General features: G+C 44.9%; 1 protein-coding gene across 2 annotated transcripts; it reads right to left on the bottom strand.

The window, feature by feature from the left end:
• Positions 1 to 2,206: 2,206 nt before the first annotated feature.
• RBM12B (RNA binding motif protein 12B) lies at positions 2,207 to 43,445 on the bottom strand. 2 transcript variants are annotated; one of them, XM_029591667.1, is made up of 5 exons: positions 43,315 to 43,445; positions 43,122 to 43,227; positions 14,975 to 15,086; positions 5,229 to 5,271; positions 2,207 to 4,605 (listed from the first exon to the last, which is right to left on the bottom strand). In XM_029591667.1, exon 5 carries the CDS (start codon positions 4,578 to 4,580, stop codon positions 2,541 to 2,543), a length of 2,040 nt encoding a protein of 679 aa, XP_029447527.1. In that variant the 5' UTR covers positions 4,581 to 4,605; positions 5,229 to 5,271; positions 14,975 to 15,086; positions 43,122 to 43,227; positions 43,315 to 43,445; the 3' UTR covers positions 2,207 to 2,540. The 2 variants fall into 2 exon arrangements, with proteins under 2 accessions (XP_029447527.1, XP_029447528.1); XM_029591668.1 differs by lacking the exon at positions 14,975 to 15,086.
• Positions 43,446 to 72,089: the final 28,644 nt, after the last annotated feature.

A 72,089-nucleotide genomic window follows, 5' to 3' on the forward strand; every position in this document is an offset into this window, starting at 1 on the left:
TACTGCCATTTCTCTTGATTAGACCTGGCCCCATCTCCTGCAGCAATCTGGCTAGGTCCAGTCACTTTTTGAAGCAGTCTCCATGGCATCACAGATACTACAGCATATAGGGAAAATGAACAGAATGGATAAGCATGCTACTTGTAATTACAAGGATTGGAATAGGGGTCTAGTGGCTAGAGCAGCTGGATGAGAACGAGAGAAACCAGTGTTCAAATCTTTTTCCCCAATAATGCTCTTTGTGACCTTGGGCAAGTCACTTTACCCTTTAATACCTCAGGTGTAAACTTACACTATAAACTTGGGGAGTATCTACTATATCTGAAATATAACTCACCAACTCACCATGAGCTCCAGTAATCAAATCCATGAATGAAAGTTAAAATGTACAATAATATGGAAATCCACACTAGGACCTCTGTTTTGCAAAAAAACCATTTTGGCCTCACTCACAATATATTCAGGGTTTAAGTAAAGAAAATTCTGAGTCGAAGTAGCCAAATATTTTCACTAAGATGAAAAGTACATGGCCTCAAGTGCACTCTAGACAGAGCTATTTGAATATTTATACAATATTTCCCCTACAGGCTTCAATATGGCACCAGAAGGTAGTATTTCCCATAAAATCAGAATTTCAAAAATATCAAGGAAATTAGGAGGAACAATACAAAAGAATGTGAGAAAACAGTTTCACTGAGAATGTGGTGGACTTTTGGTAGAGGTGACAGGAGTCAAAACAGTGAAAAAATTCAAGTACGCATGGAACAGAAAAAGGGACCTTGGTGGAACAGCAAGAAGGGATAAGAAATTATACAGGAACTAAAGCATGGAGTAGGCAGTTAAAAACAGATATTGAATTAGGTTGGACTTATCTACTGACATCAATGTTGCCTTCATGCACAGCTGAAAAAGGCATGCTTACTGTTCTACATCCACCCAACTGCTGACCGTGTGGCTTATGGGCATGAAGTCAATACTTCTCACAGCAGCCAATCTTGAATGAAAATACCCCTTTGGCTTCATGAGAGTCCAGAATGTGTGCTACTCAGGCGTTCAAGCAATTTCAACATACATGTTTTTGGACCCAGCAGTTTCCTCTTGCTCCTCTGGGATTACAACAATCACAATCAGAGCTGGGAGAATGGTGTCATAATTCTTCATCTGTTCTCCCTATTTTCTATTCCCTCAACTTTTCTTCGGTCTGACCATTACAGTTGACAGTTCTTGGTGGTGGAGAGGCCATGAACCCTGCACTTACAGAACCCACATGTAGCCATCAGCTGTCACCACTGTGTGATGACAGATTCCCTTCCCCCCCAAGGGGCTGTGAACTCTGTCTGCAGCATACCACAGAATGGAAGACCCAAACCAGGAATCAAAGGTAGATCAGCAGCAGCCACTCATTTCAAGTCCTTTTCTTGCAAGGGCTATTCCAACCCATTCTTGACACCCTCTCACAACCATTAATAACACTGCTTTCCTCTTGACCCTTACCTCAGACCCCTAGCTTCAGGTCTCAAACATACTGCCTTCAGCACATCTCTATGATTCAGGAATGCATGCAAGTGTGCTTTCCTGACCTTGAAAATCTCTCCTTAGTCAAAAGGGAGTAGTATCTCATTTAAGAGCTATAGAGAAGTTTCAGTCCATCTAACAGAAGGTCTCTGCAACCACTCTTGATCAGCCTGAAATCTCAGGCAGCATGTTTTTGTTTTTTTCTAGTCAGCATTCTGGTACTCAAGACATTCAAATATACCAGATCAGACTGCATGTACACTTAAGAGTAAAACCTGGGAAGTTAAAACTTCCATATTTTAAGATGGAGAAGATGGTCCAGGAAGTAACTGGAAATTTGCAAGGGACTTCATGTGGCATATTCAAGAACTACCGATCATGTGTTGACACAGTAGCTATGTTCACAAATCCAAAACGGGGCCAACAGCTCTGGAGTGACAAACATATTAAAGAATTGGTTGTCTTCCAAGAAGCCAGAAGTCAGCAATATGCTTAAGGCATCAGAATGACGCTTACCTCAGCACATTGTATTTTTCAATTTAGCCACTCAAGCTATAAAGAATCAGAAAAAATGTTTTGTTTCACAAACATTTACTCACACCTATCATCTTCAACATACCTACATACATTCTCACATTCTCACTATTGCACACCCATTCTATGGCACACGGCACTGAAAAGACCCTAAAAATGCAGTACAACTCCAGGTTTTCATTTATTCACATCTAACGATCTTGACAAATTCATTAGTGTGAAAGTTACCAATGAAGCACTCTTCCATAAAAGACTAACAAAACTAGTAATTCTAAAATGCAACAAAAACCTTCCACAAGTTTATAACAAAAAGGGCAAAATAAACATTCTGCTCAATTACAGCTTGCTCAGTTTACAGAAATCTAAAGCAATTATTGGATTGCAGCTCCTTAGAATCCTTTTTGGTAACTACATAAACAGATGTGTAATTTAACACACCAATACAGTGAAATTTTATACATTTTCATTCAGCAAGCATCTTTTCCTTGTATTTAGATTAAGCTTAACTTTACTTTGCGTGGACCAACAGGTCTGTCATTCAGTTCAGTGACAGCAGCTATTGCTTCATCATGGTTTTCAATAGCAACTGTGGCAATGCCAGTTGGAAGCCCACTTTCATTATACCGAATTGAAACAGAATCTGGGATCACCCGATAGCCATAGAAAAAATCCAAAATTTCATTCACTGTTGTTGTAAAAGGCATATTCTTTAGCTGAATAACTGCAGGGCCACCGGAATTACCACCGGCCATACCATAATCAGGCCTAAATCTTCTTTCAGGATAGCCTTCACGCCCATTGTTTCGTGCATCAAACCTACCACCACCAAAATCCATACGAGGTTGTGGACCTCTGAAATTTTTTGAAGGGCCTGTGAATTCCTCAGGACCATGTCTGAAATCGCCAGGAAACCTAAATGGTTGCGCTGATGGTACACGTGAATTGCCTGACCGTGAAACCCGATCCATACCATAGCCCTGTGATTGATCTTGGATTCTGTCGTTGGGTTCTCCTGGAAAAGCATTTATACCAAATTCCCGCACCTGTGCCTGTGAAATTCGTTGCAATAAAACCTCTGTTCCCAAGAATCTCCGACGATTTAAATTTTCAGCATGCTCTGCAAGTTCTTCAGTGTGAAACTTCACAAGAGCTTCGCCAAGACCAACTCCTTTATCATCATAAAGCAAGCAAATATCATCATCATTAAGTGAAAATCCTACAAAGAACTTCTGCACTTCAACTTTTGTAACATCAAAGGGGAAGTTCCTTATATATAAGTACAATTTGGGCCCCATGGAAGCTTCCTGAAAACCATCTGCCATATCCTCCTCATTAGGTTGCTCTCTTAAGGTAAGTTCTTTATTCCCGCTAGTTTCAATTAGTTCCAACATTGCATTTACAGTAATAGGATAAATATATACTGTACGATTGTTAAGAATCTCTTTGTGATGGCTCAAAGCAATATGATAATCTCTCTCATTCTTGAACATAACAAAACCATCTCTTGTTCTGTTGTTACGACAGTCATACAAGAATTTAATTTGATTATCTGACACATCTAAACTTTGAAAAAATAATTTTATGTCTCTCTTCTCGATACTGTAAGACAGGTTTCTCATGTGTATGTAAGACTCTTCGCTGGGAGGTGAACGAGACCGTCCTCTTTCATTTCTTGGAGATCTTGATCGGGCTCTGTTTCTATATCGCTCTCCATCTCGAAAATTAGGACCTGCATCAATCGCTACAAAACCACCACTCTCTTTCCATTGTTCTTGTGAGGACTGTGATATTTCAATAAACCTTGTGCCCATGTATTGTCTGTTACGCCTAAGTCCATCTAAGGCATCCTTACGCATGGCAAATTTAACCAAACCATCACCATTGTTACGACCAATGTTTGGACCACCTTGGTGTTGTAAAAAGATAACTCCATCCACACGCAAGCCATGAAAGAATGCTCTCACTTCATCTTCAGTTGCTGCATAAGGCATTCCATGTAAAAACAAATAAAGTTCATCTGAATCAAATGACTGTGTTTCTTTTCTTCCTTGATTATATGGTTTGGAAATATTTGCATCAGGATGTCTTGCTCCACTGTTAAAGCCATAACCATGATCTGATCTGTTTGAAGGAATATAGTTAGGTTTATTTATTCCTCTTTTGACTGGTGGGACATTTGAAAGATTTCCATCTCCTGTAGGACCTGGGATATTTGATCCATAACGTCGTGGCCCAGACACTGGTTCTCTTCCTTCATGATCATCTCTTTTCCAACTCATTTCAATGGCACTTTGCATTTCTGACTTGCTGCTGAGATACAGCTGTAATCTAGACTGCTTGATAAACCCTCCTGCGCGTCTCATTGCAAGTCTGGCATCATCATCTGTTGCAAATATAATATATGCCTCCCCAAGGTCTCCACCAATTATATGCACACCTCCATTAGAAATATTCAATCCTGCAAAGAAATGGCGAATATCCGCAGATCCCGCAACAAGAGGAAGCCCCTGTAAACGGATGACTACAGCCATTCTGAGCTCAACCAACAGTAATCGCCTGCAGACAAAAAGATACATGTGATATCAAATCTTTATTACTAAGCCATCATATCTTAACATTTTCACCTTGCTTAAAAAGGTTAAGCATGTTACATAAAAGTTTATTCTGTATGGAGGAAAGAATCTGGGATGGATATTCCCCATACCTCCTTGAACAGTTGTAAGTGATTTAGTACAGGAACTGACTTTATACCATCAAAAAGGGCAATAGCTTCCATTTAAAAGATCACCAAGTTCTGTGTCAAAGAATGTCATATGAAGAACTCAATGAATGTTTACCGCCTGTCCATTTGATAGCTAATAAGAAAAGAAGTCCATTTTGAAGAACTGGGTACATACAGTTATGGATGATAAAGATAAATAACTACCTTTCAGAAAATTAATCGTATGTGCCCCAAATCATTTCATGTTTAAGACAGCAAAGCTGTCTACAAAAGAACATTCTGGGCACCAATGTATGATAGTCTTATTCAATATTTTCTGCTTTTCAAGTAACCACAGGATACAACCAACAGTCATATGCACTCAATGAATTGAAGTGCATTTTCTGCTCAGTCATAATTCAGTGGGTGAAAAACATTATCTTTGATAATATCAAAGTCATTCATTTGAAAAGCTTACCTTGTTTGTCTGAAAACCTGATAATCCTGTAAAACCAATTTAACTGTGAAAAGAAATTGAAACAATATTAATAGAAGCGGCCTATATTCTGTATCATACAGTAGCCAATACTGCAGTTGGCCTCCACCAGCAGCTACTATAGAACAAAACAGTTCTGCAAGAAGTCATTGTACTTTTAGTGCCTTTGCTTATTCTATGAGGAAAGCAAGAGATGTTTTGATTTTAATAAAATCTTTTAGAAAGTGGACCGTCCTTACACCCTGCAATAAAATTCCATCCAAATTTGGACTTCTGAACAGAATTAAATCTAGATTAATTTATATTTTATGCGCTTACTGACTTGATAACCAACAAAAACATGCCCAGCCCTTTTACTTTCCATGCATTGCACTCAAGTTTTTCACAATGCGAAATCATTTTCAGCAATAGAAAGACTTCTGCATATTCAAAAATATAGCAAAAAAAAAAAAAAAAAAAAAAAAGAAGATAACCACTGAACACTGGCAGTTTCAAGTGCTACAGTATGTCAGAATTGTACAAATAAAACTATATAAAAAAAAAATAAGACAAAAACCTCCACACATTTTCCAAGCATGGTTAATATTAAATACAAAATGGAAAGGATATTTCGGTATCAAATATAGGTGACATTTGTCCTCAGGATAACAAAGATACATACCAAAAAGCTTTCTATATTTTCAGAAGTTAGCCCAAAAAGCCCATTTATACTTACATTAGATTCTGACATCTTGATGTTAGCAGTTCTGGTTAACACAAAATGCATGTAGTACAAAAATGAAAATTGGTTCTTACCTGCTAATTTTCATTCCTGTAATACCACAAATCAGTCCAGAAAAGTGGGTTGTGTATCCCTACCAGCAGGTGGAGTCAGAGAACAATTAGAACTTTGGGCACTGCTACATAACAAGAGTGCCACCTGCAGTCACTCAGTATTGACCTGTACCCAAGCCCATGCTAACAGAACTAAACAACAAAGGGTAGCACCCAACCAAATTTCCGGACTATCACTTCGTCGCTGGCAAAAACCAGACCGAACTGCTAAAAACTGCTCCATGAATCATGTTTGCAAAAAAGGAGCTTCAACAATAAAAATACTTAAGCAGGATCTGACCATGACAGTCTTTCGGTATCTGAAGGGGTGGTCCTCTGGACTGATCTGTGGTATTACAGGAACGAAAATTAGCAGTAAGAACCAATTTTCATTTCATGAACATATCCAGATCAGTCCAGAAAAGTGGGATGTACCCAAGCCACCCTACACTGGCGGGAACCCGAAAGACCCGCACGAAGCACATTCTCCCCGAAGGACGGTTCATCAGAAGCCTTATCTTTCAATCGGTAATGTTTCGTAAAAGTGTGAATCGACTACCACACCGCCGCCCTACAGATCTCCTGAGGCGACAGTAACTAACACTCTGCCCAAGAGGTAGCCTGAGCCCTAGTGGAATGAGCTCTGAGACCCAAAGGCACCTGACGCCCTTGGGCTATGTATGCCGCACAAATGGCTTTGGAATTGCTCCGACGCCAGGCTCCAGCAAGACAAAAGCACACGCTGTAAAGGTCTTAAGTGAGCAAACGCCCAAGGAACCAAGTCCAAGGTTGAAGCCATGGAGCCCAGGACCTGAAGATATGCCACACTGTGCGATTTGTTCCTGCAACTTCCCTATTCGGTCTGCCACTAGAAACACTTTGCCCAGCAAGGTATCGAATTGTGCTCCGAGATAAATCAACTTCTGAATGGGTTCCAAGTGGCTCTTCTGCACATTAATTACCCAACCTAGGGATCGCAATGTGAACATCACCATGTGCACTGATCTCTTGCAGTCCACCCAAGACTTCACGCGAATCAACCAGTCGTCCAGGTATGGGTGGACCAAGATTCCCTCCTAACGAAGGAAGGCCGCCACCATCACCATGGTGAATGTGCGAGGAGCTGTTGCGAGACCAAATGGAAGGGCTCGAAATTAGAAATGTCATCCCAAGACCTTGAACCACAGAAACCTCTGGTGATTCAACCGGATCGGAATGTGTAAATACGCCGCGAGTTCCAGAGAAGCGAGAAACTCCCCTTTTCAAACCGCGGCCATCATTGTCCTCAGGGGTTCCATACGAAAGCGAGGAACCTGAAGGCAAGGGTTCACCTTCTGCAGATCGAGGATGGGACGAAACGTGCCCTCCTTCTTAGGGACCACAAAGTACATGGAGTACCGATCTCGTCCTTGTTGAGCCTCTGGAACTGGGACAATAGCTTTGAGCTCGAGAAGTCGTTGTAGAGTCACTCGGACCGCCTCTCGCTTGACACTTGAAGTCACTCGGGACTCCACAAAAACCTCCCGGACCAGGCGCGAGAACTCCAGTGCATACCCATCTTTGATCACTTCTAAGACCCAGCGGTCTGATTAAATTCATGCCCATTCCATGTAAAAGTTGGATAATCTGCCTCCGACAGCTTCGACGACAGAATGGTTGCTCGTGACTTCATCGGGGGGGGGGGGGGGGGTTATTACTTCCTGCACCGAGATGTCCCGAATCTCTTCCGGACCGGCGACCCCCTCGAAAGGGTTGCTGGCGCCCCAAAGCAGGTTTAGAAGCAGGAGGTGCGGAGTATCTACCCGCACTGAAGCAGCGAAAGTCCTGAAACCTAGCTTGAGGAGGGAAGACTTTCTTAGAAGATCCTTTAATCTTCCGGCAATCGATTGCCCTTGGATTCGGCAAGCAGCTTTACTAGCTGATCCAGATCCTCCCCAAATAGGAGCTTGCCCTTAAAGGGTAGATTACAAAGCTGGGACTTGGAGGACAAATCCGCCGTCAAAGGAGACGCCGCGCTGACACCAAGGACACCATACGTCTTGCTGAGATCCTCACCAGATCATACAAAGCACCTGCAACATAAGCAATGCCTGCTTCTAGGCGTGTGGACTGTAGAGCCCCTCTGTCACTCGTACCAGTCCAGGCAGCCGACTCCTGGACCCAACACAGACAGGCCCTCTGCATGAGGCTAGCGCAAACCGCCGCCCGAATGCTTAGCGCGGCAACCTCGAATGCTTGCTTCAACTGGATCTCCAGTTTGCAGTCCTGCAATATCCTTAAGGGCAGACGCCCCAGCAACCAGGATAGTGGTCTTTTTCATGACTGCCAAGACCACGGCGTCCACCTTTGGAATCTTCAGTAAATCCAGATCATCAGATAACGGGTACAGTTTCGCCATAGCTCTGCCCATCTTCAAGCTGGAATCCGGGGTCTCCACTCCCGGGTCACTAGTTTGCGAACCTTGGAAAAATCCATTACCTGCTAGTAAGTTCACTTAAGAGAATAGCCACTGCCATTAGCAATGGTAACATGGAATAGACTTAGTTTTTGGGTACTTGCCAGGTTCTTTTGGCCTGGATTTCTCACTGTTGGAAACAGGATGCTAGGCTTGATGGACCCTTGGTCTGACCCAGTATGGCATTTTCTTATGTTCTTAACCTTTGTAGCAGAGGAAAAGATGTTGTGAGACCCCTAATGCCGTCGAGGACTGGATTGACGCCCTCGTTGTCAGACTTCTTGAGAAACCTTAAGTCCCAGAACTTCAAGGACCTGAGGAATACTCATCCCACTTGAACAAACGCACCACGCTGGGATGTTCCCCCTCCACAGGAGGTCATCGGGCTCATCCAGATCATCAGTATCCACATCAGTCTGATCCGGCTGCGGATCCGGGTCTGCCACCCCTACTACCCCAGAAGCCAGCATTGCCCCAAACCCCGGGATCGGATCTCGCATATCCTGGGGAGAATCCCCTGTGGGGTGAACCTGACCAGAGAGGCGCTGACGAGGGTCCATGTCCTGACCTCTTTTCTCAGGCAGGTCCGAACCTGCCCCCAGGAGACCGGGCCGCTTTACCGCCAAGCATTTCCTTGCCAGGAAAGCCTGGTGTATAAGGAGGACAAATTCTGGGGAAAACCCTTTCTCCACTGGAGAGTTGGCTGGGGTGATATCAGTTTCAGAACAGGCGGAGAATCCTCTTCCCGCGAAGCCAAAGGCAAGACAGACATTCCCTCCCTGAGAGAGGAGGCAAGAAGCCCTGAAGAGCCCTCTAACCCCAGGCAACACGCTGTGCGCATAAGGAGGCTGCATCTAACAGCTGGCCGTGTGACCCACACATGCAGCAGGCCTGCGATTCTGTTTTCGGTCCCATCCACAGCAATGCGCCGATAGTCTAAAGTGAAATAGAAAAGGATACGAATAAAAAAAAAAGACGTTCGGAGCCGCAACGCTGAGAAAATTTCAGTCAGGCAGGACAAGAAAAACAAACTTTTTATGCTGCAGGCTACGAGACTACCGGCTGAGGAGAAAAAAAACGCTCGCAGCCGAGCCGTGGGAAAGGAGCCTGTCTATATTGAAATCGCAAGGCCCCCAAGCAGGGAAGCAGCGAGTAAATGAGGCACACGGAGAAAAACACACCCTTGCCCTCAGAAAACGACCAGGAGCCCCGGGAGCTGAGGGGGAACGCTGCTGACAGCTTCCCGGCCGGCCTTAAAAAATCCGGTCCCTCCTGCAGCTCTCCTTATCTCAGCACTGAAGACTATCAGTCAGCCGCAGTGAAAACAGCTTTTTTTTTTTTTAAATTAAACTTTACCAAGACAGAGAAAAGCTGTTGCAGGAGACAAGGGAGCAGCTGTAGCGAGATGGTGGTGAGTAGCGAGGAGCCCCTGGTCGTCAGACACCGAACTGTGGCGGGCGAAACCCTGACAGGAATATCCAATTCCCTGGACGCCCGGCTTCTACTGAGGGATAGCCCACGAAGGCGCCAAACAGCTCAGGAAGAGACCATAAACAAAAAAATTGAATTCAAACTAAATAAAAAATATAACTAAAGACTGCAGGTGTGCATCTGTACCATCCGCTGGAGTCAGAGAAATACTGAGTGACTGCAGGTGGCACTCTTGTTATGTAGCAGTGCCCAAAGTTCTAATTGTTCTGACTCCACATGCTGGTAGGGATACACAACCCACTTTTCCGGACTGATCTGGGTATGTTCAGGAACAAGAAATATAAATATATGCATGTCACAGTGAATTTTAACACACTATTTGCTTTTATATGAAAAGCCAATTTTTCATGTTTTTTCTCCAAATCTCTGCCAACAGATATAAAAAGGTTCCCAGACTCTACTCAAACACCTCATGTGATGACTGGAGAGATCAGGGGAATGGCCACATCCTTTTACCCTTTAAGCCATCCATCCAAATCCCAGTTGACGTGGCCTAAGTGCAATGAGCCAGTAGTTTTAGCTCTGTGCCAGGTATCACAGCAGAAGCATTTACACCACAGCTCTGTCAGGTTGTGACTCATCATATTAACTCACTATCAATAGCAATCAATTTTATCGCATGCCCAATATAAAAAAAAAATTAAGTGTCAGTCAAAAATGTGTTGAAATATATTCATTAAAAGTTCAATTTGTATTTTAATTCTATTTAGCAGTAATTCTATTCATCATTCAGTAAGCTTCCTCAAGCCTCAACTCTGTCTATAAACACATTTTCAAATTATCTTCTGATCTTTTCTCATTAAGGCAATTGATAATGTTCAGATATTTATGGGAAAAATATTTGTACATAATCAAGTCTGTCCTTGTGATGGAGCAAGGAAAGGCAATAGGTGTTTAAAATTATGAGAGGTCTAGAACGGGAAGATGTGAATCCGTTATTTACTCTTTCGGATAATAGAAAGACTAGGGGCACTCCATGAAGTTAGCATGTGGCACATTTAAAACTAATCGGAGAAAGTTCTTTTTTTACTCAACACACAATTAAACTCAGGACGTGGTTAGTGCAGTTAGTATAGCTGTGTTTAAAAAAGGATTGGATAAGTTCTTGGAGGAGAAGTCCATTACCTGCTATTAAGTTGACTTAGAAAATAGCCACTATTACTAGCAACGGTAACATGGACTAGACAGTTTTTGGGTACTTGCCAGGTTCTTGTGGCCTGGATTGGCCACTGTTGGAAACAGGATGCTGGGCTTGATGGACCCTTGGTCTGACCCAGTATGGCATGTTCTTATGTTCTTAATACAGAGGACTACATCTTCACACATGCAATGGAGTAAAATCAGGACCAGCTCAGCCTACCTCTTGGCATGGAGCTATATGGTCACTGGCTATGCAACTCCTATGCTACTGATTTGATTTACCTCTGGTGGTGATATCTGGCACTGAGCATTTTAGACAAGACAAACCAGCTTTTATTATGGTAAGATGATTGCTATTAATCAGTCTCCTCCTCACAAGAACTTCAACTACCAGCAAATATAACCTCTCAGTCACACAGCTGATAGTTTACAAACAGAAAATTAAATTTGTATAAGTTGTAGAAGGCAGCTGTCTCCAAAGGAAAATTATAAGTGTATCTTTAATTTAGTGCAAGAAATATGAATTATACAGATGTACTAGTACCAAAGTTCATCCAGCACATTGTTTTATCAACCAGTGTGCCTTCAGACCTGCTTAGGCATATCATGGAAAAGTCCTCTGCTGTACAGGAAAGGTGTCCAACAAGAGATCTGCAGACTCCTCCTAATGAGAGTAGTCCTCAGATCTGTAGGCAAACCCCCAAGAATATTTCAATAGAGCCAAAATTGTACGTTTGGCTCTGTGGTCTAAGAGTACATCCGATTAGTAGACAAGGCCTCTGTAAGAGCACCCCTTGTCTCTTCACATCTAGACCAAGATAAACTTCTATGCCTTGAGGAAGCCTCCCCACTCCCAATGTACTTAAAATTGACAATGGCGTGGCAGTTTCTTATGTTCCTTTAGGAACCAGCAATGAGTCCCTTCTGTCAGATGCCATAAGTCTTCAGAGATTGAACTCCCAATATGCAGAGATATTGCTGAAGTACAGATGCTCATCTCTGCAGTCTAATGTTGTTTAGATTCTTTCAAACTCCTTCTTCAAAACTGACAATGCCAATACCATATGGGAAGTATGTATCGTCACATCTTCCTTTGACACAAGGGAGATTACTGACAGGTATCTCGAAGGCCATCGCAATTTTCTGGACTGAAACGAAGGCAATTTGCAGCCAGAATCTTCCTACTCCCAGTACTATACATCAATTGGGACCAATGCTGATACTTCTTAGTCTCTCTCCAATACTTGGTACTGAAACTCAATGCCAGTATCAATGAAGCGAAATTTTTCGCTTTCATTGGGTGGGGTGCAGGGGAATCTGGACAATGGTGCTTAAGACTGAGGAGACTGATGCTTCTTGGATGTTGAGGCCGAGCCAGTATCTGATGCCAATTGTCTGGACTTGCTTTTCCATCACCTCCTTGCATTAACGACATCCTCTGGAGTCATCTTCCTAAATGTGGGATACTTTGGAACAAATGTTGGGTTCAGATGAAAAACGAGAATTGAAGGTGGCACCATGCAATGTCCATGATGCAAAACAGCAAGCTCATGCTCAGTGGAGTATGCCAAAAGCTTCTAAAAGCTAAGAAGTAACCACTGGCCCAGACTACATCAGATGACCTCTTCCACATGTGAGAATTTCACATCCTGCTTGTCCTCCGAGAATGCAAGCAATAGTAACAATTCCGATTTCACCAAAGATAAAATGAGTCTATCGCTCTGATAGAACGACTCAGCTAAAATTTAGCTAAAGGTACAATAAAAAAAAATATTCCCACCAGAGTGCAACAAATTTTAGGTGGCTTAACTCTATTAGCATAAATATAATTCTTAAATAAAATAAGGGTGGAGAAAGGCTAGAGTTGTAATGATAGCATGTACCAACTGCACTAAAGCGTACCTTGACAGTGTTGAGAGAGGGTATAGATGCAATTTTTTGTGTGCCCTTCCACCAAAACAAATTACCTTCATTTATAAACATACAGCTTGTTGGTTAATTCCTTCTTAGAAGCCAGAATTACATGACACTGAACAGGAGAGGAAAGAGTATCATCTCACTCTCGATATCCAGACTGTGAAACAAAGGACTGGAGGCAAGAATGAAGTAACATTCCTTGATTCTGCAATATTTAGAAAAGGAAAAACATCCGAAGATTTGCTTTCCTAATGGATAAATCTTAAAACGAAGGAAATCAAATCAGTCTTGACCAAGAAAGTGTAATGAGAATTATATTCCCCTGGTCTCCAGTCTTAAGGTTTTTGCCATAGACGTACTGGAAAATATAGGGAGAAGCCATCTAAAACTAGTTTGCTTTCCGATCTACTAAAGCAGCATGCCATCACCTTCCTATTCTGATTCATTCTGAACAGATCTCTCAAGTTACTCACTGTGAAAATATACTTTCTGCTATATTCTGATTTAAGAATGACTCATGAGGGTGTGACTAATGAATCAAACTCCCTGCCAGGACATTTTATTTACCCGCCAAATATGTGGCTCTCAGGACCACCACCTGTAAGACAACCAAGCTTTATTACATGACTGCTTCCAGACACAGAAGAAAGCTAGCCTCTCCTTGCTTGATCTTGCAAACTAGCCACTTGGAATTTTGGTGTAGACCAATACAGTTTGATTGCCAACCTGGTTTCTAAAAAACTGTATATCGAAACATATTGCCTTTAGTTCTATAAGATTTTTGTGAAGCCTTTTCTCCTGGAGAAACCAAAGTAGCTGGTATCTTGAAGAGGTCAGAGCCTCCTGTAAACTGAGCAGGCTCTCGACACACCTTGCATATAAAAAACAGTTGGTGCATATCTTTGTTAATCTGAGCAGAGTCTTTATGTGGAACCAAAAACAAACAATATAAGTTTTGGATTTGATTTTTTTTTTTTTTAATACTGAGCATGCAGTTTCCATTTGTATTTAATCCATCACATGAGTTAGTGGATATATTGGAGGCTAAGACCCAGAGGTGCTGCAGCCAAGATTACTGGATATCAAAATATATAAATTAAAATATTTGATGGTACTAACAGGCCAAAAGCTTAAACGAAATGAAAAACACCAAAAGAGTGCATTTGCAAAACTTATTTTCACAAATGCTTAAATCCCAAACACAAAAAGAACAACAAAGGTTTTATGTAGTTCTAAATGGAATGAGCTGTAAAAGCTTTATCAACTCAAGAGCAAAATGCCCCTCAATTACAAAAAGATGAAAAAAAAATTGTATCCAGTTCCAGATTGATCACTAGTCATAAACATGTTTCAAGAGCACCCCCCAGATGGCTTGTTGGCAAGAATATTTGAACCCAACTCCTAAGAAATACTTTGTCCCCTTCGGGGTACACAATTCCCAAATGAATCCCTTATGCTAGAAAAAAATTATTTCCTACAGATTCTATTTATACAGATAAATCTGTGTTGAAAATGTTGCAGTTTACATAAGCATAAAAGCTGGTCTAGTCTTATGAGAGATACAGAACAAGACCTCATATTAAAAACTAAAGTATTTCACGATAATGTGGATTATAGAGTAGGATTATTGTGCCCAAAAATGGAGATTAACATGATAATCCTTAAAAAAAAACACAAAACATTTAAACAGAAGCCGTCATACTACGTAGAAAAGATGCTCAGAAACAACAAGAATCCATCACAGCCATACTTCTTGTAGCTGACTGTCTTCAAAGCTTGTGTCAGTTTTTCCATACTGTAATGGCTGTACTCTAAAGTGACTTCGGTATGTTTCTTGCACCTTTCCATGCTTATCGTAACTCAATTTCTTAGGATCTTTTAGTTATACACAATGTGATGCTAAGAACCTTACCAACTCTACTTCCGTGAAGACACCGTGTTAGCTATCAACTTTTCAAGTCACAATTCAAATTAAGTTAATATGAATCCAAGTTGAAGCTGTACTTATAGGAAAAGTTCAGTATCTGAAAAACATAACACACTTCTGTTACCATGACAATATTTACAAAAATATTTAATCAGTACAACTAAGAAGCCTCACTAAATAGCTATTTCACCATTTCAAAATATTACTCTACAAATTTAAGGACCATAAAGATCAATACGAAAAATGCATACTGTATTTATTAATGACCGAATTTGACTTGGAGAGCCAGCACCTCACCTCATGCAGAGGGGAGATACACTGGACAAACAGAACCAGACAATTAGATTGCCAATTCAGCATTTTCTGGAAAGTATCTCCTCTATACAAGAGCTGCAATCATAGACATGGGAGGCTCAAACCAAAAGAAAAAAATTCTAACTGAACAGGATATAATCTAAAGAGAAAAGATACATATTACAAAGAATGCAAAATATCGTACATCTAGGAATCAAATTGTCAAATTTCTCAGAAGTGTAAAAATCAGTGAAAATGTTAAGATGCCAAGTTTAGATCAAGTTTTCCAGAACATATCTGTGCAGCAGCTTAGAACTTTCATCACTTTCAAACCCAAAGAGCATGGTGATCATGAATTTATCGATACATGCAGTTTCACTAAGAAAAAAGTAGTTCCATGCAAAACTATTTCCTGGGAAACATATTTTGTGTCTGTGTGCATGTATCACCCCAAAAAATCTATCAGGATCCTTTTGGATTCCCTGACATGTCCTGAAAATTTGATATGGATACTGGTGGGTGGGGACAGATGTAGCAATATACATGACACTTGTCACTGAAAAATCTTGAAGAATTTCAAGAGTATGCCTAATGAAGTAGAAGCATTAGGAAACTAAGAATTCAGTTGGTTGGCAAACAAAAAATCACTATTACCTTCCTTTTTCTGACCTTCATCTCAATTACTCACCATGGTCTTATTTCTAGGTTCATTTGCCCAGTTTCTTATACCGCGACCGCGTGTTTTTCCCCATTAAGGGGTATGCACCTTTTATTATGGCCGAGTTCCCCAGTTTCATAAGTCTCCCTTTGAGGTCTTTTAAGATATCCATCCTATACTGCTTCACATTAGCAAAATACACCTGTGAGTTCTGCTGACCACCATAGTTGCACTCCAATTCATAAAAGGTGGAAGAGAAAGTAGGAATAGCTTTCAAAACTAATCAATTCCCTAAGAGGAAAAAAAATTAAACTAATTGCCTAGTGAACCATTAAACCATAATTCTTCCCATGAATAAGAATTATCAGTAGTGCTGCATGAAAATTTCTGAAAGATCTACACAACCATTCCCATTACCATGAATACAAATACAATGGAGTACAGCTATGCAGACCCAAAGAAATCTTGCAAACATGTTGATAATTTGGTAGTAGCAAATTTTATTTTTAGAAAAGGAAAACAGGAGCATCTGCAATTAGTACAAAAGGTGCATACTGGAAAAATTACTTACCTGATAACTTTGTTTTCCTTATTATAGACAGGTGGACTGAGGACCTGTGGGTTATACTCCTCTGCCAGCAGATGGAGACCGAGCAAGCTGACGGCACAGTATATATACTCCAGTAGTGACCCCAGCCTGCTAGTATTCTCTTCAAAAGCAACTGTGGACAGACTAGTCAGGTCTTTACTCAAACAATAAACACTGAACCCAAGTAAGAACATAGGTACCCCAAGCTAGGGACTGGATGAAAACGTACCAGTAATCCCTCGGGATCCATATCCCCACAGGATGACTATTGATACAACCAGTTGGCAGCAGAGGGCAGGAAGCCAAGTCCAACTGTCTACACTAAGGAAAACAAAAATTAACAGGTAAGTAATTTCTCCCATTTCCTAGCGTGTAGCCAGGTGGACTCAGGACCAATGGGATGTACCAAGCTACTCCCGAACAGGGTGGGAGGCTGTCTGCAGTCCAGTGAACACCACAATGCAAAGGCTGCGTCCTCCCGGGCCTGCACATCCAGACAATAAAACCTGGAAAAGGTGTGTAAAGATGTTGCAGCTCAGCAAATGTCGATGGGAAACAAGCTAACCTCCACCCATGACACTACCTGGGCTCTAGCAAAATAAGCCCTACCCTGAGTAAGCAACAACTATTCTGCATCCACATACACGGCCGTGATCACCTTAATCCAGCGAGCTATCGTACCCTGCAAAACTGGTTCACCCTGCTTCCTTCCACCATGAAGGACAAAGATGATCTGACTTTCAGAAAAATTCAGAAACCTCTAGATACTGCACAAGTCTCAACATCAACGCAGGAAGCGATACTCCTCCATGTCCCAAACCTTATCCAAGGACAACAAAGAATTGGACTGATTCAAATGGAACTCTTGAGACTACCTTAGGCAAGAAGGGAACAGAACGCAACTGCAACACCCCAGGAATCACCCGAAGGAATGGCTCCCAGCAGGACAGGGCCTGCATCTCGTAAATGAAACATAAGGCCCGCTAAAAAATCCTGCACCAAGTTAAGACTCCAAAAAGGAAGCAGCAACTGCAAGGAAAACTGAAGATGCTTCACTCCCTTCAAGAAACAGGACACATCAGGATGGGACGAAAGGGAGACACCACTTACCATGCCTCTGAAATCTGTAAGAGCTGCAACCTGAACCTTCAATGAATTAAGAGCCAATCCCTTATTCAACCCATCCTACAAAAATCCAGAATAAATGGGATCTTAAGTGAACGAGGAAGAACACCTCAGCCCCCACAACAGGCCTCAAACACTCTCCAAATCTGCACATAAGCTAAAGAAGTGGAGAACTTCCGCACGCAGAGTAAGATAGCAATCTCTGCAGAATATCCATGCTTCAACAGGCGAGCCCTCAAGGGCCAAACCGTAAGACAGAACAAAGTCGGATCCTCATGAAAAACCAGCTGCTGCAACAGATCCATGCATGGCGGAAGACAAAGGAGGCTTCCCTCACCAGGAGTCTCTGCAAATCTGCATACCACGGAAGCCTGGGCCAATCCGGAGCCACCAGTACTAGCCCCATGTGAATTTTGATTCTGCAAATGACCCTGCCCAACAAGGGCCATGGAGGAAAGGCATAAAGCAACAAGTCTTCCGGCCAGACCTGTACAAGCAAATCGCTGCCCAGGGCCACAGATCTCTCCCACGACTGAAGAATCGAGGAACCTTCGCATTGCAAGAAGTCACCAACAGATCTATGGACAAAAGGCCCCAGCAATCCACTATCAGCTGAAATGCCTCAGCGGACAACACCCATTCTCCGGGAACCAGACTTTCCCTGCTGAGAAGGTCTGTTTGTATGTTGTCTTTTCCTGCGATGTGAGAGGCTATCATCTGAACATGCCCTTCCTCCTATTCTATAAGTTGGTCTACTTCCTGCAACACTTGCTGGTCCTTGGTTCCTCCCCGGGGATCGATGTAGGTCACCTTTGTTGCGTTGTCCAACAGCATGTAGGCTGCTCGACCCATTATTCTGTGACTGAACTACAAGCATGCCAACCTGACCACTGGGCTTCCAGGCAATTGATATTCCCGAGAGCATTTTCGGCCACCAATTCCTGACACTGAGTTCCCAAACCATGGAGACTCACATCTGTTGTGAGCACCAACCAGTTCGGGGAGGACAAGGAAACTCCCTCTCTCAGATGAGCCTCCTACAACCACCATTGGAAGCGAGAGCAGATTGCCATTGGCAAGTGGAGCTGAACTGAATAGTCCTGAGATTGCAGGTTCCAACAAGACAGCAGTTAAGTGGTGAAGAGGATGCATATATGCCCTTGCCCATGGTATCACTTACTCACCAAATGAGTTATCTGAGACATCAACTTTTGGATCCATGCATCCAGTAGAAAAAAACATTACCCAGCCTTGTGTTGAAGAGAACGCCTAGATACTCTGACAAGGCCAGATACTGCTCTTGGCCAGGTTCTCCACCCAACCGAGCTCCTGCAGCAAGGAATTCACCTTGCTGGGCATCAGATTGCTCTCTGCCAAAGACTTGGACCAAATCAGCCAGTTGTCCACGTACAGGTGTACCAGGATCCCATCTTTTCTCAACATCGCAGTTACAACCACCATGACCTTCAAAATTGTTCAGGGAGCAGCGGCCAGACCAAAGGGGCAGAACGCGAAAACTGATAATGGCAACCCATCACCCCGGGGATCGATGTAGGTCACCTTTGTTGCGTTGTCCAACAGCATGGGTCGACCTAAAAAAAGATGACGGAGTGTCCATTTATATTGGAGTGGTTTACAGGCCTCCAAACCAAAAGGAAGAGCTGGACAGAGATCTGATTGAAGACATCCATAAGATAGGTAAGAAGGGAGAAGTGGTGATCGTGGGTGACTTTAATATGCCAGATGTAGACTGGAAAATCCCCTCTGCAGAAACTAAAAATAGTAGAGCAATAATGGATGCCATGCAAGTATCTTTGTTCAAACAAATGGTGTTGGAACCCACGAGAGAAGGTGCTATACTCGACTATTGCTCAATAATGCAGATAATGTCTCAGATGTCCAGGTGGGCGCCCACCTTCAGCAGCAGTGATCATCGAACGGTATGGTTTAATATCACTAATAGAATAGGGAAAAGAACCACAAAGACCCGAGTTTTACAGTTTCAAAAACACAGACTTTGAGGAAATGGGAAAGTACCTGGAGGAAGAACTTAAAGGATGGGAGAACGAGAGAGATGTGGATCAGCAGTGGACCAATCTAAAGGAGCAATCACCAAGGCAACTGCTCTATATGTTAGAACATAAAGAAAAGCAAAAGAAAATTGAAACCTATCTGGTTCTCAAAGGAGGTGGCTGACAAAATTAAAGCTAAAAGAACAGCATTCAAGAAATATAAAGGATCCCAAAGGGAGGAGCACAAAGAAGAATATTTGTATCAACTGAGGGAGACGAAGAAAAACAATCAAGTGGCAAAAAATCAAGCAGAAGAGAGGATTGCCAAGGAGATAAAAAATGGTGACAAAACATTTTTCAGATACATCAGCGAAAAGAGAAAGGTCCAAAGTGGTATAGTGAAATTGAAAGGTGGTAATGATCAAGGTGTGGAGGACAGACGAAGAAAGAAATGGCAGAAATATTAAACGAATACTTCAGCTCTGTGTTCACTAAAGAAGACCCTGGAGAAGGACCATCTCTACACAACAAGAAACTGGAGGGAAGTGGAATAGATGAAAAAATCCTTTTACAGTAGAAATGTGTGGGAAGAGCTAAAGAACCTGAAAGTGGACAAAGCCATGGGGCCTGATGGGATTCATCCAAGGATATTGAGGGAGCTCAGAGATGTTCTGGCGGGTCCGCTGTGTGACCTGTTCAATAGATCCCTAGAAACGGGAGTGGTGCCGAGAGACTGGAGAAGAGCGGTGGTGGTCCCGCTTCACAAGAGTGGGAACAGGGAGGAGGCTGGCAACTACAGGCCGGTTAGCCTCACTTCGGTGGTGGGAAAAGTAATGGAGTCTCTGCTGAAAGAGAGAATAGTGAACTATCTACAGTCCGGAGAATTGATGGACCAGAGGCAACATGGATTCACCAGGGGAAGATCCTGTCAGACAAATCTGATTGACTTTTTTGACTGGGTAACCAAGGAATTGGACCAAGGAAGAGCGCTCGATGTCATATACTTGGATTTCAGCAAAGCTTTTGATACGGTTCCGCACAGGAGACTGGTGAATAAAACGAGAAGCTTGGGAGTGAGTGACAAGGTGGTGACCTGGATTGCAAATTGGTTGACGGACAGAAGACAATGTGTGACGGTAAACGGAACCTTCTCTGAAGAGAGAGCGGTTTTAAGTGTGTACCGCAAGGATCGGTGTTGGGACCGGTCCTGTTCAATATCTTTGTGAGCGACATGCGGACGGGATAGAAGGTAAGGTTTGTCTTTTTGCGGATGACACTAAGATCTGCAACAGAGTGGACACGCCGGAAGGAGTGGAGAGAATGAGACGGGATCTAAGGAAACTGGAAGAGTGGTCGAAGATATGGCAGCTGAGATTCAATGCCAAGAAGTGCAAAGTCATGCATATGGGGAGCGGAAATCCGAATGAACTGTATTCGATGGGGGGGGAAAAGGCTGACGTGCACGGAGCAGGAGAGGGACCTTGGGGTGATAGTGTCTAATGATATGAAGTCTGCGAAAAAAATGCGACAAGGCGATAGCAAAAGCCAGAAGAATGCTGGGCTGCATAGAGAGAGGAATATCGAGTAAGAAAAGGGAAGTGATTATTCCCTTGTACAGGTCCTTGGTGAGGCCTCACCTGGAGTACTGTGTTCAGTTCTGGAGACCGTATCTACAAAAAGACAAAGACAAGATGGAAGCGGTACAGAGAAGGGCGACCAGGAAGGTGGAGGATCTTCATCGCATGACGTACGAGGAGAGATTGAGAATCTAAATATGTACACCCTGGAGGAAAGGAGGAGCAGAGGTGATATGATACAGACTTTCAGATACTTGAAAGGTTTTAATGATCCAAAGGCAACGACAAACCTTACCATAAGAAAAAAATCAGCAGAACCAGGGGTCACGATTTGAAGCTCCAGGGAGGAAGATTCAGAACCAATGTCAGGAAGTATTTCTTCACGGAGAGGGTGGTGGATGCCTGGAATGCCCTTCCGGAGGAAGTGGTGAAGACCAGAACTGTGAAGGACTTCAAAGGGGCGTGGGATAAACACTGTGGATCCATAAAGTCAAGAGGCCGCCAATGAAGAGTGGGTGACTCGCCAGAATGATGGCTACTGCCTGGAGACAATACCCTTATTCAATAAACATACACATGGTTACTGTGACTCCAACATCACTCTAAGCTTCAACAGCAAGAGGAAATGTGGAAAAAAGGATTTGCACTCACAAAGACGGGAGTAGCTGGCTTGTTACGGCGGTTACTACCCCAAACCAAATATCCAAATTACTACCTCCACCTTCCTCTATTCCTGATGCCTTTCAACTAGATTGATCACTCCATTCTTATACTTCACTTCAATGCATATCCAGCATAGTTCTCTGCTTCAACAGCAGGGGAAAAGAAAAACTGTTACTTCACACATCCAGCAGAGCTCTCTGCTTAAACGGCAGGGGAGAAGAAAAAAGGATTCACACTCACAAAGCGGGGAGTAGCTGGCTTGTTACGGCGGTTACTACCCCAAACCAAATGTGCCTGATACTTCACTTTCAATGCATATCCAGCATAGCTCTCTGCTTCAACGGCAGGGGAGAAGAAAAAACTGATACCTCACGCATATCCAGCATAGCTCCCTGCTTCAACGGCAGGGGAGAAGATAAACAACCAATAAGGGCTGTATAACATAATCTGGGTAAAAACAAATAAGCATGGGTGTAGCTTGCTTATTGCGGCGGTTACTACCCCTACTACCTCTACTCAAGCTAGATATTTCACTTGGATGCAGCTCCATCACCGCTCTCTACATTAATGGTGGGGGTGGAAGGGAATTAGAACCAAGAGCTAAGAGAAACAGATAAGTATGAGAGAAGAAATGAGGGAAGCTTGCTGGGCAGACTGGATGGGCCATTTGGTCTTCTTCTGCCGTCATTTCTATGTTTCTATGTTTCAAAGCTTAGAAAACGTTGGTGCTCCAAACGGATGAGAATATGAAGGTGCTTCTCAGCCACATCCAGGGAGGTCAAAAACTCACAGTTGTACGGGCATTATCACATATCATAAGGTTTTCAGGTGAAAGTGAGCCACCCACAGAATGTTTGACTCGAGGTCCAGGATGGGATTAAAGGACCCTTCCTTCTTGGATACAACAAAATAAATGGAATAGTGACCCATATCTTCCTGAGACATAGGCCTAGAAGCCCCAGCTCTCAGAGCTGCAGAAGTGTAGACTCCACTGCCTGCTTCTTCTGTGGGGAGTGGCAAGGAGACACCATGAACAAGTCCTGAGGAATGCTGCGAAACTCCAGCACTTATCCTTCCCTTATCACTTACAAGACCTATGATCCGATGTGATCTTGACCCACCTCTGATAAAAGATAGGCATCCTCCTATCTCCTCCTCCTGAAGGTGAGTCAGCAAAAGTTTTTTGGGAAGCTCAGAAGGGTCCGCCACTTGAGCCTGCTCCTCTCTTGGACTGTCGGGGAAGAAAAGACTGAGACCTACCAAAAGGCAGAGTCCTCTGAAAGGTCAGGTTTCTGTACGAACGAAACACTTTGGAAGCCTGCATCAGCTGACCAATTCCACAACCATAGCTGAAGTCTGGCCGCCACTACCAAAACCTCTCCTCTGGCCAAGGTACAAACCAAATCACAGCCTGCGTCTGCCAAAAAGGCAGCAGCGAGTTCCATAACTGCTCAAATTCACCCCGGAATTAACCTGAGAAAAGCAGACAACGCGACACAAGAGGGAAACAGTCTGCAAGTTCATTGCCACAGCGTCAAAGGCCTGCGTTACAATAGTTTCAATCCGCCTATCATGCACATCCTTCAAGGCCATTCCTCCCTCCACGGGGATAGTTGAACATTTAGATAAGACTAAGACAAGAGCATCCACTTTGGTGAAAATGCAATTGCTCTCACACAGCTGGATCCAGAGTGTATAGGCCTTCCAATGCCTGACCCCTTTGAAATTTGCCTCTGGGTATCCCATTCAAGAATCATAAGAACATAAGAAATTGCCATGCTGGGTCAGACCAAGGGTCCATCAAGCCCAGCATCCTGTTTCCAACAGAGGCCAAACCAGGCCACAAGAACCTGGCAATTACCCAAACACTAAGAAGATCCCATGCCACTGATGCAATTAATAGCAGTGGCTATTCCCTATGTAAATTTGCTTAATAGCCATTAATGGACTTCTCTTCCAAGAACTTATCCAAACCTTTTTTGAACCCAGCTACACTACCTCCTCTGGCAACAAATTCCAGAGCTTTATTGTGCGTAGAGTGAAAAAGAATTTTCTCCGATTAGTCTTAAATGTGCTACTTCATAACTTCATGGAATGCCCCCTAGTCCTATTATTCGAAAGTCTAAATAACCGATTCACATCTACCCGTTCAAGACCTCATGATCTTAAAGACCTCTATCATATCCCCCCTCAGCCGTCTCTTCTCCAAGCTGAACAGCCCCTAACCTCTTCAACCTTCCCTCATGGGGAGCTGTTCCATCCCCTTTATCATTTTGGTTGCCCTTCTCTGTACCTTCTCCATCGCAACTAGATCTTTGAGATGTGGCGACCAGAATTGTACACAGTATTCAAGGAGAGGGGAGAAGGGGAAGGAAAGGGAAGGTGAGTGGGGAAGGAAAAGGGAAGAGGATATGACTGAACAAGTGGGAAGGGGTAAGAAGTTCTGAAGAGAAAAAAAGAGTGGAGGAGGGCTGGGAGAGGGAGGAGTTGTGGAGGAGGTGGGAGGGGAAGGAAGAGGATGTAAGTGGGGAGGATAAAGTTGTGGAGTACAGAAAAAGGGAGTGGAGGAGGGCTGAGGGAGAGGGGAAGGAAAAGGGAAGAGGATATGACTGAACAAGTGGGAAGGGTAAGATGTTCTGGAGAAGAGAAAAAAGAGTGGTGGAGGAGGGAAGGAGTTGTGGAGGAGGTGGGAGGGGATGGAAGGAAAAGGGAAGTTGTGGAGAACAGAGCGGCTCTAACCGTGCCCGTCTGAACGATGGAATCTCGCCCATTTTAACGGGCTTAACGGCTAGTTTATATGTATATTGAAAAGCACCGGTCCCTGACGCATTCCACTGTTTACCTTTTTCCACTGAGAAAATTGACCATTTAATCCTACTCTGTTTCCTGTCTTTTATGCACTATCTTGAATGCATCCATAACAGGACAAAAATCAAGACCATTAAAATGGGATTCTTCTTCAGCTCCGACAAAGAATATGCCCCAGGCATTCCCAGCATCTTCAATATCTGGGCAGGTAGTTCATCCCTATAAAATAACCAAAACATGGTTTGATACGGCTCCAAACCAGGAGGAATTTTATATCTTCCAAGGAATCAGGATCCGCCCCGACATCTGTGCCATCTGGGTCCCCAACGGGAATGCCTGTGAGGAACAGAGGCATGCCACGGCGCTTAACTGTAGGAGAGGGAGGGGACACCAGCTGAGGGTCTGACCTGACCAGAGTGGGCAAATTGGAGGACTGAACCTGAACAAAGGCTCGAAAACTTTGGAAAAACTCCACCCAAGAAAAAGCAGCTGGATCCAGACCAAGCCCAGAAGGTACTGGAGCAGGCCCAACTGAACTATCTCTCATGGAAGAGACAGTCAAGGGAGAACCAAGATCTGGCGCACTTCCAGCCAAAACTGTAACCAGATCTTCTTCAGAATGACAGGACCCAGGCTTAGCAAAATCCGGGGAAGGTAACTCTCCCTGAGCATCCAAACAGTGCTGACTTATGATGGTAGACGGGTCAGGCTGAGAAGCCCTAATATGACAGGCAACACAAAGAGCAAGGCGCTTGGGTTTCTTGTTTACCAGCAACATGAGCTCTGTATGTTCAAATGGCTTGCAATTTAAAAAGTTTTGTGCACAAACCTACAAGTGCCACAGCAAAACTTGTGGCAAGGCGCATGCACTAGTGCGCCCCGCTGGAGCATATCACCACGCACAAAAAAGTTGTGTGCACTGTCAAGTCCCAACTTCAGACTGGCAGCCCTGGTGCTGCCCTGAAGGAAGGTGGTCTTATGATCGGAGAGCATCAACCTGGTGCAGCAGGAAAGGATCCTGTAGCAAAGACCTGCTGGCCAGGTGGTGCATTTTCCTTTCGCACCGAGGATGTCTCCAAGGCCTACTGCCCAGGAGGGAAGGGTTAGGTCGGCCATATAGTTGATTCGATTAAGAATGTAGACAGCCGGCTGGTGGGCGTGAGGATCGCCTGGCAACATGCCTACCTGGTGCGAAGGTGGCAGGCCTCACGTGTCACCTAGACATTATTTTAAACAGTGCTGGAGAGGAGCCGGCTGTTGTGATATATGTAGGCACCAACGACATAAGAAAATGTGGGAGGGAGGTTCTGGAAGCCAAATTTAGGCTCTTAGGTAGAAAGCTTAAATCCAGAACCTCCAGGGAGGCAGAGCTCCGGAGTCTCAATGCGTGGATGAGAATATGGTGCAAGGAAGAGGGATTCAGTTTTGTAAGGAAATGGGGAACCTTTTGGGGAAGGGGGGAGTCTCTTCCAAAGGGATGGGCTCCATCTTCACCAAGGTGGAACCAGATTGCTGGCGCTAACCTTTAAAAAGGAGGTAGAGCAGCTTTTAAACTAGAACAAAGGGGAAAGCCAACAGTCACTCAGCAGTGCATAGTTCGAAGGGAGGTATCTTTAAAGGATACTAATGATGCATTAGAATTAGGGCATTCCGACAGTGAGGTTCCAATAATAAGAAAAGTAGTCCAAGTGCCTATAACTAAAAACTCAATTAAGCTAAAAACAATTCTAACTTATCCCTATCAATTAAAAAGCAGAATGAAAATACAAACAAAAAACAAACTTTGAAATGTTTGTATGCTAATCCCAGAATTCTAAGAAGTAAGATGGGAGAATTAGAATGTATAGCAGTGAATGATGAATTAATTGGCATCTCAGAGACATGGTGGAAGGAGGATAACCAGTGCTATACCAGGGTACAAATTGTATTGCAATGACAGAGGAGCACCCGGGAGGCGGTGTAGTGCTTTATGTCCGGGATGGCATAGAGTCCAACAGGATAAACATCCAGCATGAGAATAAATGCACAACTGAATCTTTATGGCTAGAAATCTTGTGTGTGTTGGAGAAGACTATAGTGATCCACCTGGTCAAGATGGCTAGACAGACAGTGAAATGCTATGAGAAATTAAGGAGGCTAACCAAGTTGGTAGAGTGGCAATAATGGAAGATTTCAATTACCCCAATATTGACTGGGTAAATGTATCATTGGGACATGCTAGAGAGATAAAGTTCCTGGATGGAATAAATGACAGTTTTATGGAGCAACTGGTTCAGGAGCCAACAAGAGAGGGAGCAATTTTAGATCTAATTCTCAATGGAGCACAAGATTTGGTGAGAGTTAATGGTGGTGGGGGCCGCTTGGCAATAGCCATCATATGATCAAATTTGAATTAATGTCTGGAAGCAAATCCACGGCTCTCGTGCTAAAGTTTCAAAAGGGAAATTTTGATAAAATGAGAAAAATAGAAAAAAGGTAAAGTGTGCAAGAAGCGTGGTCATTGTTAAAAAATATCATCCTAGATGTATTTCACACCTTAGTAAGGCAAAATGATTACGGACATGGTTAAAAGGGGAGGTGAAAGAAGCTATTTTAGCCAAAAGATCTTCATTCAAAAATTGGAAGAACAATCCAACAGAAGAAAACAGGATAATGCATAAGCGTTGGCAAGTTAAATGTAAGACATTGAAAAGACAGGCTAAGAGAGAATTTGAAAAGTTGGCTGTAGAGGCAAAAACTCACAGTAAAAACTTCTTAATATATCCAAAGCAGAAAGCCTGTGAGGGAGTCATTTGGACCATTAGATGATTGAGGGGTTAAAGGGGCACTTAGAGAAGATAAGGCCATCGCGGAAAGATTAAATGATTTCTTTGCTTTGGTGTTTACTGAAGAGGATGTTGGGGAGGTACCCGTACCAGAGAAGGTTTTCATGGGTAATGATTCAGATGGACTGAACCAAATCACGGTGAATCTAGAAGATGTGGTAGGCCTGATTGACAAACTGAAGAGTAGTAAATCACCTGGACCGGATGGTATACACACCAGGGTTCTGAAGAAACTAAAAAATTACATTTCAAACCTAGTAGTAAAAATTTGTAACCTATCATTAAAATCATCCATTGTACCTGAAGACTGGAGGGTGGCTAATGTAACCCCAATATTTAAAAAGGGCTCCAGGGAAGATCCAGGAAACTACGCACCAGTTAGCCTGACTTCAGTGCCAGGAAAAATAGTGGAAAGTGTTCTAAACATCAAAATCACAGAACATATAGAAAGACATGGTTTAATGGAACAAAGTCAGCATGGCTTTACCCAAGGCAAGTCTTGCCTCAAAAATCTTCACTTTTTTGAACGAGTTAATAAACATGTAGATAAAGGTGAACCGGTAGATGAAGTGCACTTGGATTTTCAGAAGGCGTTTGACAAAGTTCCTCATGAGAGGCTTCTAGGAAAAGTAAAAAGTCATGGGATAGGTGGCGATGTCCTTTCGTGGATTACAAACTGGCTAAAAGACAGGAAACAGAGTAGGAGTAAATGGACAATTCTCTCAGTGGAAGGGAGTGGGCAGTGGAGTGCCTCAGGGATCTGTATTGGGACCCATACTTTTCAATATATTTATAAATGATCTGGAAAGAAATACCAGTGAGGTAATCAAATTTGCAGATGACACAAAATTGTTCAGAGTAGTTAAATTACAAGCAGATTGTGATAAATTGCAGGAAGGCCTTGCAAGACTGGAAAATTGGGCATCGAAATGACAGATGAAATTTAATGTGGATAAGTGCAAGCTGATGCATATAGGGAAAAATAACCCATGCTATAGTTACACAATGTTAGGTTCCATATTAGGTGCTACCACCCAAGAAAGAGATCTAGGCGTCATAGTGGATAACACATTTAAATCATCGGTTCAGTGTGCTGCGGCAGTCAAAAAAAGCAAAAGAATGTTGGGAATTATTAGAAAGGGAATGGTGAATAAAACGGAAAATGTCATAATGCCTCTATCGCTCCATGGTGAGACCGCACCTTGAATACTGTGTACAATTCTGGTTGCCGCATCTCAAAAAAGATATAATTGCGATGAGAAGGTACAGAGAAGGGCAACCAAAATGATAAAGGGAAAGACTAAAGACATCAACGACAAACCTTTTCCGTTGCAAAAAAATCAGCAGAACCAGGGGTCACGATTTAAAACTCCAGGGAGGAAGACTCAGAACCAATGTCAGGAAGTATTTCTTCACGGAGGTGGTGGATGCCTGGAATGCCCTACCGGAGGAAGTGGTGAAGACTAAATCTGTGAAGGATTTCAAAGGGCGTGGGAAAACACTGTGGATCCATAAAGTCTTGAGGATGTGAATGAAGAGAAGAGGCATGGGAGTGGCTTGCGGGAATGACGGCTACAACCTGGTGATTAATACCCTTATTCAATAAACATACACATGGTTAATGCGACTCCAACATTGCTCTATGCTTCAACAGCAAGAGGAAATGTTCGACAAAGGATTTGGTCTGACCCAGTATGGCATCTTCTTATGTATTCACAAATAAGCATGGGAGTAGCTTGCTTGTTGCGGCAGTTACTACCCCTAACCAATTAGGCTTGATACTTCACTTTTATGCAGCTCCAGCACTACTCTCTACATCAATAGCAGGGGTGGAAGGAAACTAGAACCAAAAAGTTACCAAGAAGGACCCTGACCTCAGCGGTCAGAGTAAAAGCAAGTTTGCTTACCATAAACGGTGTTTCCATAGATAGCAGTATGAATTAGCCATGCTGTCATGGGAACTGTCCTTCAGGGCCCAGGAGGCAGAGCTTCAGTAGTAGAATACAGAGCTTTGCTCTGTGCGGCTGTGCATGCCTTCCTGCGCAGCAGAAGATATTCTCCTCAGTCTGTGATTAAGTAGGATTCGTTGACTATCCAGGGAGGTGGGCGGATCAGCATGGGTAATTCATCCTATCTACAGAAACACAGTTTACGGTAAGCAAACTTGCTTTTTCCCATTGATAGCAAGGCAGAATTAGCCATGCTGTCATGGGAGTCCCAAGCTCCCTATCACGCTGAACAGTACATCACACACCAGATTCACCAGTTCAAGTGATATTGACTGACAATTAGTGAGCTAGGTGGCTTTTTTATTTTTAGCGTGATTTTGGTGGTGGATAGTGTAGTCTAGGATTAATGAATGACAGAGTGTAGGACGGCTTTGCCTACTGTTGCATCAGCTGCCGTTTGTTGATCTAAAAATTAATGAGACATAAAAGTGTGTAAAGATGACCATGTTGCTGCTTTACAAATGTCAATAGGCTGTACGCAACAGAGACGTGCCACAGAGGTTGCACTGCTCGTACCTGATGTGCGTTTGGAGTGGATGTCAGGATTATCTTTCGCTTTTGGTAACAGAATTGAATACACTGAGCAATCCAACTGGAAATAGTTCTTTTTGCCACCGGGAGTGCTGGTTTAAACGAGACGAACAATTGCGATGATCTGGATGTAGAGTGCGTTCTAGATGTGTAATATGCCAGCGCTCTTTTACAGTCTAAGGTATGTAGTAGTTTAGGAAAAAATATAGGAAACTATGGATTGGTTTAAATGGAACTGAGAAACCACTTTTGGCAGAAAAGACGGATGAGTTTGGAGGATCACCTTGTTATGGTGAAATTGTAAATAGGGGCTGTAATGCACCAATGCTTGAAGTCCGCTCACTCTGCGTGCCGACGGTACCGCAACTAGGAAAACCACTTTCCATGTGAGATATTTTATGTGAGCTGATTCAATTGGTTCGAATGGAGGTAACATGAGTTGTTTCAGGACAATGTTTAGATCCCAGGATATCGGCGGTTTGGAAATTGGAGGTCATAAGCGTATGAGACCTCTGAAAAATCTGGAAACCATCGGGTGTACTGAAATGAGTTGCCCTTTGTGCAGTCTATGATATGCTGATATAGCACAGAGATGCACTCGAATGGATGAGGTAGCCAGTCCTGCTGTATACATGGTGTGGAGTCCAGCAACATCTCCGGAGAACAATCTACGGGTTGGAGCCCCTTAGCTAGACACTGGTTGGCATATCGTTTCCACTTGAAACTGTAATTGTGTGTCGTGGATGTTTTTCTGGAATGTAAAAGTATTTCCTGAGCTGCTATGGATATGCCCTGCTCTTTTAATAGGAGCCTTTCAACCTCCACGCCTTCAAGTGAAGGGATGCTTGCATCGTATGCAATAGAGTTCCTTCTTCTTGCGTTAGAAGGTCCACTTGAGCTGGTAGTGTGAATAGTTCTTCCATGGAAAGATCTAGAAGGTAAGTGTACCATGGTTGTCTGGGCCAAGCTGGTGCTATTAAAATTATTTGTGCTGCATCTCGTATGTACTTTTGCATGGTTTTCGTGATAAGTGGAATTGGGGGAAAAGCATACATGAGGGGTTCCCGTCCACGGAACCAGGAACGCAACTTGTGCCACTCTGTGACTGCTGCTCCAGATAGAGCAGAAGCAAGGAACTTTTGCATTGTGTTCTGTAGCGAACAGATCCATTGAGGGCATTCCCCACTTCCTGAATATGGTTAATGCCACTTGATTCAACTCCCATTCGTGAGGGTAGAATATTCGACTGATGCTGTCCACTCGAGTGTTCACCACTCCTGGTAGATAGGTTGCTTTTACCTGTATACAGTGCTGATGTGCATGTTCCAGAATCTGAATCGTCTCCTTGCACAGTATCCAGGAACCGGACCCTCCTTGTGTGTTTATATAAAACATGGCTACATGATTGGCAGTATAGACCATAATCCATCGACCTTGAAGATGGGGAAAGAATGTCCAAATCGCATTCTTGATCGCTCTTAGCTCTAATAAGTTGATTTGCAGGTGTTGTTCTCGCGTGAACCATAAACCTTGAGTCTGCAAATGATCTAAATGTGCCCCCCATCCCTTGCGAGAGGCATCGGTGGTCAAGACTGCATTGTGTTGTGGTGGGCTGAACAAAGCCCCTTTCGTCAATGTTTGTCTTTTCAACCACCAGTCTAAGTCCCTTGTCATTTCTGCGGTGAGGGATATATTGGTTGTGAGAGGTTGCGAATGTTGTCTCCACTGCCTCTTCAGTCCTCATTGTAATCAGCGCACATGCAATCTTGTGTTTGGAACTGTATAGATGGCTGCTGCCATGTGTCCCAAGACTGTGAGAACTTGTCGTGCTGTCAGATGTGGGGTTAAGCGGAGAGATCGTAGTAGACAACACATCTCTCTAAGGTCCTGTCATGAGGTAGAAACGCCCTTGTCTTGATGGTATCCAAACATGCTCCAATGAATTGAAGAATCTGCGTGGGTTCAAGAATGGATTTTTGAAAATTGACTAGTATTCCCAGCCGGTCCAAGCACTGAATTGTCTGCTGTAGATTGTTTCGGAGCGTCTTGGGTTGCGATGCTACTAACATGGGAAGATCCGGATGCTTAGTTTCCGTAGATGTGCCACTACTACTGCCATGCATTTCGCAAAAAACTCTGGGGGCCGCTGAGAGACCAAATGGGAGGACTCTGTATTGATAATGTTTGTACCGAAATTGGAAGGATAGGTAGCGCCACGAAGAGGGGTTGATTGATATGTGCGTGTACGCATCCTTCAGATCTAATGAACAGATCCCAGTCCTTGGGTTGTAGAAGTAGTAGAATATTTTTTAAATGATACCATCTTCAATTTTTCCCTGGTTAAGTGTTTGTTGAGCTCCCGGAGATCTAAAATTGGTCTGTGACCTCCTGTCTTTTTTGGAATGAGGAAGTATGGTGAATAAAAACCCCTGTGTCAAACATGCAGTGGATTCTAAAATTGGTCGGTGACCTCCTGTCTTTTTTGGAATGAGGAAGTATGGTGAATAAAAACCCCTGTGTCAAACATGCAGTGGAATCAAGTGAATTGCTCGTTGTTTCTGAAGGGACAGTATTTCCTTCAGTAGTAGAGGTTGGTGTGGATGTTTTACTTTGCGAATAGGATGCGGGAGCTGAGGTTTTGTAGCAAATTGAAGTTGGTATCCCTTTTCCACTACTTCCAGAACCCACTGGTCTGTTATGTTCTTCCATTCTAATAAACGGGTTGAAATCCTGCCCGGCAGATACAGATGTGGTAGTGGTGGCGGTAAAAGAGGACTGAGTCTTGGTGGAAGACCTGGTTTGTTGACTCTGTGGGCATTGTCCCGTGGTTGACCTCTTCTTTGCTGTGCTTGATTTTGCTGTTGAGCATGCTGTGGTTGATTATAAGGTTGAGGTTGATATGGTTGGTACTGACGCATCGGCCTATGCCGATAGGACTGTATGCACAGGGGATTATAGTATTTTCTCTGTGAAGAGAATCTTGATGGCTGAATCATGGACTGGACCGCTACTGCTTGTTCTTTTAAGTTAGCTACAGTCTCTTGGAATTTATCCCCAAAGAGATTATCCACTTTGCAAGGTAGATTTGCAAGTTTTGAGTGTAGATCCTCATGAATGGCGCTTGAGCGAAGCCATGCGAGTCTTCTCACTGCTATTGCCGATGCTGAGATGCGAGATGAAGTTTCAAAAGACTCAAATTGTCTGCAGTAGGTGTCGGATACCTTCTTCCATGTCACTGATTTGGTGAGAGTCAGTGTTAATGTACCAGGATCGGAACATCTTGTACTTCATTTGCTGCACACATTCAAACAAATACTGAACAATATAAAATTGATGTTGCTGAATGCACGCAGACAACATTGCTCCCTGAAAAGATTTTCTTGCAAATTCGTCGAGGAGCTTTTGATCCCTACCCGGTGGGACCGATGCATGTAGCTTGGATCTTTTGGCTCTGTGCATCGCAGACTCCACCACTAGCGAGGAGTGTGGAAGTTGTTGGACCAAATAGCAGGGAGCATGCTTCATTCAAAATTTTATATCAGTTTTCCTGGATACAGCTGGAATGGAAAATGGCGTTTCCCACGACTTTTCAAGGACTGAGTCTAAGACCTTATTTGAAGGTAAGGATGTTGGCTCAGCTGGCACGTCAAATATTTTGAGTAAATCCAAGGTGTCTGTCCGTGGATCTGGCAGTTTCTGTATCAAGATTTAACAGAGATCCAACTTTTTCCAGGAATTTTGAATAGGACAGATCCTCTGGAGGAGAGTATGGTTCAGGAGGTTCGTCTGGAGGATCAGATGGGAATCCCGTGGATGAAGAAGTTAATGTTTGAGAGGAATTCGGGTCCGAATCGTACACAGGTTCTTGTCCAATTTGTGCAAGTACCGCTTGTGAAGGGGTTGGCTCCTTTGTTGTTGCTGTTACTTCCGCTTGGGAGGAGGACGAGGAAGAACGTGGGGCGTCATTTCCTGTTGGTGAACTCGGCATGTCAAAGGACGATTGCATGACTCCAAAAAAGTCAGAGTGCGCTTATGAAAGTTGTATAAATTTTTCCTTCATCTGGGTAGGCAAATTTTGGCTTGGAGCAGGTTTTTAATTTCTGAGATGGTGTGTGTGTCCAACGTTTGGTAGGTTGAGAAGGTGGAGAATGTAAGTCATGAGTTAACTATTCTCTCCTCTTTTTTTGTAGAGGTTCCTGTGACAATTCGTCAGTCAGGACATGTCTGGATGATGTATCTGACAGACTGACAAATGAGCAGGACGACCGTGATGAAGAATGTGACATGGCCCGTCCTCTTTCTTCGCCCAATGGTAGTAGTTCTCTGGAAGAATGACTACTCCTCGAAAAAAATGTTTGCGCTCTTGAGAGCTCATAAGTCGAGAGTCATGTACCCTGTGTCAATCCCAACGTGTGCTGCAATGATCTCGACGCTGTTTGTGTCATGGCTGACGTTTCTTGTGATCCGGACGTACTGTGTGCCAATGACGGCGCTCCATGCGTCGCTCTCGACGCTGTGTGCACCTTACTTGAACTCTTATGCATCGATGCAGGCGCTCCCCTTGGGACGTGCTTCGATCCCGATGTTCCAGTCAACGCTTTTGATGAATGTGGCATCGCACCCGACGCATGTGTCGATGTCGACGCTATTGGAATTGATTTTGACATATCTTGCGTCACTCGGGGCGTCTATGGCATAGTCTTCGATGCAGACGCCAATTGTAGCATGCTTTGATGTAACTGTGTCGTGTGTCTTGTGTGACGCAGTGTCCCCCGTCTTCAACCGTTTGTCTACGAGGAGCCCGAGGAGCCCCTCCGATGTGGTCAATCGAGGCAGAGACGGGTCTCTGGTCTTTTTTTTTTAGGCCTTTTGGTGCCATTTTTCATCCAGCCTGCGGCCCTCATAACCTCCAGTCCTGGACGGGTGAGCATCGACTGGCACTGATATTCTTACCTTCGGGCCTGATTCCTTTAATGGCCCCGGCGAGGAATGGGCCATGAGATTCTTCGCCGCTAATTTTAACTACTGAGTCTTCTGAGCTTGCTGCCGCTGAGCTCGCGGCGACATCCGGCCACAATGAGGGCATGAGGCCTGAATATGATTAGGCCCCAGGCACCGATAACATAGATCAGGACATGATCTTTCTGCAGTTACATTTCTTAAACCCGGAGCACCTTGGAGTTCTCATGTCTGAGGAGAACACAAAGCCCCGCGGGCAAATCCGCGCGCAGAAAGAAGAGACTGAGGGGATATCCTCTGCTGCGCGGGAAGACATGCGCAGCCGCACAGAGCAAAGCTCTGTATTCTACTACTGAAGCTCGAAGGACAGTTCTCATGACAGCATAGCTAATTCAGCTCTGCTATCAACAGGAAACAGATAAGTATGAGAAAAATAACTGTGAAAGCTTGCTGAGCAGACTGGATGGGCCATTTGGTCTTCTTCTGCCATCATTCCTATGTTTCTAGGTTAGGACTTTTCAGCTTGGAGAAGAGACGGCTGAGGGGGGATATGATAGAGGTGTTTAAAATCATGAGAGGTCTAGAACGGGTAGATGTGAATCGGTTATTTCCTCTTTCAGATAATAGAAAGACTAGGGGGCACTCCATGTAGCACATTTAAAACTAATCGAAGAAAGTTCTTTTTCACTCAACACACAATTGAACTCTGGAATTTGTTGCCGGGTGGGGTGGGGGGGGGGGGGGGGGGGGGTTAGTACAGTTAGTGTAGCTGTGTTTAAAAGAAGGACTGGATAAGTTCTTGAAGGAGAAGTCCATTACCTGCTATTAAGTTGACTTAGAAAATAGCCACTGCCATTACTAGCAATGGTAGTAACATGGAATAGACGTTTTGGGTACTTGCCAGGTTCTTATAGCCTGGATTGGCCACTGTTGGAAACAGGATGCTGGGCTTGATGGACCCTTGGTCTGATCCAGTATGGCATGTTATGTTCTTACCAACATCCTCTGGAAAGCAGCAAAGCACGCACAAGCGAGCACGAAAATACTGCCTCGGCCTACGCACAGCGCACCAAGAAAAGCCTACCGCAGGGCCTAGCCCACCTGGGCCGTTCTACCCACTAGGCTGCCCAGTTCCCCAACGAAAGCAGGAAGGATGTCGGTGCAGCGCGAGCACAGAAACCGAAGGCAGCCTAAAACCCCGAAGAGTCATGATCTGTTTCAAGACAGTGAAAAACAAATGAAAATCTGAGATGGCCATCTGGCACCCAAAGATACAAGTCTTGAAGCCGCTAATCATGGTTTTCTTGGCCCAAAACTTCAACACTTTTTTTTTTTGCGCAGAACTGAAAACTTCTGAGGGGCTACTGAGACAGCAGTTTGAAAAAAAGTAAAATATGCAAAGCAGCAGAAAAATTAGGCCAATAAACTAAGCAATAAAAATAGGCAAGAACACAGGATTGTAGAGACTGGAAAAACGTCCATGCAGTAACTCAAAGACTATCACAAATTGGAGAAATTATTTATCTTATAATTTCATTTTCCTTATATAGACAGATGGACTCAGAGCCAGTGGGTTTTCCGATCTTTCCAGGTATTGCACCAGGATTCTACAGACATTTAGGTGGCGAAGAAGGCGTGAGTCTTCAGAGTCCTTATGCTCGTCGGGAGATGGTTTGGTTCAGATGAAAATCGGAAACCACGTTCGGTAGGAAGGAAGGAAAGGTGCACAGCTGTATGGCTCCAGGAGTGAACCTAAGGAAGGGTTCCTGGCAGGATAGTGCCAGTAGTTCGGAGATACGACGAGCTGAACATATTGCCACCAGGAATACCATCTTCAATGTTAAGAGGCGTAGTGACAAACTGTGAGCTGGTCTGAAGGAAGCCCCCGTTAGGAAGTATAATACCAGATTGAGGTTCCATAGAGGAACCAGCCACTTTAGGGGTGGCCGAAGTTGCTTAACCCCTTTTAGAAAATGGGTCATAACCAGATGAGCTGCTAGACGGCTACAGTTCACTTCGGCTCTGAAGGAGGAGAGGGCAGCTACTTGGACCTTGAGTGAGTTGAGAGAGCCCCTTCATCATACCATCCTGTAGGACCTCCAGGATCATGGGATTTTGGCTGTCCGCGGGAGAGTCCCACGGTCTTCGCACCAGGCGTTGAATATTCTCCAGATCCATATGTATGCCAGGGATGTGGAGAACTTGCGTGCTCTGAGCAGGGTATCAATCACGGGTTTCGAGTAACCACGCTTCTTTAGGAGAGTCCTCTCAAGGGCCAAGCCATAAGAGAATAGAGATGGATCTTCGTGAAGAATTGGGCCCTGCTGGAGAAGGTCCTTGTGTGGAGGTAGGCACAGAGGAGTCCCTGTAAGAAGTCTTTGCAAGTCTGCGTACCATGGGTGTCTTGGCCAATCCGGGGCTACTAGTAGAACTAGTTCCCTGTGGTGTTCTATCTTGCGGATGACCTTGCCCAGTAGTGGCCCGGGGGAGGGGGGGGCGTCAATCCCTTGGGAGTGTGGCTCTCGTCTGTGGCTGAAGAACCTGGGGACTTGGGCACTGAGGTAGGCCCCAGCGCTTCACTATGAGTTGGAAGGCTGTGGTCGACAGCGTCTATTTCCCCGGGTCCAGGCTCCCTCTGCTAAGAAAATCTGCTGAGATGTTATCTTTTCCTGCGATGTGGGAGGCCAAGATCCCTTGTAAGTTTATCTCCGCCCATGCCATGAGAGGATCTATCTCCAGGGACACCTGCTGGCTCCTGGTTCCCCCCGGAGGTTGATGTAGGCCACCGTTGTGGCGTCCGACATTACTCGAATTGCTATGTCTTGGAGTCTGTGGCTGAATCGCAGGCAAGCTAGTCTGACTGCTTGAGCTTCCAGGCGGTTTATGTTCCATCCCGCCTCTTCCTCGCTCCATTGGCCCTGGACCATCAGTTCCTGACAGTGGGCTCCCCACCCTTGCAGGCTCGCATCCGTGGTAAGCAAGATCCAGTCCGGTGGGGATAGGTTTACTCCTCTGCTTAGGTGGTCTTCCTGTAGCCACCACTGAATCTGAGAAAGTATCTCTGCTGGAAGTAAGAACATAAGAACGTAAGAAAATGCCATACTGTGTCAGACCAAGGGTCCATCAAGCCCAGCATCCTGTTTCCAACAATGGCCAATCCAGGCCATAAGAACCTGGCAAGTACCCAAAAACTAAGTCTATTCCATGTAACCATTGCTAATGGCAGTGGCTATTCTCTAAGTGAACTTAATAGCAGGTAATGGACTTCTCCTCCAAGAACTTATCCAATCCTTTTTTAAACACAGCTATACTAACTGCACGAACCACATTCTCTGGCAACAAATTCCAGAGTTTAATTGTGCGTTGAGTAAAAAAGAACTTTCTCCGATTAGTTTTAAATGTGCCCCATGCTAACTTCATGGGGCAAATTGAGTAGTCCTGGGACAGTGGGTTCCATCGTGAGAGCAAGGATTGCTGGAGCGGTCGCATGTGGGCCCTTGCCCATGGAAAGACTTCCAGGGTTGATGCCATGAGGCCTAGGACTTGAACACAGCCCCATATTCTGAGGTGCGCATTGGTCATCAATCATCGTTAATCCATCAGCTTCCTTCTCATCAGGAGAGGAAGAAAGACTTTGTTCTGTTTGGTGTCGAAACGGGTTCCCAGGTACTCTAGAGACTGGGAGGGCTGTAGACTGCTCTTGCCCATGTTCACAATCCAACCGAGTTCCTGCAGTAGGTTCTTGACTTTGCTGGTCACCTGCGGGCTCTCTTCCGAAGACTTTGCCCCGATCAGCCAGTCGACCAGGTAAGGGTTAACCAAGATCCTTTCCTTCCTTAGTGTTGCTGCCACGACCACTATGATTTTGGAGAATGTTCTGGGGGCAGTTGCCAGGCCAAAGGGTAGTGCTCGCAACTGGTAATGGTGACCCAGTATCGCAAAACGTAGAAAACGTTGGTGCTCTTGGTGGACTGGAATGTGAAGGTAGGCTTCAGAAGGTCAGGAACTCCCCTGGTTGTACTGCCATTACTACGGAGCAAAGGTTCTCCATGCGAAAGTGTAGTCCGCAGATGACAGTTGACGTTCTTGAGGTCCAAGATGGGCCGGAATGACCCTTCCTTCTTGGGAACGATAAAATATATGGAATAGCGCCTCATATTTTGTTGGGGCACAGGAACCTGAGTTGTCGTCTTCAGGCTGAGTAATCTTGTTAGAGTGGCTTCCACTGCCAGTCCGAGGAATGCTGCAGAACTCCAGAGAGTAACTTTCTCGAATGTTTAGCACCCGAGATCACGTCGGACAAATGCGTCGGACAGAGTTATTTGCCTCTCTCAAGAGGAGTAAGCAGGAATGTGCCACCAGTGCGCAGTAGGAAGCAATCTGCCGTGTCATTGCTGTTGCGTCGAAGGCCTGCTTAAGGATGCCAGTCTTCTGTCCTGAGTGTCCTTCAATGCAGCCCCTCCCTCAATGGGAATGGTTGTTCGCTTTGAGACAGCGCGGGCCATGGCGTCCACTTTTGGAAAGCGCAGGCATTCCTTGGTCACTGGTTCCAGAGGGTATAATGCTTCCAAAGCCCGACCTCCCTTAAAGCTGTCCTCCCGAGCATCCCACTCCAGCTCAACCAGTTCCTGAATGGCTTCCATCATCGGGAAGTAGCATGAGGCTTTACAAAGGGAACCAGAATGGGGTTCTTCTTAGGTTCCAATATAGGGTCCATGCCTGGAATACCCAGAGTCTGGGAAACAAGGGCTGGTTGAGCCTGTGTTGCAGCTCGGGGCTGATTGAGCCTGCACAAAGGCTTGCAGTCCTTGGAAAAATTCTAACCAGGAGAAGATCCCTGGGTCCCTGTTAATCCCAGGGGGAGTCTGAGTAGGGGCCCCTGAGGTGCCCTCCTGTGGAGAAGTCATCTGGGAGTTGCATAGGTCCGGGGAGCTATCAAATGTAGTAGCTCCAGACCCGTCCTCAGCGACTGACCAGGCTTTCCCTGGGCTTCTTCACAAAGCTGATACAGGCAGGCCTCTAGTTCAAGCTGCGTGGCTCCATGTGCAAGGTTGTGCAAAGCGAGTTACTTCTCAGATGCCGGTACCATTGAATCTATGTCTAGAATTTGTGCGCAGCCATAATTATGTGCATGGTATTTGTGCACGGCCGTAGTTATGCGCAGGGAGTGCACTCAGGTGTGCGTGCGGCTAACTTGTGCCTGCGTTCGGTTGTGTGCACGGCCCAGCTGTGCACGCAGCTATGCTTGCAACTATGGGATGTGCACAAGTTATTCGCATCGGCCGCCGGAATGTCCTGCGCGTACCGCCGAGGGGAAGAGAAGATGGAGTCAACGACCCTCGCGTGCAAGATGGTGCCGCCCCCCCCCCCAAGGGTCTCCAACTGTGTGGACCCTTGCACCGGATCAGGGCCTAGCCTAACCAAGGCAGCTCAACTCAATCAGTGCTCCCTTTTAACTCGCTGGACGCAGAGAAGGTACAGCAATCTGAGCACTGGAGACCTGAATTTAAAGTTTCCTTCTTACCTGGCCTTGGCGCTTACCTCTTGTGCATCGGACGGTCTCCAGCTGCAGGGGGTGAGGGCTTTACCTTCACCGCCATGCTCGGATGTGCAGCCGCTGCCTTTCAGCCACTCTGGGGCTAAGTCCACACTGGGACCAAGGCACACCTCTAAGGGATATCTGAGATCACCTCAGAAATTCTCAACTGGGGAAGGGACCTTTAGGTATCACCTCAGGAGAACGGGGCTCGATCTAAAGGTAAATTTATCTTCTTGTTGCAATTTTCCTAACACCGTGCTAGTGTATGGGATAGTGTCCACATCTGCTAGGAGACTGAGTGATACTGAGGAAGCGAGGTCAGTGCAGGGGTATATGTACCCTGGATGACTTCAGCTTGAAATCTGACTCCGTCTCACATCTGCTAGCAGAAGAGCACAGTACCCACTGGTCCGAGTCCATCTGGCTACACGCTAGGAAAGAAAATTTGTTTGCTTTTTCACTCTGCCCATTTTAAGTTTAAGGTTCAGTTTAATAGAGCAGAAACTTAAAGATAAAATGTGCATTACAGTTTTGGGCGGGCATGCACGCCCCCCCCCCTTTAATAAACTTTGGAACGGCCATAGCTGCACCAAACTATGTGGCATTTGGTCCTATTTTTTGGAAGGGGGGGGACGACGACCAGACATCTAGCTTTTCAAAGTTGGAGGACTGCTTAATTACTGATGGGGGAAAGTTGGCAGCTCTCATGATAAATGCATGCCCTACTATGAGTTTGAAACAGATGGACCCAGCTCTATCAAACTTTGTGTGAAGGTAAATCCTGGGGGAACATTTGACTTTTCCACACTGCAAAGCTGAATGATGGGGGTAAGAATGGTACCTTTTTAAAATAAAATGCATGGAGAATTGAAGAGAGACTACACTATCACAGCCTGATTTGACTTTTCCATCTATTCACTTCATCTGTCTTTTATTCAGCCTAACTTTCTTAAAAACTCTTCTCTCTCTCCTTTCCATAGTTCCTGCTAAGCTAGATGCATGAGCGATTGCGCGTACGTTTTACTCATATTTGTTCACAAGTTCTACATGGTCACTCACAAATTTGTGTTATATACAGAAATACAATGCTAATACTGGCGCTCAAAAATAATTGGTTTAAAAAAATGTTCCTCATATGAAAAAAAGATTTACACAAATCTACTCACTCCTTGAAGGAGTCCTTTCTCTAATTTTTTTTTTCTGCCTCTTCCCCCAAGCTATCTTCCTTCCTTCCCATTAGTTGTTCTCCCCCTCTCAGACCTCTAACCTTCTTCCCTCACTGGATCCTTTCAGCTGCTCTCCAGGAGCCAGAGATATTCCTTTTATATTTTATCTTAACAAAAATGAACACTGAATATGAACAGAGCAATAAATATTTCTTTAAAAATGGCACATTTACTAACTTATGTAATAATTCCAAGTTTGAAAAAGTATCCTGCAACATTTCCTGAACACCTTAAAATGCACCCCTCCATAAGATAAAACGCAAGGTACCAAAAATGGAAGCCTTTTGTATATTCTATGAAAAGTACACAAGATCCAAATATAGTGCATAAGCAACTTCCCATCTTAGCGGCCTTTTCCACCAACTCAAACGATATGCTCAAGCAATAAATGCTCACACCAGGTTACTTTCCAACTACATTCAAAACAATACAGTAAGTGGAATTCTTCTGCCCAATATAAGCATTAAATAAGAATGTTAATTAGTCACACTATCCAAACCTAATATGAATCTATTTAACATTTTCTGCCAACACGCGGATCATAAACTTTTTCAAGCACAAATATTACAATCATGTCAATGGCTATTCTGAAATAGCAAACAGTTTGATCAAAACTCTGAAAGAACAAGCTTAGAGAAACAAGAATTTACTAATCATTTTTTTAGCATTACATTTTATAAATGAGCATAATTGAGGATTTGTCAAATTTTAGTTCCACAAAAAAACTAAAACCTGAAATTCGTAATCAACCATAATTTTTATATCTCGAGCATACAAATCACAATTCAAACGCAATACTCCGAGAATATTCAATGCATCCACAAGAACTGAGAACTAATATTCCTATGGGAAATTCCATGTAAATAAAGTGAACGCCTTACCATAACACTTAAAAAATTAGTGTGATAGCTAATGGTATATGAATAAAAATTAAAATCTTCCATTTACAACAGGCTAGTACTGTAAAATGACTACGTGAAGAAATCAGACCCTACCCGTATCGAGTACATAAATGCCGCTCAAAGAGTAAAAAATCAAAAAGCAGTCTCTCCCTGATGTATTTCGCAGGAGATAAAGGGGGGCACATTCCGGCTCTTACTCCATGAAACAGAAGCGGCCATCTTCTATATGCAGAAGGGTAGAAACAAGGCACCGCCATGTTTTCAACAATCGTCTAAAAAACGAGCTATTAACAGGGACATCAACTGCCAGTGTCCTGCGAGAAACAAACGCCATAACGCCAACATCGTTCCTGCCGCCTATGCCACGGAACTGCCCCTCGTGTACCAAAGCCTGTAGCCAAGAAGCCAAACCCACCTTCCTCGCATCACAGAAAGCCCAGATCCACGACAGGCTGCTGTGCCGCGACTCGGCGCTCCGTCTGTCCACGTTCGCCCCCACTTCACCTGTGAAAAGGAATACCCTCCCCGAGAAACGTACACAAGGTTAGAATGATTCGCAAGAGCTACCAATAACCAAGATAGGAATCACTATGAAGAGCTTCACATACTGTTTTGGGTTTTTTTTACAGACAGCTCTCCGCACTCGCACACCCAACACAAACCTGCAGCAAAATGGCGCCGTTGCTGCCAGAACGAGAAAATCAACGACGTAACCCCCTCGTACAGGGCATGCGCGACTCGCTTTTCGCGCCACTGAAATTTCGACATCTCTATGGCGACAGCAGTACAAGGACAAAGAGTAGAATGGTAGTAGGCTGGAATCTCTAACGGCTATCTTGTGATTGGAAGCCAGAGCAAGGGTATTAGGATCTGTAAACGAATTTTATAGCATTGCGCTTCCCCCCTCCCACCTAAAATCATCAATTTATAAAATCTTTTACATGAAAAAAGTACATTTAACTTGTAGTCCTCTGAAGTAAAAATATCACTTGCAACGTGCATATTATATTTACATACACTGATCTGGTGCCAACCAAAAAATCCTGTAAAAAGACTACATAAGAATATGCCATACTGGGTCAGACCAAGGGTCCATCAAGCCCAGCATCCTGTTTCCAACAATGGCCAATCCAGGCTATAAGTACCTAGCAAGTACCCAAAAATTAAGTCTATCCTATGCTACTGATGCTAGTAATAGCAGTGGCTATTTTCTAACGGCCGATTCAGTAAAAACGTGGGAGAGCGGACGATTCAGTATGTAAATTAGGTGGTGCGGTAGAAACGGGCAAAAGGAGGCGCTAGGGACACTAGCGTGTCCCTAGCACCTCCTTTTAACCTGGAGCGGCGGCTGTCAGCGGGTTTGACAGCCGACGCTCAATTTTGCCGGCGTCAGTTCTCGAGCCCGCTGACAGCCACGGGCTCGGAAACCGGACGCCGGCAAAATTGAGCGTCTGGTTTTCAGCCTGACAGCCACCGGCCCAATTTAAATTTTTTTATCCAAACCTTTTTTAAACCCAGCTACACTAACTGCACTAACCACATCCCCTGGCAACAAATTCCAGAGTTTAATTGTGTGTTGAGTGAAAAAAAACGTTCTCCGATTAGTTTTAAATGTGCTACATGCTAACTTCATAGGGTGCCCCCTTGTCCTATTATCCGAAAGAGTAAATAAGCGATTCACATGTATCCATTCTAGACCTTCATGATTTTAAACACCTCTATCATATCCACCCTCAGCCATCTCTTCTGCAAGCTGACTCTTGGAGACAATAAAGGACTATTTATTTATTTATCGAGTTTTATATACCGTCGTTCGGTTTAGCCATCGCAACGATTTACAAAGTTTCAATGTTTAACAGAGTGTTCAAAAGATTCCTGCGATTGTTAACATAGTTATTGTAGGCGTTATAAACGTAGTTCAGATGTCAAACTATACAGGTTATATTACGTGCTTGTATTGGTTCCACATGTTTACTTAGGGCCGGTAGGGAGGGAAATAATAACATCCAAGTTTTTAGTTCTTTTTTGAAGGTTTTTATATTTTGCTGTGTTCTAACAAATGATAACAAATATTGGGTGTGGGCTTGGCCCTCAGAAAACCATGAGTAAATTATGTAATCACATTCCTACATGCTTGTTATTGTTATAATGTAAACCGAAATGATATGTAAATTTGCTACATGAATTGCGGTATATAAAAATGGTAAATAAATAAATAAATTGAATTTTAATTACAATATAGTAAACCTCCAGGGGCGGTTCAAAACCATCTGCTGCCTGAGGTGAGGGTTTGCCCCTCACCAAAGCATAGCACAGGTCAAATCACTGATGAGGCCAAGGTGGAAGTTTCCCACAGAAGCTGGCTCTTTTGGTGATTTGAAATGCTGGGAAGGGGAGTTGGAGAGTTAAGGGTTCTCAGAGAAATGGCAGATAGAGTGTCAGTGATAAAATTCCTAGGAAGTTGACAACCCTGCCCGACTCCTAGGAACACTACCACCTACCTCCCATCCCTTCCCCAGCATTTGCCCCAGGGATGGTTAAAAGGTGGAGGTCTGTGTGTGGTGTACTTTCTTAGGACTGTGTAAGGGTATTAGGTGCTTATGGCAAACCTTACAGCCTTGAGCCAGCTCCACACCCCACCCCACCCCCCGCCCCGGACTCTCCCTGCAATTAAATAATATACATTAATTTTAAAATTTCATATTAAATACTTCCCTGATCCAGTAAAGGGAGATTTTACACGAAAAAGGACATTCAAATATAGTCTTCTGAGATAAAAACATCACTTAGCACATCCTGTATATTATATTTACATGCACTGCTGTGGTGTCAATCAGAAAACCCTGCAAAAAAGACACCTGATGCATATATCAGGCCTATTATAAAGCATGCTAGATGTGGGCTTGGCCCTCAGAAAGCCATGAGTAAACTGAGTTATAATATTGTAATCCTTTCATTCCAAAACAGCACTAAGTACCAGTACCAGCATGCAAACAGTAGCAACCCTATCTATTATTTATTTATTTATTTATTTATTTAGGCATTTTATATACCATCTTTCCAAAAGAAGATCACAATAGTTTACAAAAGCAACATTCACAATTTAGGTCAACACAACATCAAAAACATGTTAACTAGATTGTTACAATAGTAATTTGTGATGATCAAGTTCCTTTTAAATAACCTTCATGAAGTAGTCACTGAGTTGACTTAATACTCTTTACATCTCTTGATAATTGCCCCTCGTTCATCAAACAATACCTATGTTATTTTCTGTCTGTTATTTTATGTTAGATCATATGCATTTTTTAAGCTCACCTTTGAAGCTCTTTCTTTCAGCATTCATTTCCAGCATTCAGGTAGAGAGTTCCACAGCTTGGGGCCTGCTATAGAACACATTCATTCTCTTATTTGTGCCAGATGAGTTCTCCGTGGTGTAGGTACGGTTAATAGTCCTTTGTTTTGTGATCTAGTGGTTGCTGTGGTATGTATAGTTGGAGAGTCACACCTAATAAGTGTTATGACTTGTATGTGTGTGGACCCTGGGCCGAGGTGAGAGGTGTTACCGCCCACAGGGAGGAGCCCTGTGAGCCTCACCATCGGGAGGCGCGGCCTCAGCAGACATCAGACACAGCTGTGGAATAGAGTCTTTATTAAGAAGTAGAAAGACACAGCCCGCGGAGCTGGAGAGTAGCAATTAGACAGTCTGAGCAGAGGGTACACCCTAGAGAGGGAATACCTTAGAAGTGCGTATCCGGTGATAGGCCCGCGGAGCGGGGTTATACCGAGAAAGGTCTCTCCAAAGTAATGATGCGGTAGTGGCCTGCAGTGCAGGGTATACACCGAGAAAATTCCTCACACCTGAGTTGGTGTGGTGGTGCCCCAGGTACAGGAACACGGGCGAGGGTCCAATAGTGATGGTGCGGTAGTGGCCTGCGGCGCAGGGTACACCGAGGGTATCCTCACACTGAGTTGTTATGGTGGTGACCCGAGGAATGGGCACACGGATGAGGATCCCGTAGTGGTGCTGCGGTAGTGGCCTGCAGCGCAGGGTACACCGAAATAGTTCCTTCCTGGAGAAGAAACAGTAGTGGCCCGAGGTACGGAATACACAGGAGAAAGTCTCACAAGGTGGTAGATACAAAGGTGGTCAGTAGAGACAAGGTACTCACAGAGAAGTAGTTCCTGGCGAGGTCCTGGGGAACGGGAGAAGAGAGTAGTCCAAGGCAGAAGGCCCTCCGAGGAGCGGATAGCCAGAGATGAGGAAGGGCCCCCGAGGAGCAGGTACCCAGAGCGTCTCATGCCAAAGTGCAGCCTCAGGAACAGGAAGTCCGTAGGGACGGAGCGGATTCAGCAACGAGGGGAACTCCTTGCTAAATCATCGATAGGCAGGGCCAGTCAGCTTAAGTACAGCAGGCTGAAGACATCATCCATAGGAGATGCCCCCGAGGTTCCGCCATGACGTGTAACAAGAGTGGCCAGTGCGCACGCGCACGTCTACATGATCCCTGAGGCAGGATGGTGGTCGGCAGCAACCACGCTTGTCCCGGGAACGCCAGGAAAGTCGGCAATCACTGGCAGAGGCCGCCATTCTCCCCAATACTGACAGGCAGCAAAGAAAGAGGTGAGCATTAGTGGTCGCAGCTGTCTGCAACCGACGGACGTAACAATAAGCAGGAGTTTCTGTCATTGATTATGCTGAAGATTAGTGTTGGCACTTTGTAGTGGATTCTGGAGGTCAGTGTAGATCTATCAGCGATGGGGTGATGCCGTCAAATTTCCTGGTCCCCAATAAAAGTCTGCTAAGGCATTTTTGTAGTAGCGTGTACTGGTTTTAATAGTCCTGAAGGTAGGCCCTAGTAATAGGGGAATTGCAGTCCATCTACATTTGAGAATATAGAACAGTTATAGAACAGTTCGGAAGTCCTGCAATGTTAGTAAGGTTTCAAACAGATGTAAGATTTGTGTTGCGTCGTTGGTCTCAGACAGCTTCGACCCTTGTGCCTCACCTTTTTCTCTTGCTTTTCCCCGCTGGCCTTGGGAAGATGGCTACCACTGCATCTGCAAGCCGCGTCCTCCGGCGTCCCCGGAATGGCTATGGCAAAGCCTCACGCCATGTTTCTCCTAAGGGTCTCCTAGGGTGCGTGCGCACACGCCACCCACATCTTTATCCATGGCATGGCGGGAACCTCGGGGGCGTCCCCCTCGAGTGACGTCACGCTATCTGGGTATTTAGCCTATGCTTGTTTGCTAGCTCGTTGAGTTAGCAAGGATTGGACACGTCCGGTCTAAGCTACTCTGCCGCTTCCGTGCTGCCGCTGGGAAGCTCTCTCTGCTCTTCGGGGTATTCTCTAACTGGGTACCCGCTCCTCGTGGGCCCTTTGCTTTCTTTCCACGTGCATTACTGGGATCAGGTACTCGTTCCTCGAGGGGCCTGCTCTCCCTGCCTCGGTGGCCTGTTACCATCTACTTCTGCCTGGTGGAATCGACAATCTTACAGCTACTATCTAGTGAGTAATCTAATTCTCAGTCTGTCTCATCTACAGCTCTGCCATGCTGGGAAACCTACACCTGGATATCCCTATACCATCTTGGTGATACGGGTTCCCTCTGCTGAGGGTCCCTGGACTGCTACCTCTGGATCACCTCACTACTGCCACCTCTGGTGGTAAACAGCTGTACAATAAAAGACAAAACTGTGTTTGTGCATCCTGAGTCTAACCCGGTACTGTGGCTCCCCACGGGGCTCCTCCTCATGGGCGTGGTCATCTTCCACAGTACCCAAGAATCCACTCAAACATCTCGAAACCATAACAGATTGCTAACTCCATGGATTTGGCTCAGTTCACCGCATTGCAGGCCATTCCAGGCCTGGCCCAGGGAATCTCCGAACAACAGAACGTGCTGGAGAATTTGACTGCTGCATTTAACCAGCTGCACGCACAGATTAATTCACCAACCACCACAGGTAAAGAAGTTACACCGCCAGAAGTGACTGTCAAGACCATTGTACTTCTATCTGCTCCAACAGACTTCTCAGGGGAAGTTTGGAGATGTAGAGGATTTATCAACCAATGTTGCATGAACTTTTCCCTGCAACCTAATCATTTTCCTACATCCTATGCCAAGACCACCTACATCTTGTCTTATCTGAACGGAAGAGCATTGGCTTGGGCCTCTTCACTGTGGGAGCGCGATGATCCTATCCTACATGATCTTGCTGGGTTCCTTGAACTGTTCAGATCAGTTTTTGATGACCCTGCCTGGCACCTGAAGCAAGGTAATAAACCTTTATCAGACTTCACCATAGAATTCAAGACACTGGCGTCTGAATTACATTGGGACCCTAAATGCCTGAGGACCCTCTTCTTTGAAGGACTGAACTCTCGTTTGAAAGACGAGCTGGCAGCTCGCGAGATGCCTGAGACCTTGGCCGAACTGGTGAAGTTGGCAACAAGGATTGATTGCCGACTTCGTGACAAGGTTCAAGAGACCAAAACTCCCAGGAGACCCCCTCAGGGCGAAACCTGATTTAAGACTACACCCAGGCCTGTTCCCATGGGTCCAGTTGCTGGCGAAGAAGAACCAATGCAATTAGGCCACAGTCACCAGACGTCAAAGGAGAGAAGAACGCGGAACAGGTTGGGACTATGAATATATTGTGGACAAGCTGGCCATGCTGTACAAACATGCCTGGCAGACCTAAGTCCTGCGGGAGGACTCTTCTTAGGTCTAACTGCACTCTCTCCTCCACTCTCTCTTCCTGTATCCTTGATCTGCGGACCCTTAGAATACCAGACTCTTGCCCTAGTGGACTCAGGGGCAGGGGGCAACTTCATTTTGAAACGATTAGTGGAGCACTTGTGGATTTCCACCACCACCATGACGTCTCCACTACTCCTATCTTCAATTCATGGAGAGCCCTTACCGGGCGAAGTAACCCAGCTCACTGAACCCATGATTTTACGGACCTGTGCTCTCCATTCTGAAACTATCTCCTTCTTTGTCGTAGAGAAGGCCATGCACCCTTTAGTACTGGGGCTACCGTGGCTGCAGCAGCATATGCCTCAATTCAATAGGGTCACTCTGGAGCTTTCACGTTAGGGTCCAGATTGCCATGGTAAATGTCTGATGGAGGACTCTCCTATACCCTGCATGCCAACTACACCATTGATGCCTGGGTTGTTGCCTCAGTATGCATCTTTTCAAGATGTATTTTCCAAAGAAGCCGCAGACTACTACCTCCACACAGATCCTACAACTGCGCCATCAATTTGAAGCCTAACACTGAACCACCCAGAGGAAGGGTTTACCCTCTCTCCGTGGTAGAAAATAAAGCTATGTCTGAATACATACAGGAGAACCTTCAGAAAGACTTCATAAGACCCTCCAAGTCTCCTGCCGGTGCAGGCTTCGTCTTTGTGGGGAAGAAGGACGGAACATTGCATCCATGCATTGATTACAGAGGTCTAAACGAGATCACTGTGAAAGACCGCTATCCATTACCACTCATCTCAGAGCTATTTGAAAGACTACAGGGAGCCAAGATATTCTCCAAGCTTGATCTCAAGGGAGCCTACAATCTAGTTCGCATTTGCTCTGGCGATGAATGGAATACAGCCTTCAATACCCAGGATGGGCACTTTGAATATCTAGTGATGCCCTTTGGCCTATGCAACGCCCTGGCTGTCTTCCAAACCATGATGAACGACATTCTGCGTGATCTACTCTACAAATGTGTCATTGTGTACTTGGATGGCATCTTGATATTTTCCCAGGACATGAACACTCATCTGGAAGATGTCAAAAGAATGCTGCTAAGACTCCGCGAGAATCGCCTATACGCCAAGTTGTCTAAATGCGAGTTCCACAAGGAATCAGTGCCTTTCTTAGGGTATATAAATTATTAATATAATGTTTTTCCCAGTTCTCACTATATTAATTTATGCGGTTTGAAGCGCTGGCAATTTGCAGTTTGCCATTTTATTTGAGGTATAGACTTAAGTAATTGCGTTCACAGAGTTATTTTCCTTTTTTTTTTTTTCTGTTCTATTTCATTTCTTATGCACATAAAGATTGTGATGAAAATGGTGGTTTACATTGGTTTGACTACAAGGTTTGGATCCCTGCGCTATAGTATGTCTATCAAAAATGTTTAACAATGATATCTGACTTTTTGATAATTTTTTTGAATGGTTTTGACTATATGGCTTGATGCAGCGCTCCTTTCAGTACTCTAATTACGACCCTGGTACAGCGCTGATTTTTTAGTTAACCTCATGTTAGTCAAAGTGCTAAAAATTGTACAGCAATAGCATTTGTCTTTTTGAATGATTGCGATGTGAGGTGGTGAGGTATGGCAATTTAAATACATAATGGAATTTTCCCATATAAATTATTAATGTAAAAATTTTTTTTCAATAATAATTTTTTCCGATAATAATTTTTTCCAAGGTTAGTTTTCATTATATGAATTTATGTGGTTTGAAGTGCTGGCATTTTGTAGTTTGTCATTTCATTTTAGTTATAGATTCAAATAATTGCATTGACAGCAATTATTTTTCCTTGTTTAATACCCTTTCCATTTTATTTCAGCGCTGTTAGAATCACAATTGTTAGTCATGCACACAAAATTAAACCAGCAGACAAGGGAGGATCAATAGTAATAATGGACACAAGTAAATATATCAAAGAGATCGAATGACAGGTCTCGGACCAATCATGTTATCTAGAACTAAATAGTAATCCTACTTCCATGATTAAGAAAGAAATTGATGATCTGCTTCAAATTGCTAGTGATAGAGGATTCTTGACTAATAAAGAATTGCAGTTCCTTAAAGTAGACAATCCTATTATGCCTACTTTGTACATATTACCCAAAATACATAAATCTGTAACAGACCCTCCGGGGCGACCAATAGTATCCGCAATTGGATATTACTTGAACCCCTCTCCACTTTTTTGGACACCTTCCTCAAATCTAAAGTTTCAGAGGTACCATCTTTTATACGCGATTCTTCACATTTTATCAATATTCTAGAGACCATTGAAAATATTAATGATGATATGATTATGGTGACACTAGACATAGAGGCATTTTGCACCAATATCCCGCAGCAGGCAGCATTACAAATTATCACCCACCAAATAGAAAGACGAACCAAGCATAAACGTATTCCCAGTGAGTTTATAATTCAGTTAGCAGAATTAGCATTAACAAAAAATTTAAAAAAGATTTTTCAACAGATCAAAGGCATGGCCATGGGGTCTACCATGGCACCGTCGGTGGCTAACCTCTATGTAGCAAAATTTGAAAAAGATTTTCTATCAGAGCATGAATTCACAGATAATATCATCTTATGGAAGAGATACATCGACGATGTTTTTGTACTATGGAAAGGATCTAGAAAAATCTTGAACATATTTTTAATTGGCTGAACTCTTTAGATAATAATTTGAAATTCACTATGCAATCAGATAAAAGATCAATTCCATTTTTAGACATTAAAATCACCATAATCGATGGTGTGTTTATTACTATATATTTAAAAAACCGACGGACACGAACAAATTATTACATTACAAAAGCAGCCACAACAAATCCTTGTTAAAAAACTTACCATACTCCCAGTTTTTAAGGTTACGTAGACTTTGTGCCAACGATTCAATATATCAGACAACAGCAGTTGAAATGAAACAAAGGTTCATGGAAAAAGAGTATCCAATCAGACATATAGATAGTGGCTACAAAAAGGCCTTGGCACAAAGAAGGTCTGATTTGCTCATTATGGGCCTCATTTTCTAAAGAATCGCAGGCCTGCGATACTTTAGAAAATTGCGCTAACGGGGGGGGCGGGGGCCGAAGCAGGGGGAGGGGGGGCAGTCCGGCTGCGATCGCTGCTGGCATCGTGCCCAATAACTACACCATAGAAGGTGTAGTTATTGGGCGCGAAATAGAGAGCGAAAAGGGCCTTACCTTTCCGCTCGGCACACTGTCCTCGCGGAGTCGGCCCCGGTGATGCCCCCGACTCCTCCTCTTCCGGGGCCGACTCCGCCCCGATTTCAGTAGCAGAGGCCTGCGCTACTTTCGCTAGCTATCTCAGGAAAATGAGGCCCTAAGAAAGCTAAAAAAACTACTAACCGAATAGAGTGTCCAATTACTTACACACACATGTCGCATGGCATCATCGGCATACTTAAAAAATATTGGCCAATTATACAAGCATTAGATTGTTTTAAAGACAGGGATCTAATGGTGGCAAACAAACGGGACAAGAACTTAAAGGATATTTTAACTCCATCTGCATTACCCGTTTATATTTCTCATGACATTAGGCCACATGGCCATCGTCCATGTGGACACTGCTTGGTCTGTAAGGTGAATTTAAAAACAAGTCAGCTAATTATTCCTGGTAAACAGAGATGTTTTAAGCTTAATAGTTTTACTAACTGCAAAGCAAGGGAGTGATATATGTAGCAATTTGTCCGTGCAACAAGTTCTATATAGGCAAGACGATTAGAGAATTTAGTAAGAGAATAATTGAACATAGGAGTAATATCAATCGTCGTGTTGTCTCGAAGCCCTTAGTAGAACATTCTATTGAGCATGAACATAAGTTTGATGAGTATAAGTTTTGTGTGGTTCAGAAACCAACAATGAATTGGAGAGGAGGAAACTTAGATCGTCTGCTTTTACAGTTAGAACAAAAATACATATTTTAATTTGATACAATGACTCCGAAGGGCCTGAATGCTGAAATAGATTATTCTGTTTTTTTTATAGTTATTAATTTTTCTAGTTTGCCCAATTACAAGAAATGATATCTGGTCAATTCATTTATATTAAATATTTTTATTGTGAACTACATAATATTAGGGAATATTTATTTTATTTTTTTATCTTTCACTTATTTATGAATATTAATGTTGATTTTAAGCTTTACCTTTTTATGGACAAGGATGATCCTTCCTTTTTCTGAATAATACACCAGTTTTCAAATTACAACATTTATGATAATTTTTTTAAAAATTAGGCAACAGATAAATATGTCATTTATTCACAGTGAGAAAGTTGCATTTAAGGTTCATAATATATATATTTCCATCAAGAGATTAGTCCAATACAGCTGGATACAAATAGAGTCTTTTTTGATCAATACATAAAGGTTTTTTTTGTTTTTGTTTTCCTTTCAATACACCTACAAGTGTTTAGATATGCCCCTTATTTGATTGACAGCCTTTAATTCCGCCCCTTTGTTTTTATTTTTACACATTTTTTACTAAATTTATTTTTATGGCAACAAATTCATGTTTAGAACTTTTAGTTTGATGATTTTTACAATAAATTTTACTTTTCAATTATGTTTTGTTCACTGAGGATTTGAGTGACTTCTGATTCTGGCTCCAAAGTTTGTTTTAAAAGATGGCTCAGAGTGAGGTTCTATATGTTTGCTAGGCAGAGTGGAGACGAGCATTGGAACGCGAGTAGAAGGTATTTTTTTATATATGGTTTAAATATTGGTTTATCTCTAGTTATTAGTATGTTCTAGCCAAACAAATATTTTTTATGGGCATTAGAAGAAGGTAATATTTGTTATCACAATTTGATAGACTTGGCTTACCTTTCAAATTCCACTGTTTTCATTAGCAATCTTTACACTATATTCAGCACTGCTACAATTGTTGTATCCCAGCGCTATAGCATGTCCACTAAAATTGGTTAGTAATGACATTTATCTTGATATTTTCTTCGAATTGTTTTGACTGTACGGCTTGATGCAGCGCTCCTTCTAGTACTCTAATTATGACCCTGGTACAGCGCTAAGTTTTCAGTTTACTTCATGTTAGTCGAAGTGCTAAAAATTGTACAATAGCATTTGGGGCCGATTTTAAAAGCCCTGCTCGCCGGCGCGCCTATTTTGCATAGGCCGCCGGCGCGCGCAAAGCCCCGGGATGCACTAGGTCCCAGGGTTTTTTGAAGGGGGCGTTTCGGGGGCGGGGCTGGGTGACGCTGCGTTTAGGGGGCGGGGCGTTTCGGGGGCGGCGATGTGGGCGTGGTTTCGGCCCGGGGGCGTGGCCGCGGCCTCCGGAACAGCCCCCGGGGACCGGACCATGGAGCGGGGCAGCCGGCCAACGTGCGCAAAGTTACGCCTGCTTTCAGCAGGCGTAACTTTGCCGACAAAGGTAAGGGGGGGGGTTTAGATAGGGCCGGGGGGGGGTGGGTTAGGTAGGGGAAGGAAGGGGAAGGTGGGGGGAGGGCGAAAGAAAGTTCCCTCCGAGGCCGCTCCGAAACAGGGAACAGGGAACAGGCAGCGCGCGCTGGGCTCGGCGCGCGCAGGTTGCACAAATGTGCACCCCCTTGCGCGCGCCGACCCCGGATTTTATAGGCTACGCGCGTATCTTATAAAATCCAGCGTACTTTTGTTCACGCCTGCTGCGCGAACAAAAGTACGCGCTCGTGCAAGTTTTGAAAATCTGCCCCTTTGTGTTTTTAATGATTGCAATGTGTGGCGGTAAGGTATCGCAAATTTAAATACACAATGATATCTTCCTATATAAATTATTAATATAGGGGCAGATTTTAAATACTTGCGCGATCGCGTACTTTTGTTCACGCACCAGGCGCAAACAAAAGTACGCTGCATTTTATAAGATACGCGCGTAGCCGCGCGTATCTTATAAAATCCGGGGTCGGCGCGCGCAAGGGGGTGCACATTTGTGCAACCTGCGCGCGCCGAGCCCAGCGCGGCCTGCCTGTTCCCTCCGAGGCCGCTCCGATTTCGGAGCGGCCTCGGACGGAACTTTTCTTCGCCCTCCCCCCACCTTCCTCTCCCTTCCCCTACCTAACCCACCCCTTCCCCGGCCCTATCTAAACCCCCCCCCTAACTTTGCGCGAGTCGGCTGGCAGCCCCGCTCCGTCCTCCGGTCCCGGGGGCTGGTCCGGAGGCCTCGACCACGCCCCCGGGCCGGCGCCACACTCCCTGGCCCGCCCCCGAAACGCCGCGGCACGCCCCCGGACACGCCCCCTCCCTCCCCTTTTCAAAAGCCCCGGGACTTACGCGTGTCCTGGGGCTTTACGCGCGTCAGCGGCCTATGCAAAATGGTGGTTTACATTGGTTTGACTACTAGGTTTGGATCCCTGCGCTATAGTATGTCTATCAAAAATGTTTTACAATGATATCTGTCTTTTTGATAATTTTTTTGAATGGTTTTGACTATATGGCTTGATGCAGCGCTCCTTTCAGTACTCTAATTACGACCCTGGTACAGCGCTGATTTTTTAGTTAACCTCATGTTAGTCAAAGTGCTAAAAATTGTTCAGCAATAGCATTTGTCTTTTTGAATGATTGCGATAAGAGGTGGTGAGATATGGCAATTTAAATACATAATGGAATTTTCCCATATAAATTATTAATGTAAAAAACATTTTTTCAATAATAATTTTTTCCGATAATAATTTTTTCCAAGGTTAGTTTTCATTATATGAATTTATGTGGTTTGAAGCGCTGGCATTTTGTAGTTTGTCATTTAATTTTAGTTATAGATTCAAATAATTGCGTTGACAGCAATTATTTTTCCTTGTTTAATTCCCTTTCCATTTTATTTCAGCGCTGTTAGAATCACAATTGTTAGTCATGCACACAAAGATTGTGAGGAAAATGGTGGAATCCCTTGGCTTGACAACTATTTTAGATTCATACAATCGTTTGAATTACAATGCGTTCAGACTAAGTTGAATAGCCATTAATAAGTCATTTTTGGATTATTACTTTTGCATTATCATTATATAGGTAGTTGTTTCGGTGTTCTCAATTTATCCCTAATTTTTTAGAACCTATATCTGTTGCTTGATAAGATTTCTCTTTAATTATATAGTTGGTGTTACCGCAGAGTTTGATAGATGTGATGCCAGAGTGGGAATCCAACAGATACATCACATCAACAAGATTATGTTTTTCATATAAAAAAGGAAGGTTAGTACAAGATTGAGCATAAGCTTGAATTTAATAGCAAAAGAGAAAATAAATTAAATATAATGATATCATATACATATATACATATATTTTCTTTAGGATCAATCTCATAGCGGATCATAAATGTCCAGATTACACTCGTTTCAACTTGAGTCCTAATCAAATTGAGGTAAAATTACCTTATTAATTGAATTATTTTGTTCCAGATAATTTTAAATGGGCAAACTAGAATTTGAGAATGATTATTTTACACAAGCCTTCTATTTGAATGAATCTATACTTTTTTATGTTAAGAATTCTATTCTTTCCGTGTAGTAATGTCACGGTTCGTTGTCACCTTTTTATGATATATGTACATCTTTTAGATATATATGGTATTTTATGGTCTTTTAACATTATTGGTTTGATTGATTTTTTTATTTCACTTTTGCATATGTTAATTAATGTGTTTTATTATTTGTTTTTAGTACCTGAGGCAGCCGTTTGTTAACGGCGAAACTCGGCCAGAGTCGGGCTTTTAAAATACATACGTCTCCAATTCAATAAACTTTTGAAAAAGACTGTGGCGTCTAATCTTGGTTTTCTTCCTGACGGCTTCTTAGACCGCCTACCTTCGTGTTTTTTGGGAGCATTCAGAAATGGACACAACCCACAGGTCTAAAGGCTCTTAGACGATTTCTGGGATTTACCAACTACTACAGAACATTCATCAAGAACTACTCCTCACTAACTGTTCCACTTACAGCAATGACTAAGAAATTGCCAATGTCGCCAATTGGTCTATGGAGGCAGTAACAGCATTCCAGAAACTGAAAGACGCCTTCTCGAGCAAGCCATGCCTCCGATACCCAGATCTGACCCAGCCCTTCATCGTAGAGGTCGATGTCTCAGACATAGGCGTAGGGGGCCGTGCTAAGCCAGGCCGGTGACTCTAAGGCCTTACACCCATGTTCTATATGCCTCTGACAACACAGTGACTGATGCAGCTATTGATAACTACTTGAGCTCTGTGGTATTGCCCACTCTTACGGGTCCGCAGAGGGAGTTTTTGGATAAGCCCATAGAGCCCCATGAGGTTCTAACTGCCATCAAACAGTTGAAGCCAGGGAAAGCGCCGGGACTCGATGGCTTTACGGGTACATATTACCGCAAATTTGTAAACACACTGGTGGGTCCATTGACGGACTCGTTTAATTCTTTGTTGCATAGTGCATCCTTTGGGAGAGACACTAATACCGCAGGCATCACGGTTTTGCCTAAGCCGGGTCGGGATCCCACAAAATGTGGCTTCTATAGGCCTATTTGATTAATTAATATAGACCTCAAAATACTGGCTAGAATCTTGGCTGCCAGACTTAATGGAGTACTGCCAGGCCTAGTCCATAACGATCAGGTGGGATTTGTTCCCGGGAGATTAGTGGCAGACAATGTCAGGTGGATCGTTGACATCATTGACTTGGTGCACACTGATGGGTTGCTGGCGGTTCTCCTTTCCTTGGATGCTGAAAAAGCTTTTGATTTGGTTCATTGGCCCTTTTTATTTAAGACACTACATTGTATGTCATTTGGCCCTTCCTTTGTGACCTGATTAATTAAGTTGTATGATCATCCTTTCGCCCGAGTTAAGGCAAATGGGAGTTATGGTGACCTTTTTGAGATACAAAGGGGGACCAGACAAGGGTGCCCGTTATCTCCTTTATTGTTTGCTCTATTCCTAGAACCCTTTACCACGACAATCAGGGAATCTCCGGGAATACTGGGAGTGAAGAAAGGTAACCATCACTTCAAGATATCACTTTTCGCTGATGATGTGATGTTTACACTTACTGAGCTGGAAACATCGCTCCAGGGGGTTATGACAGAGCTGTTGAGGTTTATGTCAGTTTCAGGCATGAAGGTGAACTATGATAAATCGGAGATTCTCAATCTAAACCTACCGCAAACTGTGGTACAGTTGCTAGGTCGGCAATTTCCATTTAAATGGGCTACCTCCTCGCTGAAATATTTGGGGGTTAGGTTGGGACCCATGGTTAGTCAGTTACATGCGTTAAACTATGATCCCCTTGTTAAAGCCATACAGAAAGACCTCAATAAATGGCAGCATCAAACACACTCGTGGCTGGGACACCTCGCAATAATCAAAATGAATGTCCTTCCCCGCTTTTTATATTTCTTCACAACAATTCCCATTCACTTACCTACTCATATAATCAAAAAGTGGCAACAAATTATATGCAGCTACATCTGGAGCAAACGCCCTCCTAGGGTTGCGCGGACCACTTTGTATAGAATGAAGTCTCAGGGGGGTTTACAATTGCCTAATTTGCTGTGGTACTATTTTGCTGCACAGCTCCGGGCCATTTATTTATTTATTTATTTTTATATACCGTCATTCGGTTCAGCCATCATAACGGTTTACAAAGTCAAACAAAACAGATAAATTATACTAGTTACAAAAAGTAACAATGGGGGGGGGGGGGAATGGAAGGAAGGGGAAGATGGGTGGGGTGAAAAAGGGAGGAAAAGGGAATATCTGTACGCAGAACCTCCTCCGTGATGGTGGCTGCTGGCGATGCACTTTTTCCACCAAACGTGCAACCTGCAGTATGACTGGCAGCTGTTTGTCCTAGACACAAGAGGATTCCCCCCCCCCCCACACTTCCTCTCGCAGCTGCCAGGATTCTATAAGGAAGTGATGAAGGCGTGGATTCTGTTGGGCATGACCAGAGGTCTGGATAACACAAACTGAGACTTCCTGGGAACCCCTCCTGTATAACCCCACTCTGGGTTTAGAGGATCTGGAAGACCCATATGTGAGATACCAGCTGGTCAAGGCCCGGGTGACCAAGGTTGGAGACCTGCTAGAGGATATGATTGCTGCTTTATAAGTGCGCTCTCAGGACTCTCTGACAAATAGCAAATACTCTGCTAGAGAGAGCCCCATGAGCCAGGGATCCCCACCCGACTACACCACCCCCTGGCCCCCGGGGCTCTGCTGGTAGGACCTAGGCTGCTGGAAAGCAGGCCCTCTTGAGAAGCTCACCTCCTTGGGCCCACAGCCTTAGTAGGCTGCGGGAGATATGCCCCTAATGGCCTTCTGAACCGTATCTTGGAAGAACTTGTACCTACTGGTGACCCATATGGTGCACCGCCTCACGCTCACCTCCTGTCTGGACACACCCTGGCGGGAAGTGTTGGGACCCAGAGAGGGGGAGGGGGGACTGCTCCTGGAGGCTCCTGGAGCCATGGACACCGGCAGGTATAAAGTGCGTGCGTTCCGGGCAGATCTCTCCTGTCCTTTTGTGGAAAGGAGCAGGAACTTTTTCACTGGTGACTCATGTCCCATACTGACCCCATTCCTTTCTCTCCTTAGGGTGTTATTGTTGGGTTTTTGGTTAAATTTCTCCCCATACTTTCTGATTTTCAGGTGCAGGGCCAGGAGAGGGTACCTGCAATGGAGGGACGCCCTAGTCAATTTTCTCCTGTCTGCCACCAGGCACGTAGTTTGATGGTCAAGCCAGGAGAGTTTTGGCCAGGGGCAGTTCCCTTGATTTGTGGGGGCCCTTTTCAGGGCCATGGTGTGAGCCATGTCTGCCAGTCAGGTGGAGGAGTTCTGCTCCCCTCCCTTCCCTCCGCATTACAAGTTAACCCCATACATTTAGGTTTCTTGAATTGTATTATTGTTTGGTGCACTTTAGGATGACCCTCCTCTCCCCTCCTCTGAAATAATGGGGTGGGGGGGGGGGAACGACACACTTCCCTCTCCCACCCGCAGAAACGTGCAGAGGGAAGAACCCCTTTCCCCTTCCACCCACTATATGGAGAAGGGAGGCCCTCCTCCCCTTTTCTTCTCCCACTTTGTTTTGTTCCCCCCCCTCACTCCCCACTTCTCCCCTCATGTTTAATGGTTGGCAACCCTTCCCTTCCCCCACCAAAGGTGGACTTAAGGGGCCACCCAGTGGTTGGCAACCACCCTCCTCCCATCCACCACCAAGAAGGTGACTAAGGTGGGTTTTTTGTCTTCCCTGGACCTTCCCTCTCAATATGGACCCCCTATCCTGGGGATTCCATCCCCTGTTAGGAGAATGGAGCCCCCTCCTTTCTTTCTTCCTTCCCTCTCTCCTCCTGTTTGGATAGAGGGGCAGCAAGGGGTCTTGGGCAGTGCCCCATCCAGGCAGCAAGGCCATGAGGCCAGCCAGAGGCCAGTGGAGGTGCCCACTCAGGCAGTAGGACCACATAACTCACTGCTACAACATCTGTCCTTAATTCTAGGGTTTTTTTTTTCTTTTCTTTGTCCTCTGCATCCCCATTAGGGGACGCAGAGGAAAGGTTAAATAGCTGCCCCACCCCCCTGGATCTAGAAACAGATCCTCTTCCTTTCGCGAGATTTTAGCTTGGCGCCTTGCACCCCATGTGAGAGCAGTTCCTAGAAAACACTCCCTGCAGCTCGGACATGGCCTTCCAGGATTGAAAAGACTGAGAGAGGGAGAGAGGAAACAAGCCACACATATTGTTATATTCATCTTGCGGATTATTTTAACCGCTTCCTTTTCAAGCTGGTACATTTTGGATTTCCTTTGTATGTGTGTGTGATTTTTTAAATTTTTATTTGGAAAGAGAAGGGTTTTTGCATTCTGGGATTTTTGCAAGTGATCACACATCTTTTTGTGTGTGTGTGTGGGGGGGGGTTTGCAATTTTTTCTTTTATACATCTAATAATTATAATACACAAATACCAACACCTCCACAGGGAAAATAAAAATTAAAAAGAAATGCGGACAATGTGGATCCAGGTCCAGGCACAGAGACCTGGACCATAGATATTTTGTCCAGGCTGACCAAGATCGAGGGGCTGAGGGCCAAGATCCAGGAGAGCTTCAACGTGAGCCTGGACCGCCAGCGGCTCTTTTACCAAGGAAAACAGGTAAAGATTTTAAAAGAAAATAAGGATGAAAGCTAAAGACCGCCAGCCACTGATTCCAACACTGCAGCTTCCCTGCGACTGGAAGAGCTGAGCTGGACAAGAGTAGACTTCCCTCACAATCTTGTGGTGCTTTGACTAAGCCACTTTATTATTTTTTTAAATTCCTTCCTTTCCCTTTCAGCATAAGGGGGATTGTTTGCTCATTTTCCGGGGTTGGGGGCATGGAGGTGAACATTCAGATAAGGCAGCTGGAGTTGAGTTGGGGGGGGGGGGGGAGAGGAAAGGGGAGGGGTAACTGCCTCTGCAATCTCTACAGTGTGAAAAATGAATCTGTGAATGCTTTAGTCCTGTCTTGGGACTACCACAACAGCACCCCTCTCCCTCCCCCCTGCCCCAGTAGGTCAGACCGGGTCTCCAGTGTATGGCAGCATGAGCCACGGGGGTGGACAAGAGCAGGAGAACTGCCCGGGCTGTGGCAAAGCAAAGAAACAAAGATATGAGTGTTTGTGTGTGTGTGTGTGTGTGTATGTGTGTTTATAACCAATAATAAACCCTATAAAAAAGTAAATAACGCCACTACTTTCTTAGTTGAAATGAAAAATACTTGTTGCAAGCTTTATTATAAACTAGCGGTACCTGGCCACGCGTTGCAGTGGCAGAGTCAGGTTCTATACCAGGGGTCGGGAACCCATGGCTCGCGAGCCAGATATGGCTCTTTTGAGGGCTGCATCTGGCTCGCAGACAAGTGTCACCACACTTTCCCGCTGACCCAGCTGCTCCCCGGTCCTCCTCCGCCCGGGCTTAAAATGCTGTCAGCCCGGGCGGAACGCGGCAGGACAGCTGGAGTCAGCGGCACCGGCGTGCTCTCTTCTTCCCGCGCCCCCCCCCCCCCACGGCCCGGAAGAGGAAGTGGAGAGTATCGGGTGCGTGCACAGCAAGAAGAGGCCACGCTAGTGCGCTCGGCATCGGCCCGAAGAAAAGAAGACTGCAGCGCGGCTCGGAGGAAAATGGAGAGGTTCAACCGCGGCCGATGGGACTCCGCCTCCGCGAGGGCTGAAAATGAAGAGGTTAGTGTTGGGAGGAGGCTGCTGCTGCTGCGAGTTCCCGGGGTGGGGGAGAGAGTGAATGAGCGAGCACGCTTGTGGCATTCGCAGATGTTTTCTCGAAGAAGCAGGCCGAAGTCTTACCCCTTCACTGGACATTCGACTATACCACTGATCTCCTTCCTGACAAGATGCACCTCGAGGTCGGGTTTACCCGCTCTTTGCCCCCAAAACAGCTGATGAAAAAATACATTCAAGAAAATTTTGACCGTGGATTGATCCGCCCATCTTCCTCACCTGTAGGGGCAGCTTTATTCTTCATGGGCAAGAAGGATGGGTGGCTTCACTCCTGTATTGATTACAGGGGTCTTAACGCCATCACTAGGAAAAACTGTTCCCTCTGATCTCTGAATTATTCAATCGGCTGCGAAGTGTTCGAGTCTTCACCAAGTTAGATCTTCATGGAGTCTATAACTTAGTCCAGATTTGCCATGGCAAAAAGTGGAAGACTGCCTTTAACACCCATGATGGCCATTATAAGTACCTAGTAATGCCCTTTGGGCTGTGCAATGCCTCAACGGTGTTTCAATTTATGGTAAACAAGATCTTTCGGGACTTAATTTTTCCCATGTGGTGGCCTACTTGGATGATATCTTCATCTTCTCCAAGATTCTGTCTAAGCACCAGGATCATGTGAAGCAGGTCCTCCAGTGTTGTGACTGCCGGTCGCGGCGAACCACGACCGGGGGGCCGGTCACTCACCTCCGCAGCGTTGCCGTCGCCGGCAGGCCGCCTCCGAGGCAGCGTTGCTGCCCTCCAAGATGGCCACGGCGTCTTTGACACGGCTAAGTCACGCCCCCCGGAGATCTCCTAGGGCTGCGTGGGCGGCAAGTGCCCGGCCTTAAAGGAACCCCTACAGGAAGTGTAGGGGGTTCCTTCCTGCTGACTCCATCTTCCCTGCACTATTTAAGGCAAGGTCTGGGCCCTCAGACCTTGCCTCGGCTTCGTGGCTCTAGTGGTGTTTGTTCTGGTTCCTGGTTGCGTCTTCGTTCGATCCCTGGACTGGCTGTCGTTCCTGTTTGGCTCCGGACTTCTGGATTGGCTGCGGACTCTCTCTGATTCTTGACTCCTGGACTGGCTGAGGATTCTTCTGGCTGCGGATTCTTCTGGCTCTCGACCCCTGGACTGGCTGCGGAGTGCGTTGGTTCGCGCTCTCTGGACTGACTTCTGATTCTTCTTCGGTTTCCACGACCTGCTGGAGGTGCCAGCTTCTGTTTTCACGTCCCACCGGAGGTGCTAATTCCTATTCTCTCGACCTGCTGGAGGCGCCAGCTATCTGGACTAAACGACCTGCAGGAGGCGCCTGCATCCAGATCTCCTTCTAGTACCTCCAGTGACCTTCGTGATTGGCCTCGCCCACCGACGAGGGGTCTTCATTCCTCGCCGGACTAAGGGTCCACCTCTCAAGTCATAACAGTAAGCCGAGGCCATGGACCCGGCTGAGGCCTCCGCCCTAAGAGCAGTTCCTGGATTGGCTCAGAGGATCATGGAGCAACAGAGCATGTTAGAATCCATGGCGGCCTCAATAGAACAACTCAACGCCCGGCTGGACGCTGTAGTCGCAACGCAGTCTAGTCCTCCGGCTTCCATTCCTCCGCCAGTACCAGCTCCGCCTGTTACTCAAAGCTATCATCCTCCTGTTCTTCCTCTACCCATGCCACCCCAATATGGCGGGGATCCTCATCAATGCTTGGGGTTCCTGGATCAGTGCAGCATGCACTTTCGCCTTCAACGAACTCTGTTCCCGGATGATATAACGAAGACCACCTATATTCTTTCTTTACTTGAGGGTAAAGCTCTGACCTGGGCCTCTCCGCTTTGGCAGCGCTCAGATCCAGTACTACAGGATTTATCACGATTTCTTGAACTGTTCCAAATTGCCTTTGAGGAACCAGGGAAGCAAGCGGCTGCCAGTATGGATCTGCTGCATCTTCGACAAGGAGGACGATCTATATCAGATTACAACATCGAGTTTCGGACTTTGGCTATGGAACTTAATTGGGAAGAATATGTTCTACGTTCTGCTCGCGAACTTCCATCCTCCTTAAACGCAGTAATTGAAATAGCTACCAGAATCGACCGACGATTACAAGAAAGGGCCCGAGAGACTCTAGGATCACGGAGACGCCCGGCTGCCCCTTACATTCCACCTTTCACCTCTGCTACATCACGAGAATCCGCCGTTCCTGAGGGACCTGTGGCCGAACCCATGCAAATTGGGCCGCGGACCTCTAACACCTGAAGAACGTCTGAGACGTCGCAAGGCGGGTCTTTGTCTCTACTGTGGGGGAGCTGGCCATCGTATTGCCACATGCCCTATTCGGCCAGGAAACTCCAAAGCCTAGGGTGCTCAGGGGGAGTCACTCTAGGTCTCGCCTCCCCATTTCCCCCACTCACTGTACAAGTCAATCTGGACATCAGTGGACATGTATTTAACACTTTGGCTTTAATAGACTCTGGTGCGGGGGGAGAATTCATACTACAGGAACTAGTGGATCAACTCCGGATTCCCACTCAACTCTGCTCCACGCCGTTGATTATCTCTTTCATCCATGGGGAACCATTACCTGGGAGAATCACACATCACACAGTACCTATAACCTGCCACATTGCACCCGATCATACTGAGCAAATCATCTTCTACGTCCTCAGCAAAGCCATCCACCCGGTTGTGCTTGGGATTCCTTGGCTTCAATGCCACAATCCACAATTCGACTGGGCATCTTTGAAAATTACCCAATGGAGACCCACATGCCATGAGACTTGCTTACTGAGATCTACTTTCGATTCTAGTTTCATCTGCACTTCGGTACTGCGGAGACTACCCCCACAGTATGCACAATTCACAGACGTTTTTTCCAAAGAGGCCGCGGATATTTTACCTCCGCATCGAGAATTCGACTGTGCTATCCGATTAATTCCAGGATCCACTCCTCCACGGGGTAGAGTTTATCCTTTATCTGCCATGGAGACACGGGCGATGTCTGAAAAATCCAGGACAACCTACAGAAGGGGTTTATCTGCCAATCCAACTCTCCGGCGGGGGCTGGTTTCTTTTTTGTTGAAAAGAAGGATGGGACTTTACGTCCTTGTATTGACTTTCGCGGTCTAAACGCTATCACCATCAAGGATCGTTATCCCCTGCCTCTTATTGCTGAACAGTTCGATCGTCTGCAAGGAGCTCAAATCTTCTCCAAATTGGACCTGCGGGGAGCGTACAATTTAGTTCGAATCCGGGAGGGAGATGAGTGGAAAACAGCATTCAACACCAGAGATGGACACTACGAATATCTAGTCATGCCCTTTGGCTTAACGAATGCCCCTGCTGTTTTTCAACATTTCATTAATGAGATTTTTCGAGACTTACTATATAACTGTGTGATTGTTTATCTTGACGATATTTTGATTTTCTCCAGGGACCTACAGACACATCGCCAACATGTGACGCAAGTTCTTCAACGTTTAAGGGAACATCAACTATATGCCAAACTGGAGAAATGTATTTTTGAAGCAGAGTCCTTACCCTTTCTAGGTTATATTGTTTCAAATCAAGGGTTCGAAATGGATCCGACCAAAGTGAAGTGTATAAAAGAATGGCCCCAACCCAATGGGCTACGAGCCCTCCAACGTTTCTTGGGTTTCGCCAATTATTATCGTCATTTTATCAAGAATTTTTCCAAACTGACGGCACCGTTATCTGCACTTACACGTAAGGGGGTCAACATCAAAACCTGGCCGGTAGAAGCGACTGAAGCTTTCCAAACTCTCAAAGACGCTTTTCTGCGATGACCCTGTCTCCGCCATCCAGACCCTAGACGTCCGTTCACGGTAGAGGTAGACGCTTCTTCGGAGGGGGTTGGAGCAGTTTTGAGTCAGAATGTTGCTGGCGGGAAATTCCATCCTTGTTCCTATTTTTCAAAGAAATTTTCACCTGCAGAGCGTAATTATTCCATCGGTGATAAAGAACTGCTTGCTATCAAACTTGCATTTGAAGAATGGCGGCAGTGGCTAGAGGGAGCTCAACATCGGATAACAGTCTTGACGGACCATAAAAATCTGACATATTTACAACAAACCCACCGCCTGAATCCGCGACAAGCTCGCTGGGCGCTATTTTTTACACGTTTCGACTCTGAATTAAGATACCGACCAGCAAGTAAGAATACTAAGGCCGACGCATTATCACGATCGTTTATCTCTGAAGATATAGAAGAACCCTTACAGTACATCATTGACCCTGCCCGTGTCATTCTTTCAGCAACCTTCACAGTTCCTGTTGGTAAGACCGTGGTACCCAAGAGACTCCGTAACAAAGTTCTAAAGTGGGGACATGACTCTCAGTTGGCGGGGCACCCGGGACGCAAACGTACTCTGAATTTGCTTCAACAACACTATTGGTGGCCAGGGATGCGCAAGGACATTCAAGCGTATGTTGACTCCTGCCCTGTTTGTGTGCAACACAAGAATCCTGCTGGGAAACCCTGGGGGCAGTTGCAACCACTTCCTACGTCCACTAGACCTTGGACACACGTCTCCACTGATTTTATTGTAGACCTCCCAGCTTCTGAAGGACATACGGTAATATGGGTGGTAGTTGATAGATTCTCCAAAATGGCTCACTTTACGCCATTACCCACCCTTCCTTCCGCCCCTCAATTGGCACAGCTCTTCATGACACATATTTTTCGTCTCCACGGAATACCCCAGCACATCATGTCCGACCGCGGGTCTCAATTCACGGCTCGATATTGGCGAGGTCTCTGTACCAAGTTTCAGATTGCACTAGATTTTACCACGGTTTTCCACCCCCAGGCTAATGGGCAGGCAGAGAGAACGAATCGAGCCCTGAAACAATTCCTGTGCTCTTACGTCAACTCCAGACAAGATGACTGGGCGGCCTTGCTGCCGTGGGCAGAGTTCTCTCACAATTTCCATTCCTGTACTTCCACTGGATCCTCTCCATTTCAAATTGTCTTCGGTCATCAACCGGCACCACCAGTGCCACTACCTCTGCCGGTCTCCTCTCCGGCAGTCCAGCTCACCGCCATCCACTTTAAAAAACTTTGGACTCGTACGCAACAAATGCTACTGAAAGCGGCCCAGACCGCTAAGAAATTTGCGGACCGACATCGGAAACTGGCACCCTGTTTTCACCCTGGGGACAAGGTCTGGCTCAGTACCAGACATATTCGTTTACGGGTTCCCTCGATGCGTCTGGCTCCTCGGTACATTGGTCCCTTCTCGGTAGGACGCAATTGGGGCCAGTAACTTACCGTTTACGCCTTCCGACTACTCTACGCATTCACAACTCATTTCATGTTTCTCTTTTAAAGCCATTGATACTCAACTAGCCCTCCCGGAAGGTTCCTGTCTCTCCTTCAGTAAGGGCGGAAGATGATACTTATCAAGTTCGAGAAGTTCTTGATGTCCGTAGGCGAGGTCGTCAATGGGAGTACCTGCTGGCTTGGGAGGGATTCGGCCCTGAGGAGAACTTGTGGGAGCCTGCTAAGAACATCTTGGATAAGGATCTCCTCAAAAATTTCCACATCAGTCATCCTGGGAAGTCCAAGTCTTCTAGGGGGAGGCCTAAAGGAGGGGGTACTGTTGTGACCGCTGGTCGCGGCGAACCACAACCGGGGGGCCGGTCACTCACCTCTGCAGCGTTGGGGCCGTCGCCGGCAGGCCGCCTCTGAGGCAGCGTTGCTGCCCTCCAAGATGGCTGCGGCGTCTTTGACGCAGCTAAGCCATGCCCCCCGGAGATCTCCTAGGGCCGCGCGGGCAGCAAGTGCCCGGCCTTAAAGGAACCTTAAAGGAAGCAGAGAGCTATGCTGGAAATGCGTGATGTATCAGTCTTTCTCCCATGCCGTTGAAGCAGAGAGCCATGCTGGATATGCATGGAAAGTGAAGTATCAGGCACATTTGGTTTGAGGTAGTAACCGCCGTAACAAGCCAGCTACTCCCCGCTTTGTGAGTGCGAACCCTTTTTCTTCTCCCTTGCCGTTGAAGCAGAGAGCTCTGCTGGATGTGTGAAGTATCAGTTATTCTTCTCCCCTGTTGTTGAAGCAGAGAGCCATGCTGTATATGCATTGAAAGTGAAGTATCAGGCATATTTGGTTTGGGGTAGTAACCGCCGTAACAAGCCAGCTTCTCCCCTCTTTGTGAGTGCAAATCCTTTTTTCCATTTCCTCTTGCTGTTGAAGCTTAGAGCGATGTTGGAGTCACAGTAAGCATGTGTATGTTTATTGAATAAGGGTATTGTATCCAGGCAGTAGCCACCATTCTGGCGAGTCACCCACTCTTCATTGGCGGCCTCTTGACTTTATGGATCCACAGTGTTTATCCCACACCCCTTTGAAGTCCTTCACAGTTCTGGTCTTCACCACTTCCTCCGGAAGGGCATTCCAGGCATCCACCACCCTCTCCGTGAAGAAATACTTCCTGACATTGGTTCTGAATCTTCCTCCCTGGAGCCTCAAATCGTGACCCCTGGTTCTGCTGATTTTTTTCCTACGGAAAAGGTTTGTCGTTGTTTTTGGATCATTAAAACCTTTCAAGTATCGAAAGTCTGTATCATATCACCTCTGCTCCTCCTTTCCTCCAGGGTGTACATATTTAGATTCTTCAATCTCTCCTCGTACGTCATCCGATGAAGATCCTCCACCTTCCTGGTCGCCCTTCTCTGTACCGCTTCCATCTTGTCTTTGTCTTTTTGTAGATACGGTCTCCAGAACTGAACACAGTACTCCAGGTGAGGCCTCACCAAGGACCTGTACAAGGGAATAATCACTTCCCTTTTCTTACTCGATATTCCTCTCTCTATGCAGCCCAGCATTCTTCTGGCTTTTGCTATCGCCTTGTCGCATTGTTTCGCTGTCTTCGCATCATTAGACACTATCACCCCAAGGTCCCTTTCCTGCTCCGTGCACATCAGCCTTTCCCCCCCTATCGAATACAGTTCATTCGGATTTCCACTCCCCATATGCATGACTTTGCACTTCTTGGCATTGAATCTCAGCTGCCATATCTTCGACCACTCTTCCAGTTTCCTTAGATCCCGTCTCATTCTCTCCACTCCTTCCGGCGTGTCCACTCTGTTGCAGATCTTAGTGTCATCCGCAAAAAGGCAAACCTTACCTTCTATCCCGTCCACAATGTCGCTCACAAAGATATTGAACAGGACCGGTCCCAACACCGATCCTTGCGGTACACCACTTAAAACCGCTCTCTCTTCAGAGAAGGTTCCATTTACCATCACACATTGTCTGTCCGTCAACCAATTTGCAATCCAGGTCACCACCTCGGCACTCACTCCCAAGCTTCTCGTTTTATTCACCAGTCTCCTGTGCGGAACCGTATCAAAAGCTTTGCTGAAATCCAAGTATATGATATCGAGCGCTCTTCTTTGATCCAATTCCTTGGTTACCCAGTCAAAAAAGTCAATCAGATTTGTCTGACAGGATCTTCCCCTGGTGAATCCATGCTGCCTCTGGTCCATCAATTCTCCAGACTGTAGATAGTTCACTATTCTCTCTTTCAGCAGTGACTCCATTACTTTTCCCACCACCGAAGTGAGGCTAACCGGTCTGTAGTTGCCTGCCTCCTCCCTGTTCCCACTCTTGTGAAGCGGGACCACCACCGCTCTTCTCCAATCACTCGGCACCACTCCCGTTTCTAGGGATCTATTGAACAGGTCACACAGAGGACCCACCAGAACATCTCTGAGCTCCCTCAATATCCTTGGATGAATCCCATCAGGCCCCATGGCTTTGTCCACTTTCAGGTTCTTTAGTTCTTCCCACACATTTTCTACTGTAAAAGGATTTTCATCTATTCCACTTCCCTCCAGTTTCTTGTTGTGTAAAGATGGTCCTTCTCCAGGGTCTTCTTTAGTGAACACAGAGCTGAAGTATTCGTTTAATATTTCTGCCATTTCATCGTCTCTCTCCACACATTGATCATTACCACCTTTCAATTTCACTATACCACTTTGGACCTTTCTCTTTTCGCTGATGTATCTGAAAAATGTTTTGTCACCATTTTTTATCTCCTTGGCAGTCCTCTCTTCCGCTTGACTCTTTGCCAACTTGATTAATTTCTTTGTCTCCCTCAGTTGATACAAATATTCTTCTTTGTGCTCCTCCCTTTGGGATCCTTTATATTTCTTGAATGCTGTCTTTTAGCTTTAATTTTGTCAGCCACCTCCTTTGAGAACCAGATAGGTTTCAGTTTTCTTTTGCTTTTCTTTACATTTCTAACATATAGAGCAGTTGCCTTGGTGATTGCTCCTTTTAGATTGGTCCACTGCTGATCCACATCTCTCTCATTCTCCCATCTTATGGCCTGGATTGGCCACTGTTGGAAACAGGATGCTGGGCTTGATGGACCCTTGGTCTGACCCAGTATGGCATTTTCTTATGTTCTTATTAGTTTTCCCCCTTGCACATAGCTTCTAAAGTGTTGAAGCACCCATACTGTAGTTAGCAGGGATTTTTCATACTCTGAGTATTTTTTTTCCACTTCTGTCAGTGCTTTACTGGCATATGCAATGACCCACCGGTCAGTATCATATTTTTGGTACAAGAGAGCATTCGTGCACTGGGGAGTGACGGCTAATTCTAGGAAGAAGCTCTGCCCACTTTCTGGATAAGCGAGACAGGGAGCTTTACCCAAGATTCCCTTCAACTCATCCATGGCTGCTTGCTGCTCAGATCCCCACTGCCAGGGATCAACCTTCTTCAAGAGTTTTACTAGAGGCTGTGTAATCGCCGCATACTGGTCTATGAAAAGTTGTGAGTAGTTGCATATTCCCAGGAAAGAACGTAACTCTTTCAGAGTGGTGGGTGTTTTTATTTTTTATAAGACTTCTATTCTTTTCTTTTGTGGACGTAATCCTTTCGCTGAGACTTCATATCCTACGTAATTTAGTGACTTCCTATACCACTGTCCTTTTGAGAAAGATAGTTTGGCTCCTGCCACCTGCAGCTGGGCCAAAACATGATCAATCTCTTGCAGGTGCTCCTGGAAGTTAGTACTCTTAATTAGGATGTCATCCATGTACACTAAGGTGCCCCTAGCATCTGCATCAGGTAATACTTTGTGTAAAAAAATGTTGAAGTCTGCTGGTGAATTTAGATATCCAAAGGAAGTTCTGCTCCAGGTGTATTGTTTCTTTCAAAAAGAAAAAGCCAATTTATACTGATCTTTAGGTTCTACAGGGACTGTCTAGAACCCTGAGGCTAAATCAAGGCTGGTGAAATATTTGGCTCCCTGGATTCTGGTTAAATTCAAATCCAGATGGGTCATGGGCCATCTAGACAGGGGCACAATTTTTTTCAGTTTTCTGTAGTCTATAGCTAATCTCCTTTGAGCCATTCTTTTTCAAG

The sequence above is a fragment of the Rhinatrema bivittatum genome, chromosome 2, assembly GCF_901001135.1.
Source record: "Rhinatrema bivittatum chromosome 2, aRhiBiv1.1, whole genome shotgun sequence".
NCBI lineage: Eukaryota > Metazoa > Chordata > Amphibia > Gymnophiona > Rhinatrematidae > Rhinatrema > Rhinatrema bivittatum.

Excerpts from the sequence above, each read along its gene's own strand:
- RBM12B (XM_029591668.1), bottom strand. The coding sequence starts at position 4,580 with ATGGCTGTAGTCATCCGTTTACAGGGGCTTCCTCTTGTTGCGGGATCT.